Source organism: Leopardus geoffroyi, chromosome C1, assembly GCF_018350155.1.
Source record: "Leopardus geoffroyi isolate Oge1 chromosome C1, O.geoffroyi_Oge1_pat1.0, whole genome shotgun sequence".
NCBI lineage: Eukaryota > Metazoa > Chordata > Mammalia > Carnivora > Felidae > Leopardus > Leopardus geoffroyi.
In genome coordinates, this window is record NC_059328.1 from 205,009,973 (window position 1) to 205,082,061 (window position 72,089).

Consider the following 72,089-nt stretch of genomic DNA (forward strand, 5'->3'; position numbering starts at 1 on the left):
GAAGCCAGTAGCCCACACCCTCTTCTAGCACCTTCACTGTTCTTTGGCTGGCACTTTCCCTGCTTTGACACCCTTGCAAATGCTCCAGTTGGCTGTGTCCAAGAAAAAGCAGTTCCTTCAAAATCCTCACCTTTCATCCCAAAGAAACACCGGCCTCTTTATCAATCCACAACATAATTTTTACCACTTTATGACTTTTAACAAATATTACAATCAAAAGAAAAATGTCTTTAGTTTACCCTGCAAGGTTCATTGTTGGTACTCACTCTCCCAAAATAAACACTTCATGGGAAGTAAGAGAAAGAAGGAGAGGGGGAGGGAGGAGAAAAGGGAAGGAAGAGGCAGTTATCCCTCAGTTTCAGTGACTATAGCTTCAAGGGTTTCAAAATACTGCTATGGTAGAGGGAGACCAATTTATCCTACATAATTCAAAATTTTAAATAAGATTTTCAAACTGGATCCATTAGATAAATGACCCTCCTGATTGCTGGTTCGCCAAACACTGTGAGACACTGGGGTAGGAAATGCCTCCCAAAACATGAGAACACGGGAGCAAAATACTCATAGTTACTTGTGCAAATGTCATGGGAGACATTCTTATGGTCCAGAGAGAGCTGTGAGCCTATCACTACCAGTCACGAGAAAGACCCTGGAGATACCAAATGCTGCAGAAGACAAGGAAGAACAATTTGCTGGACATGTCTGAAAATATAAGCCAGGAAACAGTTCTAGTGTTAAAAAAATCATCATCAAAACCTAACATATTTCTACCACACCTAAGTTTTAAGCCTGGTCCACTTTTTATTTTGTTTCTCTTTAGAACAACACAAAAGCAGGTCTTTATTTTTACAGTGGGAACCAATGGGAAATTCAATTCATTCTACATCTAACAGCTTGACCATACTTACCATAACATGGAGGAGAAAGAGTTGGAAAATGAATATTATTACGAAGGTAGGTTTCCAAAAATAGAACAATCATAGAGGTAAAAATGCATTTAAGCCTGAAAGCTGTAGTTTGAACATAAGGTGAACGTTAACAGTTAGTTAAAACAGTACAAAATTATCGGGAAAGCGTTCGTTTTAGTTTACGTTTAAACTTCCAGAAGAAAAATAATCTTAAAATAGTCCCAAACATTTGGAGTACTTCTGAATTAGTATTCTTTGAAGCATGAAGATAAATTGATTCCAGGATGATTCCACAAAGGCACCAAAAAAAAAGTTATAAAGCTCCTGAGTGCATACAACTGTTGAATGTTTAGTCTAGGAGTTCAACACATTTTCTAGGCTCAGGATGATGGAGATTTTATTGCAAAAGGGCAAGATGGTTTAAGTTAGGGTAAGGTTGTCATTTTGATATACTTGTAAGGCTTAATGTCTCTAATCTTTGAAAAATTGTTAAAATGCAAATGTCAACTGCACCTAATTGGGTCTGAAGTTTTGGTTCATTGACAAGATTTACTAAGAGTAAAACTGTTTCTTACCTAGCATCCTGAACTAACTATGTTAGTCAGTTGTGTACCAACATATGTTAAACTTCCTAGTACAATTTTATTAAACAGCTTGAAAATCTCAGATCCAGAATGTATTATGTAAATATAGCAGCTCCTTAGTGTAAATTTTTAGGCATTGTCTTTTTTTTTTCACTTCAACAATTTGGTTTTGGGGTGCCTGGGTGACTCAGCTGGTTGAGCATCCGACTCTTGATTTCAGCTCGGACCATGATCTCATGGTTTGTGGGTTCAAACCCTGTGTTAGTTTCTGTGCTGACAGCAGTGAGCCTGCTTGGGATCCTCTCTCCCTGTCCCTCCTCTGCTTATGCTCTCTCTCTCTCTCTCAAAATAAATAAATAAACTTAGAAAAAAAAGAATTTGGTTTTGAATGAAGGAAAGAGAACAGTACAGTGAACTATGAATGGCTACCTACAGTCAGTACTTCAAATAGTTTAAGTAAGTCAAAATGCTCATTTGGAGTCTTCTCCTCCCATGATATTGATTAGGTGCTATAATCTGTATCCAGAAATCTAAAATGGACTTGGCACTCTACTATGTAGAATCTCAGTCCATGCATCAGTTCCAAAAGAGCCGTTCATGTTTAATTGCATTCTGGGACCACATGCGTGTTCCTGCTTCTTTACAAGTCTCCTCTCCCCAGCTCCCCTGATGGCTTTGTCAATCTGCCATTTATCCTTCCAGTCTCTCAGGGCTCAGTGCCTTCCTCCCTGCAGAGAGAACAGAACAGCTTGTGTACTTCCCACCATTCTTTACAAGGTCTCATTTCTTGATGGTTGCATGGTGGCCTGTTAAGCTACTCTCATGGAGGGTACAAGATGCTGGAGAGGTGAGGAGATGGCACCAGAAGGGAAAGTCTATATGCACAGGTCCATAGACATTTGCATCTCTGGAGATATACTGGAGCTATACTGGACAAAAAGGGAGAATTCTGCCTTTGAGCAGAATTCTGCCACGTGAGCTCCATCCTCTCCTGTTTGGAAGGACAAGCTTGAAAGGTCAGCTTTGATGGCACAGGACGAGGAATCGGGGCTCAGAGCCAGACTTGAACGATGATTCAAATCTTAGCTTTGCTGCAGTTAGTCACAATGGCACTGGGTGAATTGCTTGAATTCTCTAGGCTACAGTTGCCTTCACTATAAAATGTGGACAAAAATTCCTAGCTTAAAAAGTTACGCTGAATATGAAACAATATAAATATTCTGAATTACAGGTTTCCTAGTTAGAATTCAATAAATGGTAGCGATGACTGTGGTTACTACCCTACTCAGTGGTTCAGAAAACCAGTCCAGCTACCTGTCTGCGTACATACCAATGGCTTATGTAACCCTGAGGCCAAGAACGACCTCAGTTATCTTTCAAGAATGACCCAAGTTCATTGGCTGAAGTCCAGAACACGAGAATCCACCTCCTCAATAGTCTAATTCCAATAACCTGATGCTACTTCTCCTGTAGAAAAGGTTGGTTAACATGGATCAAAATCTGTTTTAAGGGAAATTAAACTCAGAAACCACAATCCAAGGAAAAAGCACCAAACTAAAACTCCCTTAGATTTTTTGGATTTAGGAGTTTGGGTTTCAAAATATCCATATACGCTCAGAGAACCCAACATACGCGTATGGTGCCATATTAGCCCCGTGCTTTCCATTTGTTCTTGATTTTTTTTTTTTCTGCTGCTGCCTCTAAAACATCATCCAGAGTATTTATGCATATACTTAAATATGTACATACATATATGTGGGTGTTCATTTAGGTATAGGCATAAAAATACATAAAACTACCTGAAGGGTTCACAATCTATCATTAACTGGTAACCATGGAGAAATAAGTGGGATGGAGTGCTTGGCGAATGGGGATGTTTAAGATTTATTTTATGTACATCTGTATTTTAATTTTTTCAAAAAGCATATTTCACGTATTATTTTTTATTTTGATTCTGAAAGAGTAGTACTCATTTACCTTTTCCAACTCTTCATCTTCCATTTACTTGATAACTTACTGAAACCCAACTTCTGTTCCACCATTCCAGAGAAACAACACTCATACATCTCGTCAGTGACCTAGTAATTGTTAAATTCAGCAATCCCACTTAAGTTTTGATTGTACTTGACCTCCTGTAGCATTTGACACAGTTAAGCATATGGCCCCTCTTTGAAACTCTTGCCTTTTTTGACATTACGCTTTCTTGCTTCATCTCCTACTTCTCTGATTATGCTTCTTTCTCTTCAATTTTATCCTTTTCCTTTGGTTCTTTAATTAAAAGCATCAAGAGAAATTTTTTTAAGGTATTCTCTCTTCCTAAGCAAGTTCAACAGTACTCAGGGATCTCGCTGTCACCCTTTTTAGCAGAAGAGTCATAAACAGCATCGTAGTCTCTCTCATGATTTTCTGCACTATGTTTCCAATTGTATTCCAGAGACTTCCATATCAATATACAAGGGGTAATTTATATTCTATATATAAAATACTGATCACATAATTTCCCTTCTCACAACGTTGTCCCCATCCTTGGTTTCATATCTTACTTATGTCATCTCCCAGGGGGTGAGCTCACATAATCTTCAGTCAAATGGAGTTGGAAAGCAATTCCTCAAATTTATCAGCTATGTCACCGGGAAGTTGTTAAAACTCTCAGAATCTTAGATTTAACATCCAAAAGGGAAATATTAATAATGATAATTTCCTTCAGTGGTTGATGTGTGATGTTTATATAATATGTATGACATATTACAGAATATGTAAGTTTATATAATATACATTATATATTATATCATATCTATTGTATTTACATATTATATACCTTATCCATATCTTTATATAACTCAGCAGTGTGTGAAAATGTTTTTCTTATAATCTTCCCAGACACTGAGACTGGAAACTTTGTGCAAGAATTTCTTTCTTTCTCTTCTCATGATTACCCTTCCCACAACATGCGATTAAAAGGCCATCAATTATTTTGCTAAGTTGTCTACCTACTTTACCCTCTTCCTACAAGGACCTCATGTTTTCTTTTTTTTTTTTTCTTTCCTTTTCGTTTTTCTTTCTTTTCTTCTTCTTTTTTTTTTTTTTTTTTGAGACACACATGCACACACACACACACACACACACATACACACACACATACACACATGTGAGCAGGTGGGGGAGCAGAGGGAAAGAGAGTGAGAATCTTCACCAGGCTCTATGCCCAGTATGGAACCCAAGGTGGGGCTCAATCCCAGTACCATATCCTGATCTGACCCAAAACCAAGAATCGGATACTTAAGCAACTGAGTCACCCAGGCACCCTGGACCTCATTTTTTTCTGCCTTGGTTTATGACAATGTCCTTCATTAGTTTCCTTGCTCAATGTCTCAATAGCATTTGTTAGCTCCTATTGCCGTCAGAAAAATGTCCACATCCATCAACACTGTACTCGAGGACTTGGACCATCGAGACCCAATTTCTCCTTCCAGCCCGATTCCTCACCACCAACTCTATGCTCTAATCATGTTAAACAACATACTTCTTCTTTTAAATCTTCTACACCTTTACTCATGTATATTCCTTTGTCTAAATACCTCTTTCCTTCTTCCTTTATCTATTGAAACCCTACTTTAAAGTTCATCTCGAAAGCTTTTTCCACCATTAGACATGTTCTGATGAACTCTCATTCCATAAATAATTCACTGTCTGCTCATTTTCACGTCCGTGGCCATTGACTTTTACTTCTCTGCTATTTTTACATTATACCTTCTTTATACATTCATGCATTCATTCATTCAACCAATCCTTTCATAATGGGTTCACTCTGTTGGGCACTGTGAATTACTCTGGTGACACAAAGGGGAGCAACCTGTGTTCTTACACTGTTTAAATTCCTGGAAGACACTTCTGAGTTTTTTTTAACCTGTCTTTCTTCTTACACTCTGGCTCATTCTTTGCCTTCCATAGATGGCTATCAAATGTTCATTGATCAAACCAGGCCAGTAGATACGACTCTTTCTGCAGTGTCTACCTCTAGAAACAAAGCATAGAGGCAAAGATACTTTCTTCAGAAAACTAGTTTCACCTATTTGCAATCCAATTCTCTCTGAACTTCAAAGAAAGAACTGGGCTTCCTTTTCTCAGGGAGCCCTAACCCTGCCTCTTTGAAGTCCACTTGTGCCACACCTATGAGAGCATATTGACTGAAGGTATGCCTAAGGTCAGGTGTCTCCATGGAAATATCTCTTCTCAGACCTGGAAGTTCCGAGGTACTCCAACAAACATTCCCTTGGGTATATGCTCATTAAGCCTCTGTGGAAATATGTAAACCACCTAGAGCTCTCCAGGAAAGGTGACACCACCATATCCCCAGTCCTAGATGATGTTATCCCTGACTTTTGAAACCTGGATGGCTATGGTCTTGCCTTAAACTTTAAATCTTTTTAAGGAGGGTGAGAAAAGGAAATGAGGGTGTAGGAGGGAGTGATGTTAGGAAAGTTAGAGAGTGAGGGGCTAGCGGGGGCAGGGGCCAAGCAGAGAGCTTAGAATCCTTGTTCGAACTCAGCAGAGCCTGAAGAGGAAGGAGGGTTAGTAGCAAGTTGTGTTTCGCAGACTGTAAATCATGTCTGCACTCCATCGGGTCAAGATGTTGTTCCAGATTTCCCTTAGTATTCGTTGCACGTTACACTCACCTTTTCCATGCAAAACGTTAGAAGTATGTTATTTTTTTCTGTATGTGCACATTTACATATGTAAAATGTCTCTAAAAATTAATTTCATTTAAAAAAAAAGTCTTGCACAGGGATTTAAAAATTGCTGTATATTCAAATCCTTATTCTGCTTCTGAACCTTTCAAATATGTAATTCTATATTCAATAATAATTCATAACCTTGTAACTTTATAAGAGGAAAAGGAACAAATGTTTTGAGAAATAATGATAGCCTTTCTTTTTCAAAGTCAAGTGCTTATTTTTTTAAAGGAGCAGATAAAATTATTAAAATCTGGACTTTTTTGATCTATGTGATTGTACTAATTGGCTCTGTGAATTTTTTATAGTTACTATTCTTACATATATAATATAAATGAAAGGGCTTACTTTTAATTAAAAACAGAGAAATAACTATGAATCTATAATCTCCAGAGAAAGGGAACAATTATATCACTGCAATAATGAACACATATGCGTAAAGTATTTCTGGGGTAAAGAGTTTTAACTTTGGAACAAGATCATCAAAGTTCTCAAATCTGACGGAGTGGATGTTGCTTTCTTACTTGTTTAGCAAACAATCTTGAAAATAAGATTTGAGAAAGGAAAATCAGGATAACTTGGCAATTGTATGTAGTCATTCTAACATTTACCATTTCGTTAAATTACGTCAAGGGTATCAAAATTAACAGATCAGAATTATCTTGAAACAAACTTGAGGGTTTTGTAGCAAATGTCTGGATAACCAAAAACAAAAGGATCAGCTTAAAAAGGAGGGAAGGGAAGATAGATAGGAAGGAGTAGGAGGGGAAGGGTTGGGAGGAAAGGAGGAAAGGAGAAGAGAGAGAAAGGAAGGGAGGGAAAGGGGAGTGAGAAAAAGAAAGAAAAGAAGAAATGACATTAAGAAATTCAGGAGTGGTGACAGGACTTTTGTAAACACTTCGTTTCTTGGAGCAAAATATTTTACTGAATATCGTTCTATGGTTTGATCCATACATTACAGAGTATTTGGACTAAGTAACATCAGATCTGGTGAATGGTACTTGATTTCCAAATGTCTAGGTGTCTGATGTTGAAACCACTTTCTTAAAACATTTGCCTAAAGTAACAGTAGCTAACATTTATTAAGCACGTGTGATATGCCAAGCATGGTTTTAAGTTCTTCATGTTCTTCCTTCAAATGAATCACTTAAGGACCCTATGAGGTGGTTATTATCATCATTTCCATTTTATGGATGCTTTAAGCGCTGTCTTTGTGCATATGAAAGAACACCTTCCATTCAGAAGCAGTCATCACTAAGTTTCTTTTAGTTTTGGGAGACCGAAGTTGTATTTCTGTCCTGCAGAGGCGATTCAAGGGAGGCCGGAAGCAAGAAATAAATGCGATCTTTTTTTCCCAATCACTTCTAAAATCTTTTCGAGCACTCTCATGATAAACTCCGTATCAGTGTATTACCTACAAATAGTTGCTACGGTCTAATGTTGGACAAAAGCTTGGAGCTTGAGAAGATAGATTATTCCTTCTGTTACTTGTCCCCTCTCCCGCCCTGACCAGCTCCATTCAGGAAGTTTGGGTGCACCCCTACCAACGTACGCATTTAAGTTTCGAACATTTAAGCATTTACTCCAGGAAAGTAAAATACTGGTTATCCTGAAAAGCTGCCTTGGCGTTTGGTCCCTTATGGTCTCAGTGAAGTGACCTTGGCCTCCCAAAGTAACTGAGCTCCATGTAAAGTGGCACACGGGTCCAGTGGCTCTTTTCATACTCTTGCTGTGAAAGGAAGCCTCTTAGCAATGCTTCCTTTATGCTCCCTCTTAATGCAGGAAACGTTTTGCAGATTTTATGGTATTCCCCACTGAGAAAAATGAAATGCTGCCTTTAGACAGCCCACATTTTAAATGATTGAATAGGTACTCAGCACATTGTAGTTGCTCAATAAAGCCTTGTTGAAAGGAGTTAAGTTTTATTGATGGCTCGATTCCAAGAAAAACATCTGTTAGGATGATGCAAGTCCAAATCTCGGTGCTCCCTGTGTGGCATATTTAGGCCAGGTGTTGAGTAAAGGGACTTTAACGTGAAACACGAAAAAGAAGAAGGGGGGGGGGGACGCGTTTTAGAAGCAACCTCGATTATGGCGACGCCTTACCTTCTTACCACAGCTGTCCGTGTTCTATTTTCCTGAAAATACTAACTCCCTTCTACGGGTGACACATTTGAGACTTGGAACAGTACAAGTGCCATCTGCGAGATTAGCCAGTTCTTGCACGGGGCAACCTTAGGCTCCAGGTGACCGCACCACACTGCCCCTCAGAAGAAAACTAGGCCACCCCTGAGTGCGGTCTCTGTGCCAGATCTGTTTGCCTCCATCTGAGTTGTCTCCCTCCCACAAGTCTTAACCACGCATTGCGAGCACCGTGGACAGTGGAGAGTCATGTGTGTGGTGTTCATTAAAAGAGAATGAAACCTAAAATAGCTCAGAGATGTATCTGCTTCCCCCAGGAAGGGTGAAATGACTCCCACAGACAGCAGAGCCTTAGGGTGCAGATGATGGAAACGGGTGGGAAGGGAGGAGGCGGCGGGAGACAGGGGTCTCGGTGGGTGGGGTGGCTGTTTACTGAAGCTCCTGCCTCACTCCATCAGCTTGGTGACTCACCCGTGCGAGAAACGATTACGCCTCCTTCCCTGAGAGTTCCCTTGGATGCATTGGCTCATTGTGCTGCTCACATTCGTAAGCTTTTGGCGGGGCGGGGGATGAGTACCCTTGAAGGTCAGATAAATTTTGGTTAACAAGGGATTCGTCTTGCACAATTCTTACAATGCAAATGAAGCTTGACTTTCAGGCCCTATGTGGGCCAGACTGGCTGGGTTTAGCATGGAACTCAGCCATGCAAGAGCTTTATAGTGTGTGCATTAATACCCAGATTGTTTGCGGTTCAGCAAAGGAATAATCCCAGACTCTGCCTCCAAATATACATACACCTGATTTCTTTCTTTTCCAGATTATGTTGGGCCTCCATTTAGGAGATGAGGTAGGAACCCTAAAATCTAGGGACTCAGCCGTGTCTGCAAATAAGAAACATTGAAAATGAGGTCCAGTGTTTTTTGAAAACATATCAAATCTGTTTTGGATATCCAAATCAATGCAGCAGAAGTCACTGATTGATTTACGCAACTCTGGAAACTTGCAGAGTGAAGAACGCATACGTTAATTATTACATTTCCTCATGGCAAACCTCCGCTGGGAACAGGAATTTAAAATCTCACTGCCACAGGAATACAGACCCAAATTCCAAGAACTGGGACCCATATTCCAGGACCCCAAGAAATGACATCAGCCTGAAGAGCCGAGGTGAGTCTAGAGACACTTTAGCCATTGGCTCTCCTTTGGCTTCCCTTTGATGTTATAGCAACAAAACTCTTTCAAGGGCAAACACTTCTGTAGGTGAAATAACTCCGCCATGAAAACACTACAATCACAAGCCTCACATATCTGGGCTCTGAGTAAGCGAGTGGAGCACCACAGAATACTCATAGTTAGTTAGTCCATGACTGGGACTTAAACTGAAGCCCTATATCAGGACAGCTTTGAATCTTTTTTCAAAGAATAGATGTTAGGGGTGTCATTTATCTGCCAATCGTACCAGCCTGCGTCACTCTGGCCACTGGTAGCCAAGAAGGAAGTCGCAGTGGAAGCTCCAGGGCGAAGGGTGCTGGGGAAAAATGATCTGATTAATCTGGGTAAAATAATGCTCATTCATTTTTCTTCAGCAGAATATACATACGGAGCACCCACTAATACAAGGTGTAAGTCCAGTCACTTCAGCACGTCGACTTGGACACATATTTTACTCTCACTGGATATAATATATACCCATAAATACTCCTAATGAATGGCAGAAAGTAATACATTTCATAAAAGTGTAATAACAAATGTGCTACGTCAGCTCAAAGGAGGCTAGAATCACTCCCAATATGGGCAGCCTGGTAAAGCTTTTAAGCCAGAATTAAAGAAATGTAGGACATGTCGAGGCCCAGGGCATTCCAGACAAAGGGGATATTATATGAACAAATTTATTATATTATAAAACGAAATTAACAAGTGTGTAAAACTGCGAAAGTATAAAACGGGCATATGAAGCTATCTGCTTGGCTAAAGAGATACAGAGAGGAATCAAGATAAAATTTATGTCAGGAAAATTGTTTAGAATTCCTTCTTCAGGTAGTTATTAGCGAAGGTTTTATATATCTACTTACCAAACAAGGAAGTTACACAGGGACTGTGTTTAGGATTAATACGGCAGATGAGTATATGTCCCGTTGGTGAGGAGACCGTTGCTATAGTTTAAGTTAGAGGTGCTAGGGTCATAACAGGCTTCATGGTCGTAGGCAAAAGGAAGAGACAAGGACACCAAGCATTTGGGGCGACTTCCCAGAGAAACTGGTGGCACCATTAACAGAATTGAGAAATCAGAAGGGGAAGCTTTGCAGGGACAATGAATGAGCTCAGCCTCAGATAATGCCTTAGAGATCACAATTCGGATAATCTAGCTCCAACGGGAGTTCGAAATCCAATCTCGAAACCCAGGAGAGAGACCAAGATGGTAAATATAGATTCGAGAGTCATCCGCTGCCTAGATGCAATCGCTGAAACTGACAGATTAGATGAGAGTTTACAGGAGTGATTGCTCAGGGAAAAAGGCAAGTCAAGGACAAAGACCCTAATGTCTTTCTTTTCGGAGTGAAGATGCTGGCTTTCTAAACAGTCGCTGCTTCACCAACTGCAGTTTTTTGTCTTTTTGTTTTTGTTTTTCCCCAAAGATATTAGGGTTTGTAGCATCCTAAGGGCAGGAGTTCTCAGTAGTTGCTTAGCAGTAGTTAGCATTTTATTCTAGAGACTGGAGCTTCTAGTGTCGCCCCAGTGTGGTTGTGTATGGCAGTGGTGATGGGGCTGATGGTGGTGCATGCATGTATTTCGGGGCGTGGGATGTAATAGCCAGATTTATTTATCAGAAAACCACTAAACGTGTATAGAAATGTATACCATGTTCGCCGCAATCGTCACAGTATTACTGAAAGCATTAACAACTAAGTACAGTGCCTTAGCATTTACCCTCACAACAACTTTTTGAGGTGGGAATTATTGCCGCCTACGTTTGATAGATGAGGATGTGACTCTCGGCGTAGTTTAGCATCTCTCCCCACATCACAGAATTATTAAGTAGCGGGGAAAAATTCTAATGACTGACTCTAAAACTCAGATCTTAATCATTATGTTTTTCCTGCCTTAGGGTTATTTCTGAAATCAGTGGTAAATCATGGTCTACTAATTTATCTTAATATCATTATTTATTCATTTATACCTTGCTTGATTCAATTTCATTTTTAAATAAGTATGCAGTAAAATCGACTCTGTTAGTGTACAGATCTGTGAATTTTAACACACGTGTAAGCTTGTGTAACACTCACCACGATCAAGATACGTACCAGTCTGATCACCCCAAAATCTCCATGGCGCTCTCTCTTTGTAGGTCAACACTCTAACCCCTGGCAACCACTGATCTGGTCTCCATAATTGTGGCTTTCTTTTTTTTTTTTTTTTTTTTTTTTTGAGAGTGTCTAATCGAAATGGAATCGTAAGGTATGTAATCTTTTGAGACTGGCTTCTTTCACTCAACATAACATCTTTGAGATTCAGCCAGTGTGTTACATATGTCACTAGTTTGTCGAGTGGTTTTCCGTTATGTGGAATCCAGTTAGTTGATCCACTTACCAGTGGGTGGACATTTGGATGTTTTCTCAGGTTTTCACGATTGGGACTAGAACTGCTATAAATGTTCTCGAACATGTTATTATGGGAACTTAAGTTTTCATTTCTCTAGGGTAAACACCCAGGAGTGGAATTACTGGGTCACGGTGTAAATTTCCTTATATTATTATTTTTTTTAAAAAAGTGTCTGATTGGGGCGCCTGGGTGGCTCGGTCGGTTAAGCGTCCGACTTCAGCCAGGTCACGATCTCGCGGTCCGTGAGTTCGAGCCCCGCGTCGGGCTCTGTGCTGACGGCTCCAAGCCTGGAGCCTGTTTCCGATTCTGTGTCTCCCTCTCTCTCTGCCCCTCCCCTGTTCACGCTCTGTCTCTCTCTGTCTCAAAAATAAATAAACGTTAAAAAAAAATTTTAAAAAAAGCGTCTTATTTAAGAGAAACCTGTTGTAACAGCTACAGCAAGCCATCTTAGTTTTCTGTGAAGGAATTCTTTGAAATACACTGCAAGACGAGAGAAGAGTGTCACATTACTATAATTGCTGGGGCAGATAAAGTCCAGCAAAGAGTCGCCTGAATCTCCAGAAGTTTGTGGAAACCTTCTGGCACATCTTCCACAACCTAGTAAGAAAGGCAACTGAGGCCCCCAAGGCACCGTGACTTGTCTAGAGTGAGTTTTGGCATGACTGAGGCCAAAACTAGTTTCCTTACCTCCCAGGTCATAGGAAAGAGGCATTCTGGAAAAGAAAACGAAACTCTTAGGGAAAGCCACAGCCCTGACGAGAGTACAGCTAACAACAGGCCTTGGCATGTTTTAAAGATGAAGATATATATGCTCTGTTTGGGACTTCAAGGATTTTTCCAACGGCATACATGAGTATGTTTATTGAAAATTGCTCTATTCCAATGGTCTGAAGTTATAAACACTAATTTAAAGTCTTCTATAAATATTTAAATATGAATGATATCCTTCTGTAAATATAACATCATATAAAGAAGCTGTGAAGAGTTGGTTCCATTCGAGGTATTTTGAGGTCATTATATGTAAAACAAATGTTTAATGCTAACAAAATACCCCACTATGTTAATAACTTGCCTCAAGTTACACTAAACAACCTGAAGTATAATAGCTTATGATGTCTATATGTTTAAGAGCAATGTTCATCTGTTATACATAGAGGAATTATTATAACATATTTGCCCATTAGTAGAATTCTTCATGAAATGCTTTAAGGTCTGCTGACTTTGGCAGTTAAAAAATACTAAAAATTCTAGTATTTTCCCACAAAAAAAAAAAAAAAAAAGAGAAACATAAAGGAATGCAGTGCTTGATAAAGGCATATTACAAGTTCAGGTATACCTCAAATATAATTTCAGTGAAAAGAAATGCTGGTCCCGGAAGTGCAAATTTAGTGGGAGAAGAGATGGCAGAAAAGGGTAAAAATGATGAGACCGTCACCCACTTTACCTGAAAGATTGTTGATCTCATTACACAGAAAGTCACCGTGCACTTCTGGTTTCCAGTTGTGCATGTAAAGAGCTTAGACATCACCGCTCCGTCCTAACAATAAATAAAGAGAGGAACAGACACAAAATCAACAATTGTTCTTGGATCCATAAGAGAAGGGAGGACACAGTCTGAACCGCTGTCTTCAAGATTTAGAAAGCCAGAGGAGGAATACAGGAGACACAGCTTCCTGGAGGCAAGACCCAGGAGGAGCGGAATCAGCCTCGGGAACCAACCAGCTCCGGGATGGAAAACCCGAGCTATAAATGATAAATTGATGGAAGTTCAGTGGGGAAAACTCTGAGAGTTAGAAGCTCCAGGGAGACCCAGTCACAGCCCCACCCCCACTCCCATTTTATGAGACTTAATTCCAGAAAACAACTGTGGCTAAGAGACTACCACATATGTGGGACCTCTGAGAATCTCCTATGCTTTTATGGTGTGGGCCAGTATCCTACTTGCTGCCTAGCTCTTGATTGTAAAGACGACAGTTTAATTCTGGGGCAAAGACAGAGAATGTGCCACGTGGATGATTTCTTTTATAATAAATACAAATAACTAATTGCTTTAAAAAAAAATAGGAGGAGAATAATGAAAGTGTCCCTTGGAGAAAAGGGTAGACAAGATTCTGGGTGACAAGTAGAGAACCTGATGAGGAGGAGAGGAAAGGTGGTACCCAGAGCACAAAATGGTTCCCGGGAGAAAATTCAGGTCCCTAGGATCTCTCGGATGACAACGGGCAATCTCAGTGTTTCTTGAGAAACCAGTTCCTTGCAGATTTTTAAATATTCATGGGCAATCTATTGACTGAATGCTTCATGTTGTTTTATTGCAAATGAAATACATGTTTTTAACGGCTTGAAGGGCCCCTCTCTAAATTCCAGTATCTTATTCAGGTCTTGGGAAACTAGTCCACTGGGGACAAGGGTCTGCTCAGGCTGGTCACCTGTGACCTATCCTTCTGGTGACCTCTGTCTGCAGCTTACTTTGGCAGGCAGAGTGTGGAAATATTTGAGGGCAGGGAAGTGGAGAGGAAGTGAAGCCAAGAGGAAGATGGGACTCCATGAACTGGAGTGGTTTCGTCTCCGTTCATAAACTAGCTGCTTTCCCAGTATCATCCCCATGGTGGTCCTGCTGTTGAAGGACCCCATTTCTGGATAGAGATCAGGTCATCATCATGTGGCTGAAGTCTAGAGTGAAGAAGGCTTACTCGAGGAGAGAAAGTACGAAGACCAATTGAGTCAGCCGAGAATGGAGGTATGAAAGAGCATTGAACGCCAGAAGAACTCGAAGTTCACTAGTCTGAAGGGGTCAGAGGAAAAGGTTGGGATTCCAGAGCAAATAGACGCATTCGCTGAGAGCTAATTGCAGATGCTAGTGTTAATATCATTTTGAATAAAACTAGGCTGGTTGACTACCTGTGATTTTTTTTTTCTCCCAGCTTGCCTCAGTTATAACATTCTTTTTAAGCCAGATGTTGCATGGATGGATCCCTGGTTTTAATTCACTGATTAACCGAGGGTTAACTCTTGTTAATACCATTGGGCAAATTTCTATCTATGGGCTCAGAGAGCTAGAAATGGCAAATTGTGGAACAAATCGTTCTCGCTACCCTCTGGAAACACTGCCCTAGAGATCTAAGCAGTCAGTGTGAAAGCGTAGGTTCTTTCTGATTACTGTGCATTCAGACCAGACGTCCTGACTGGAGAAGTATCTGCCATGTGACTCTCACTCTTCTCAAGGGCCTTATTTCTCACCGCTGGAGGGAGTTTACTGGCCTTAAGAGATACACTGCCTCACTCACAGTGGAACACACATGAAAACAGCCGAACATACACATTACTGTCCATTTATCCTACACACATATACCAGTGTGAGAAAGGTAAGTACAGTTGTACTTAGAACCAGATGTAACCTTTACGAATGCTGTTTCACAATAGACGATTACACTGTTCATCCTTGGAACTGAGCTGAATACGGAAAGAGTATTTTACAATCTATTATCCCTGTCAGTTTTTCCAGATCCTCTCTAAACGAGGGCGTGAAACTCAAACTCCCACATTTCTAGACGCCACCTTTTAATTTTTCTCAAAGAAATCATGACATGCCCAATCATATGAAAGAAAGTTCTGGCATAAGAATCCCAGCCTCAACCCTCGAATACCAAGTATTTCTTTTTTTCAAGATAGTCCTTCATCATTTTCCAAATAAATACACATTTTCGTCGTAACAGCCATCAGATAGTCTGCTTCTTCCCCACATTACCTCCTAATCTTCTCTGTTTTCACTTAGTTTTCAGACTGATGATTTTAACAACTACTAATTAATAGTTTAAAACTGACAATATCTGCCTACCTGATTTAAGACAAAGACTATATGGTGTTTATTTACAGAGAGAGAATAAATACAACTGTAATCTATGGACGTATGTAATCTATGTAAGCTATGGACGTCCATTGCTAAGAGCACATTGAAACAACAGATTTGGGGCTGTATCACTTTAAAGAAGGCTACATTCTTGATTTGACAGCCCAAGCAGTTTGATTTTCTTTTTTAATGTTTATTTATTTTTGAGAGAGAGAGAGACCCAAAGTGTGAGCAGGGAAGGGTCAGAGAGAGAGAGAGAGAGAGAGAGAGAGAGAGGATCTGAAGCAGGCTCCAGGCTCTGAGCTGTCAGCACAGAGCCCGATGCAGGGCTCGAACTCACAGACTGTGAGATCATGACCTGAGCCGAAGTTGGACACCCAACTGACTGAGCCACCCAGGCGTCCCCACAGCCCAGGTAGTTTAAAATTGGTTTTGTTTTTTGCCATGCTCGATCTGAAATTTAGGGATACCTTTCTGGCAGATAGCAAGAATGTGAGATAGGTCTAAATGGATGGGAAAATCCACCATACATGATCATTCATATTGTTACATGTAAGAAGGAAAACGTACCTAAATATGTTTGTGGTTCACCCATCACTAATCTCCTTAACACTGAGTGGCGAGACTCTCAGGAGTGCCCCGAGGAATGTTTTGAGAATCAGTAGGCCTTTGTATTTGATTCTTCAGCTAACTCTTTGGGTCGATGACAGCTGCTCTTGCAATTAGCCCTTCCCTTGACCTCATGGTCAACCACAATAGCCTTGGAGATTTCAGGAAGGGAAACTATTACTTTTAAGGTATCTGGACAAGACCTGCATGTGTGCAAATTAATAGGGGAACTGTTTTCTGTGCTTTATTCTCCTTCTTCTCTCTTGGTTACAAATTGTCCCCATCCATATGTGACAGGCACATCTGGTTACCTACTCTAATGGGTGAAGAAATGGATCTAACAGGAAGGGGAAGCCATATAATACTCCCCAGGAATGTGTAAAAGAGGATTCCTCAGCCTTTTTCTGAAAACAGGAGTCTTAAGGGGACATCCTGGGCTGAACGATAAGTTATTTGCTCAACTTACCCCTCTTAGTTCAGAGGTAGAAATATGTAAAATATGATGATACTTAGTAGGCTGAGTACCAACAGTATAACAATACAAGAAACACAGTTTTAACAGATTGCAATGATAGGTTTGTTATGAGCTAAACTTCCTTCCCTCTCCTTATCATCCTTGAATCTCCCCATCTCTGGATGGGGCCTGGGGGGGGGGGGGGAGGTGGTGAAGTGTCACCGGCCATAAGCATCCACTCTCTTCAAATCTCTGTCGGCTGAGCCCTGAAGCTAGACTGTGATTCAAAATCTAGTTAGGAGTCATTTTGTGGGTAGTAAACAAAGCCAGCTCTTTCTATGCTTCACGCTGCCCTTTGATTGCGGTCAGGTAGAGTTGTCTACAAGCCGAGAGGAACAGAGTTGAATTGGAGAAAGTCAGTCGTTCAACAACCCATGTCCGCAGAAGCCTGCTATATGAGAAACCTAAGCGTGAGGAACAGAGTCAGGACAATAAGAAAAGAATGGCTGGGGAGAGAGGTACTTGGAGTGGTGGTGCTGGGGGCTGCGGGAGACAGAGGATGATGGACAGATTGATAGCGGAACTGCAGCGCACGTGAGCGGTGAGCTCTCTCAGCAGAGCTGACACAGAAAGCAATGATGGCGGAAGCTGAGGACTAGATCAGAATACCATACCACAGCAAGGCGTGTTTTGAAGCCCTTTCAATTGGTGACATGCACCAACTTGCCTAAACAGGGCCAGGAGAACAGGAGTGACCGAACCGAACAATAGTCTCAAAGAAAGCGGAAGAATGAATTCTCATTATGTTTTTACAGGTCTACGGAAACGACATTCCTGAAATGCTGCTCACTCTATTCCTTAGTCACACCCCCAGAATCTTTCATAATGAAGAGAGATACACTACTACCTTTGCCAAGTATATATTGTGTATTATGACAACTCTGCCTAAATTACTTTTCAGAAAAAGATGGAAATATAAATTGATAAACACCGGGAAAGGCGATTTGATAGAATACGGGTATTTTTATGTAGTAGTAGCCAAATAGCCCCAAAACATGTTATAATCAAATGATCATGACAAAAATCATCTTTTGAATTATAGTTTTTTTAGTGTTTTTTTAATTTATTTTTGAGAGAGAGAGAGAGAGAGAGAGGCAGAGTGGGAGTTGGGGAGGGGCAGAGAGAGAGGGAGATGCAGAATCCGAGCTGAGCTTGAACTCATGAACCTTGAGATCATGCCCTGAGCTGAAAGGTCAGACAGACGCTTAACCGACTGAGCCACCAAGGCGTCCCTGGAATTATAGCTTCAATCGACTTTTGCCTGGTAGAGTTGCCACACTGTGTGTAACAATTCTTTCAAATGTAGAAAATGCTTTTCAAACTTACCCTCTAAGCTTCCTTAGTGCCAAAGACACACATAGAAACCAACGCCATAAAGAATATCAACTAAGTACTTATATGACAATGTAAGGTGACAGTGGGAGCTACGCTATTACACGGGAAGCATTCCATAAATATTTGTCAAGTTAAATAAAAAATAAACTGGGTTGCAACAAGTCTTTAAATAGCACAAACTGCTGTCACATAAATGAAATACTTCAAGGTAGCTCTAAAGGGGGAAGTGCCCTCCTACCAGGGATATGACAAGGAGACCCAGGTACAGACAAGGAGTAAGTCATTAAGGACAGTGGTCATTCCAGGAATTCTTGATGAAATTAGCATTTTAAAATATTTCCAGTAGAATTAAAATCTAAATCCTCCTGTGAAACATCACTTGGCAATAGGGTCTTCACCCGTGGAGGTCAGAGAGCGGTTCTCCAGAAGACAGGAAGAATAGATCACTCTTTTATCTCAAGTCTCTTATGCACACTGCCAAGCCTTTGGTGTCTGTTTTTACTTAAGCTGCATCAGAGCGGTGCCTGAGAGATTTTGGATTAGCCTAACATTGCTGCTTTGACTGTATTAATCATATTAAACCAATAAGTACATGGATTATTCAAATCAGTGTCCTTGAATGAGCTAAAGATCTTTTAACAGGTAACTTCTAAGTGCCAAGAAATTTGACTTTATTAATGCTAATGGCATTGATCTTTAATGAGAACTTTCCTGTAAGAAAGTTAATTGTTATTATGTTTTTTAAAGGTAGAGCTATAATATGTACTCCAAGCGGTTCTTGCCCGGGGTCAATTTTGCCCCCTGACCCCAGGGATCACCTAACAACGTCTAGAGACATTTGAGGTTGTCACAACGGAAGGGAAGGGTGCTTCTGGCATCGGACGGGTAGAGGCTAGAGATGCTATCAGACATAGTACACATAACAGTTCAATCTCACACCACAAGGTATGTCCAAAGTATGTTAGTGCCACTGTTGGGAAACCCTGGGGTACAAGTACAAAGATAAATTATCATGCAATTTGAGAGAGAGCACACAAACAGCTAAAGACACTTTGAAATTTTGATTCATGGTCATGAAAAATTCTGAAATAATGCATTTCTTCTGTGCCTAAACTACTTCCTAATAATAAATTAGACTTCTTCTGACGCTGCATTAACTGTTTAAAGCCACTAGGGAGCTATTCAGTATGTTAGTACTTTGGTGTATTAAATACAGCCCTGGGGTATTTAAAACGTTAATGGAACTTTCAAAAGTACCTAATTTACAACTGAGCATTAAGAGAACCAACACATGTGAAAAAGACATAAATGTGCTCAAAAAGAAACACATAAACAAGCTTAAAAGTTCAGAGGACACAAAGTGATCTGAGTTAGGGGTGTGTGTATGTGTGTTGAAGGGAGGGGGTTCATTAGTTAGGAATGGCCAGACATGAGTTTTGACCTGGGTTTAAAGAAAAAGAAAACTGTGGGTTAGTTGAGAGAATATTCTAACAATTCAGTAGCCCTTGTTAATGTGAAACAGAAAGTGGTTAATTGCTAATTCAATTTCCGGAGGGTTTTCAACAAACAGGAGTTGAAGAAAGTGATTAGTATCTACTGAGTGAAAACTATTTAAAATTAATTCATCTTTTGATGAATTTTAAGTGAGTTTTTATGATAATGCTCATAATGTTCTGGGTACCTAGAATATGGTTGATTACTTTATTGAGGTAAATCTGCTAATTAAAAAAAAAAAAACTTGTCATATGTCACAAATTGAACACACTCGTCACGAGGGGGAAAAAACTGATTCAGATCTATGTTGGTATTCTTCACTGAAAATAATTGACAAGTTTTATAGGTGGTCCCTATAACCATGGGGTTTTAAATACAACGAGGATAGGCACCATCTTTGCTTTCCACAAAGATTTCTGGATAAGAGAAGAAACAGCTCTGATAGATCCTTTCTCTTCCTTGAATATCCAGCAGAGCACTTTCTGCACAAGCAAAGAGACATAGGAAACGGTATCAGAGAAGTTTGTGAAAACTAGGAGATGCGCCATTGATAAAATAATATAGTTAAGAGCAGATATTTTTTTTTTCTTCTCTAAATATGCTTTACACATTAACTTTGGGAGACATGATATTTCAACTTTTGGGAGACCTTGAGGAACGAAAATAATTTCATAACTGAATGATTATTAGGGTAAGTTAAGAATTATGGAATATTATGTCCTCCTCTGTCAAGGCCCTGCTAATGTTTGGCCTCGTTGGTGACTAGCAACCTAAAGAGAACATAATTAATATTATAGCTATCAATAGACTTATGATTGTTAATCTTATGTGTCAACTTAGTTGGTTATGGCACCTGGGTAGCCTGTTAAACATTAGTCTAGATGCTTCTGTGTATTTTTAAGTTGAGATTAAAATTGGAATCAGTATACTTTGAGTAAAAAAGATTATTTGCTATAATGTGGATGGGCCTCACCTAATCAGTTGAAGGCCTCAATAGAAAAAGACCTTCCCAACAAAAAGAGGAAATTCTAGCAGCAGACTGTTCCAGACTCACTCAAAGTGCAACTCTTCCCTGGCCTGTTCTACCCGGCAGATTTGGACTTGCCCCCATCTCCACAACCATGGGAGTCAATTTTTAAAAACAGATCTTTCTCTCTTGATAGAGAGGGAGATCATATATATCATATCTGTATCTACCCATCTATTTATCTATAAATATACAGGAGATAGTATTCTCTATTCACATATGTGATAGTAATTGTATACATATGAAAGAGTAATTATATACATGTGTGGTGGTAATTATGTATCATGCGTATATCCTATTTGTTTTGTATTTCTGGAGAACCCTCACTAATACAAGATCGCAGATCTAGAATGCAGGGCATGCATATTCTCCATTCTTTCACACACTCCTCCCTTCCACAAATATTTGGTAAATCTTTCCCTGAACCAGATACTGCGGTAGTGTCTGGGGATATGACACTGAGCAAAATCAGACGTCCCTGCTCTTATAGGGCTAAAGTGCATATACGAATCTATCTAAAAGTAGACTGTGAGGCAAGAAGAAATACTGGAAATAAGAAGGGATATTTCATAATTGCTAGAGGTAAACTGGGACGTTTGGAATATATTACAGGCCTAATGTGAATATACCAGATGCCAGGGCTTCTAAATACGTAAATGGAACTGATAGAACGAAAAAGGTAAGTAGAGGAATATACAAAAATGGTGAAAATCTTCAACACACCATAACTGGGAGATATAAAATGAGTAAGGGTATCGAAGATCTGAGTAATTAACAAGGATCAGAAAATTATCAAAGTTGACCTAATTCTTATATATGTGATTAAAGTTTTCTTTTCATCAGTGCATGGGGTGTTTATAAAAATTAACCATAGTGTTGATCATAAATAAAGCCTCAAATTTTTTTTTCAAAACTTGAACTAATTTAGGGTATGTTTTCCCAGAAGTTTGAAAGTAAGCTAGAACCAAGTAATTAGAAATTCCATCAACAGCCTGAGCATTAAACAGAACATTAAACAATAAATTTCACATTAATACATAAGTTAAAGGAGAAAAGAAAATGACAATAAGAAAATATTGTTAAATGAGTGGTACAGAATATCTAGAATATAGCTAACTAAAGCAATTCTTGGGGCGCCTGGGTGGCGCAGTCGGTTAAGTGTCCGACTTCAGCCAGGTCACGATCTCGCAGTCCGTGAGTTCGAGCCCCGCGTCGGGCTCTGGGCTGATGGCTCAGAGCCTGGAGCCTGTTTCCGATTCTGTGTCTCCCTCTCTCTCTGCCCCTCCCCCGTTCATGCTCTGTCTCTCTCTGTCCCAAAAATGAATAAACGTTGAAAAAAAAAATTAAAAAAAAAAAAAAAAGCAATTCTTAGGGGGAAAATGTATACTTGAAGTACATATTAGATAAGAAAACTAAAATAAATGATTAAGTTTCCATTTCAAGATGTTACCACAAAAATTAAAGTAAGCAAATTAAGTAGCAAATTAAAGTAAGTGGAAGAAAATAAATTACAAATAATAGACCTAGAAATAAAAACTTTTTGAATGTACCATAGAAAATTCAAACAAAGAAAAAGCTTGCTAGATCTAAATATAGCATCTTTCCCATTAATCCTCAAATCTATCTCCTGGTCAATCTCAGTTTCCAGAGGAACTAACTTGACCATAAAGCCTTTCCTCTCTTTTTGAACTGATGTCATCAGCCAGATGTCAGCTCAGCATAACATCTGTGTGGCATCTCGAATCACCTGCAAATCGGATAGTAGAGAGAGGCAAGACATACGATGAACATCACAAGTGTCCTAAAAAAATGTTATAACTTACTTTGTTTCCGGCTTTCTTACTGGCCTAGGCCTAACCAACAAAATGTTCTCAAGGATCAGTATGACCGACCTTAGATAGCTAGGTGATGTATTATCTTAATTGATTAATTGTTTGTTTTACTTTTCCTGACTGTCTTCTCCAAGATAAAACCAGATATTTTAGTAATTGTATAGACTCTACCTTTGATGGCCAGTAAATGGTTGAAGACGAATTTATTGCCTAAACTATTTTAATGGGTTAATGTATACTGCCATTCGCCCTCTCACACTTGTGCTGGTTTATTTACTATCTGGGCCGTAGTCAGGGATAAATTGCAGAATACATAGCTCATTTTGGGAACTCCTAGCCAAGGGAGAAGTTTGTACAAACCAGTGAAACCCAGAGTCTCAGAACCCTTCTAAGAAATGGGCATAGTTTTATCTTGATAAAATGCAAGCAGCTTGGAAGTTTGCATTGCAAATGAGCCAGATGGCCAGATGCAAGGCACAAGTCTGATTTCGACGTGATGAACACAAGAGGGCATCTGATTTCATAAGAATAGTCCCATGGGTACAAAATGAGGGGATACAAACACTTTGCTTCTGGTAACTGGTTGCTGCAAATCATTGTCTGGACTTAACTGGTCTTATCACAGAGGAACCAATCTTTTGGGTAAAGCTAACTCATGTGATCATTTCTATTAAACATACTTATATAAAAAATAAATGTAACTATAAGTCCAGTTAAGACATGTAGTTCTGCTGGAATTAAAGATATTTATTCTGCTACTAAATACAACAGGAGATGTGATTATTAGTGCAGGGCTACATTGGAGCTTCTATGTCTGGCTATGAAACTCTTATTAGAGGGTCCTGGTACCAGATGACAAATCTCACAGCTGGAAAGATTGGAAATTGCTGTGAATGTTCGAGAAAGAAAAATTGGGGGCTCAAGGTTCAGAAGAAGTAAGATAATTGAGAAAAGGGCAAAAAGACTACATGGTCATTTTAACTGTTTAATTTATTGAACCAACCCAGGGAAAGAGTACATTAAGCAATCAAAGAAATGACATATGAGAAAGAAAATAAGAAAATATAAGACGGTTGTCTTCATCAAAGGTTTGAATTTGAAGGTCTTAGAAGGAAGTTATCGACACCTGGTAACATACTCTTGATCTGGGATATTTGGTACAACTCTCAACTTTTAGACTGAAACTATTTCGAGGAATGTGAACACATTTAACACAGATCTAGCCTCAGAGCTAGATTTCCAGTGAGAATGGATATCCGCGTTGTAAGATCTGTGGCACATTTATTCTGGGAAGTATGGGTTCGTGGAAAGCATGCTCTGGAGTCGGAGAAATTGCTAAAGTAACAAAAATGGCCCTTTGCAATGACTTCAATCTGTGGTCTTTTCTGTATATCTAATTTCCTGGTTGCATATCATGAAGGAGTATGTCCAGTTGTGTCACTTAAGAGTAGCGGTTTATACTTGTTAGGCATAAGGCTGTGTATGTGATAATCATTATTTATAATACCTCACAGAATCAGAATAAAACAAGGTTGACTTTGATAAGAAGTCCTTAGATCGTCACTGCTATTAGAAACAAATGCCGATTTACTATACACAGCCCTTAAATTCTTTTCTTCTCATTTTCCTTTTAAAATTTTTAAAAATGTTTCTTTATTTTTGAGCGAGAGAGAGGGAAAGTGAAAGAGAGCATGAGCAGAGGAGGGGCAGAGAGAGAGGGAGACACAGAATCCGAAGCAGGCTCCGGGCTCTGAGCCGTCAGCTGCAGAGCCCGACGTGGGGCTCGAACACACGAACCGCAAGATCGTGACCTGAGCTCAAGTCGGACGCTCAACCGACTGAGCCACCAGTTGCCCCTTTCCTTCCCGGTTTTGCGTGGAAACCGGAACTCATCTTTCTGGAAGTTTGCCTTTGGTATGAATTTCATTCCAAATGATCTAGGCAATAACTTACATGGTTGTTTCACTGTCACATGCCATGTCCATCCCAACCCTCGAATCAGTGGGCGATCAGTGCCTTCACCTCCCACCAGATCGGAGAACCAGTCTTCCATCTCCTTGACTTTTATTTTGTCACCTACCATCCATTCCCGTTTCCAATCTCTCTAACAATTAGCGACTGTGACTGGAAACATCTGACTCTGACTAACTTAATCCAGGGAAGAATATATTGGCTAGTCATAGCATCAGCAGGTATCAGGACAACACAGTTCTAAAAACTGGTGGAAACAAAAGGTCACCAGAAACGCTGCAGAGACCATTAAAGAGGGTTAAACGGGTTAAAGAGGCCCTGGCCATTGCTCCAGAATAATGCTCACACACACCGACTAATATCGTCACAGCCACCGCCACGACCTGATGCTGGCCACCACTGCTAATGCCACTGCCACGGCCACAAAACCGCTGGGTATAGAACAAGGGGTTTTCTGACCCTGCATCTCTGTATCACAACATCTAAACTCAGAGTTTAGGATGGGAGCACTGGGGTGGTCAAGCATAGACTTTTCATTTGTGTTCTAGATGCCAGGGATCTGGGACAGTTGGAGACACAATAGAATATCTCACAAATGCCAGGCAAGTTTTAGATCCTGGCAGAAAAAAAAAAAAAAGATGACAAATTTCTACTATGGAAACTATAACACGATTTCCTGCTAGATTAGATGGTAGGAATTCAATTGGTATATAGATATATACATACATACACGTATACATACATACATAATACATACACACATACATACATACAAAGAACAAAGATCTCTCAGGCTTTGAGAGAGGAGCCCTTCCTTTATCTGGCTTAAATCTTTCATGCTTCTTGTCTCTTTTATATGTTTACTATGACATCTAGTCCTAACCGTAGTGTAAAGTCCATAGGAAAGAGAAAATATCTTCTAAATCTAGCATCCTCTACAACTTTAAACAGAAGATGTTGTACAGAATATGTCCCTGATAAGTAACTATTGATTTATTGATCCTTTCTGTCAATATCTCCTTGAGCACTAATTGATTCAAGAGCAAGAAGAAAGGCTGGGATGTCAGAAGTAACCCACAGGCGGGGAGGAAATTATGGCTCTCAAGCCATGGGCAAGTTCAAAGAGTGTGGCAGTGAATCCAGTAGGTATTAAAAAAGACTCATGGATTTCTTTCTTTGAAATCCAAGGAAAACATCAGTAGAAATCATAACCACTTAAGATTAAGAATTGAATCGACATGTTTCATTTCTTTAAAAGCATACTCAACGGAGTTATGATATCTACTAATTATAATACTATATTTAACTATCTTAATAACATGCAGTTTTTTTTTTCCTCTTTCCAAAAGCACAAGTAAAGGAAAAATATGCTATTTTATCCCAGGCTAGAACCAGAGTCACCTGCTTTTAGATATGTACAAATTTAACTTGTAAATCTAGACTAAAATAATCTTGTAGAATATCTCGTACTGGCTTATTTCATGGCTTCCATTTGTATTCTTGCCATTTTGTACTACTAAGTATCGGCCAACAAAATTGTACTGACGCCAAATGATAAGTTTTACCCACACAACGAGGGTAAAACAATGGCAAAGTTATTTCCATGGCGAGCCCAATTGTACTTTTCAGGCAAATTCTGAGGAGGCAAATTCTTACAGAGAAATACATTGAACTCTTAAAAGCCCAAGAACATTTCTTAATTAAAATGTCATTGCTGAAAAATTCAATTATGCTTTAATGTTTACTCAGCTGGCTATATTGACATACAGAGATGTATTTCAACATGATGGCAATGTTGAATGGTCTACAATTTTTAATATGCAGGAGTTAATAGTGATTATGGAAAATAACCATGAGGCAGATCAGCAAAGGTCTAAGTAACCTAGGTCATGGGTAAAAACTATAAGTGAGAAAATGCAAAGACAAAGAACAAAACAACACAAAACCAACAAAGCAGAAAGGAAACCTGGGGTCTTTAAATCACTTATCAAAAAGAAAACAAAATAGCTGATAGGAAGGCATATAAAGAAGAATGATAATCTTTGTACCTGTGAAAATAAATCTGTCCGGGCGTACCAAGATGCTTGTAAGGCGAACCTGGGGGGGCGACGGTGAGGTGTGCATGAGGAGGGAAGTGCAAAGCTGAAAACGACTGCTAAAACCACAGCAACCTTGTGTCTTCAGGGAGAACGTGGGTGGGTTGCTCACAGGGGAAGCGTGCCATGGACAGTGGACTTGGGGACGGTCTCATGGTCAGTTGTGGTAGAGATGATCTGGACCAGATATTCACGTGCTACTCCTGATCCCTGTGCTAGATCCCTGGAGGATCAGTGCACAGAAGAGTCTCTAAGGGACAAGGACATACATTAGTTGTCACCAGATAGCATTTTGTTCTCAAATCCCAGAAGGGCCTCCTACCCCTGAGAAGCTGAAATGAGCCTACTTAGCCACAAGGCTCTCCTGGCCTCTTTACTGCAAATCGTGGTCCACAGGCAGATTTCAGTGGTCTTTGTCATTGTTCCTTTTACCCAGGCCAACACCTGGACACTGTCCCTTTGGGTCCCTATAAACTCTGAGGCGACGGGCAGATGGCTGCGGGGAGCCCTTTAACTCAGACTCAAAGCAGATGTGGCCCTCTCCACTGATCTTTTCCCATAGACCTTGCCATGCTTCCCAGGTGACCTTTCTAGGCTTGGAGAGGCCAAATGATCTAGGCCACTGATTCTCCTGTTCGGCTTGCATTGAAATCACCTGGGCAGATTTAAAAACTACAGCTGCCTGGACCCAACCTCCAGAGATTCTGATTTAATTGGCCTGGGTTTATGGCTTGAGTGTTAGTTAAAAGCTCCCCAGGTGATCCTAGTAGATAGCCAAGGGCGAGAACAACTGATTTAGGCCAGGGGTAATCCAAAAGCTGCAAACAATGAGTGCCCCGTAAGAGCGCATGCTACCCTGAAAGGTAGGAGACAGGCAAGAAAAAATGATGTAGTAAATGGCAGAAAGGCATGCGAAAGAGCCTTTTTTGATTTCTTTCATTTTTTTTTTTATTTTTTTTTTATTTTTAAAAAAAAATTTTTTTTTTCAACGTTTATTTATTTTTGGGACAGAGAGAGACAGAGCATGAACGGGGGAGGGGCAGAGAGAGAGGGAGACACAGAATCGGAAACAGGCTCCAGGTTCTGAGCCATCAGCCCAGAGCCCGACGCGGGGCTCGAACTCACGGACCGCGAGATCGTGACCTGGCTGAAGTCGGACGCTTAGCCGACTGCGCCACCCAGGCGCCCCGATTTCTTTCATTTTTACCACAGAAGTCCACTCCCTACCAATTCCAATTGCCTAATCTATTTTATTTTTTCTTTTACTCTGCTTTGAATTGGGGAATCGATGATCGCGCCACAAAGAGATTTCTCTAGATGTAGGAGCCTTTGCTTATTGGCCTTTTTGTTTTCACCCAAAGACACAAACCCAAATTAATTTCCTATCATCATTTTCTTCAACAAAGTTGAGTCTCGGTTAACATAAATGGAAAAGAGGGAAAAACAAAAACAAAAACAAAAACCTATCCCTTGAAAGAGTATCTTAATCACTGTAGGCGGCCAGGATTCCTCCGAAAGAAAATTTTTAACTTTTTGCTAGCATATCCAATAGCAGCTGGCCTTCATGATCAAGCAATAGCTTTGCACTAAGGAAGCATGATGACAGGAAGGAACTCTGCACATGTTAATATGCTTGGATGCCTGGAAACAAAATTCAACTCAAACAGGCTAAATAGTATAAAGATATATAAGCTTAGATAAAATGGAAAAAATCTAGAATCAGGGAGATGTTAGCTGCCCTTTGGGCACCGGATCCCACCTCAATTTCCCTGTAGTCCTCTAAGTTCTGGCTTCTTTTCTGTTCTGGCCTTGTCCCCAGCCTAGCTTCCCTTAGGGTGCCCAAGGGCAACAGCAGGTACAGGGTCCCCTCTGATGGTCCTTTTCATCTGCGGCAAGAAGACGTCTTCCCTTCTGGCTGCGCTCTTACAAGAGTCGGGAGAGTCTCTTTTACACTTTCACCCCCTCCCCCAGCACCCAGACCCTAGAATTTTATTGTCCTCCATTCAACCAATTTGTTGATCCCTGAATCCATCGCCGTGGCTGGTAAGAATGGCTTGAGCAAGTCAGGGCTCATTCATGAGTCTGGTAGTAGGGTAGACTTTCTGGAATCATAGGAGTCCCCAGAAGTGGGGAACAAAAATGGAAGAAACAAGAGAGAAAGAGAGAGAGGGAGGAATGAGGCAGGAAAATCACAGACACGTACAACGTGAGCTTCTAACAGAGGGCCCGTGGAGAAAGCAGTGCAGCTGGGTTCCGACTTAAATTCTGCCAACTACTGGGGCGCCTGGGTGGCGCAGTCGGTTAAGCGTCCGACTTCAGCCAGGTCACGATCTCGCGGTCCGTCAGTTCGAGCCCCGTGTCAGGCTCTGGGCTGATGGCTCAGAGCCTGGAGCCCGTTTCTGATTCTGTGTCTCCCTCTCTCTCTGCCCCTCCCCCGTTCACGCTCTGTCTCTCTGTGTCCCAAAAATAAATAAACGTTGAAAAAAAAAAAAAAATTCTGCCAACTACTTTGGTGCCCTTGGCTGCACAAGTCACTTCCATTGTTCAAATGAAGTGTTGGACAAGGTAAGCAGGTAATCTTATCGCTAAGATCCCGTTCCAACCTAGAATCCCTTACATTTATATCTCCCAAATAACTTGCATCTTAGCTGCCGTTTTCAGTCCTATTTTTTGAGAGGCATTTAGAGAAATCGATCTGATTTATGGTCTTGGGCAAAATTATCAAAAGGAATTAAAGAATGTTTCCACTTTTCTTTGGTGACATGGGTACGTCTGGTCCTTCTAGCATCTGCTGATGTTTCTCTTCTACTGACTGCCTCCCTGGGCAACTGATACATTAGAGCAATTGCTCTGACTTGTGTAAGAATGGATTTTCCTATATTTGTCTTAAGACTTCCTAGAATGATTCACTTTGCTACCACAATTCTGTTGCACTCGCAAAATGGTATGTGACACTGCTAAGGTAAATTTATTGAGGCTTTCCATTTTAATTAGTTTTTTTCCTCATATTTTCCCTGAAAAGTTAATCCCCTTTTAATGAAATTGTAAAATATAAGCAAATCTTACATGACACTTTTATCACCTGCTCGTTTGAGATCAAAAGTCTCACTGTACTGCCTTCTCAAATTATACCAAATTTTAAGTGCATATTAAAATGGTAATTTTTGGGGCGCCTGGGTGGCGCAGTCGGTTGAGCGTCCGACTTCAGCCAGGTCACGATCTCGCGGTCCGGGAGTTCAAGCCCCGCGTCGGGCTCTGGGCTGATGGCTCGGAGCCTGGAGCCTGTTTCCGATTCTGTGTCTCCCTCTCTCTCTGCCCCTCCCCCGTTCATGCTCTGTCTCTCTCTGTCCCAAAAATAAATAAACGTTGAAAAAAAAATTTTTTTAAATGGTAATTTTTATCTCAAATCAATGGTTGGACTTTAATTTATTTGAGCAAAATAAAACAATGCAGATAATGGGTTAGTGCTGCATTTCAACATGTCTTAGAGTACTAGGATATCATTTTGGTGATTTTATCAGTATTTGAAGTTTGGTAGGAAGCAGATTCTAAACTTGAAAACTTAATAGGTTTAAACTTTCCATCAGAAAGGAATCTGCCAAATAGCTTCCCCATAATGAAAAAGGGAGACAGTCTCATATCTCTTCCAAGTTTTATGATGTAAAATAGTACCTGCTGTTACATTTTGATGATTGTAAAAATCCAGTGCATGTGTGAGATTGCCAGGTTAATAGGGTTATTACTTCAGCTCAGTGATAAAGAAAATATTTGTACTCTAATCTCTGTTCCAATTTTCCAACCCTATCTCTTACCTCTAAGACCTGAATGGCATTTTTGGATCCATGAATGGGTCTAATCATATCCTCTATTTAGTTGGGGTGCCCCAGTGCATATTGTTTCAGCTTTTGTCTTTGTTTATGATCAAAGTATAGTCTCACTTTGTAGCGTTAGGCTGACAATTTACAACCAGCTCATAAATGCCTCTTGTCTTGTGATTTATGGTGAACGCCCTGCTTGCTGTCCCTGACCTCTTTCTCCCAGGTCCCCATTCATTGCTCATCTCAGGCAACCAGTCGAAATTAATTAGCTCAGGTACCTGTTGATAAAGGAAAACCAGCATTTAAGCAATGTCTACCTCACCTCCAGGCTCTTGAGGCCAGAGCGTCAGAGTGGAATATCACTCCTTGTAATAGTTTGACCTGAGAACTGCTTAGAATATAACTGAACTCTGTTGACAATTCTAGGTAACACTCACCAGAGGAAAAATAAAAGGCAAAACAAGTTTTGGTAATGAAATTAATTGAGAAAAAGCCAGTCTCACTGTCAAAAGAGAGGAACCTTGAGAAGAAAGGCAGCTTCTAAAGGTCAATACTCAGCGTGTGTAATCTTTACCATCTGTGTGCAGGCTGGTAAGATTCGGAGACTGTCATACGCAGTCTTTTTTTCTGAAAATAACAGACAAGGAAAAACGGGGTTGCCCAACAGGGAGCCTGGATGTACTTAGCTGGATAGAAAATGAAAACACTATATGGTATAAACTTAGGATGACCTTTAATTTTCCTTCCCCTTGACCTACATGGGTCCTCGGATAGTTTCAGAAAAATAGTGCCATGGCGAATTGAAATAATTCCATCACCAATGAAACGTAATGTTATATTTACAAGGTGTAACATTAGGCAGTTCGATTCAGTGTAAGCACTCACCATCGTCTGGCTGTATTCTGAAGGCCAACAAGACCTTCTCCATTTTTTTCTAATAGGAAATTTAAAAAAAAAAAAAAAAGGAGAAAATGGACTTGATATCACTTTGCCTAAATGTTTGACAATTGTATTGAAAATCTAGAATGTCGTGATTGTACATCTAGCAATACAAATTTCTCCTGTTAGAACACATTTAGAGGTTTGATGTTCTATAGATTTTTGAGATTTGTACTAAATATATGAATGTCTTTCTTACTAAAACTGATGATATCATAAACTCTAATCTCTATGACTCTGTAGTGTTTTTACACAAATTAGGAACTTACTAAAAAGAAAAAAAAACATATTTACCTAGATGTATGTATAGTATTTATATATGTTTACATATATATTTATATATGTGGATGTAAATATTACATAAGAATTACATATATATTTGTTAGATTATCATACATAAACTTTATGCAATTTTATTGAAATTTTGTGTATTTTGATTAATTAAGGCATAAAATGATTTCCCACCATTATAAATAAAGTCAAATGTTTTTAATATTGTTCTTAGAATATCAATTTCCATCTTTTTCTAAAAAGCCAATCCTTTAGAGATTTTGAGCTTTCATTCTAACTTCTGTAATTCCACATCCATCTATATATCACCCCATTCGAAGGGTTCATTTTTTATGCATATTACTCCATTTGTCCTCACAACATTCAGGAAGCTCGTGAATGCCATATGATTTTAAAGATCCATGATGCCCACGTGCTGTCATTTAATAGAACACAGTTCTTGTATCCTTAGTGCTATTTTCACGATGCGGGGGGCAGATTTTACAAAGTATGCTGATATCTAAACTTCATAGACAAGGTCACAGGTTAACTGATTTGTTTTGCTCTTCTGTGGATTCCTTGCTTTGTTCTAGAAACACGAAATAGGAGGCTAGCCTCTGCAACATTTGTCACTGCTCCCACAGCCTCCCAGGAAAGTAGGATCTATAAAATCTTAGGTGTAACAAACAATAGCACTCTCCAAATGCCAGTTAATAAGACGTCCACCTCTTTAGAGGAAAGAGATATTTTATTTGTATTCATTAGGGTGACCTAACCATTCACTGGTATGCTTGATGATACCTCTCCTGTGTGATGTCATAGCCTGAACACGTGAAAATAAGGTATGCAGATTGTATTGTCTCCTCTCTCCACATATTTAAAACACAGCACCCTTTATTTTTCCCTTTCTCCAGCCTCCCTTTTGGTTTCCTCCTCTTCCCTTTCCTCTCCTTTCTCCTTCTCTACCTCTTCCTTGCTGTCTCCACCAATGACTCCCCTAGTGAGCCATTCACTTTTACATTCTGGAGGCAATTTTGTTGGTTAAAGCCCCCGGGAGATTACACAAGTGGGTTAGGTTTATTTTCTTGCTGTTGCTTCCATGTCGTGAGTTACGTATTGTTCTCCTCAACTGGTTATGTTGATCTAAAGACCTTTTCTTTTGGAAGAATGTATTGTTTTATAACTAATCATTATGAGTAAATAATCTCAATTCATGAAACTATAAGCACAGAATGAAAATCTGGTTCTAGGAAAAAAGAAACAGAGAAAAAAGCTGTTTACACATAGGCTGCTAAATAAATGTCTCTTTCTCTTAGTTTTAGGGAAAGGGATCTCACCATTAACAAATGATACCGCTCTGAGCCCATTATGTTGAATATTATATGTCACTGTCAATCACTTTGCAATCCACAGGGCAATAATTCTCCATAATAACTGCCAACTCTAGTCAATATATTTGCATCATTTTACTTTAGAGGCTTATGAAATGCAAATGAAAATTCTAATAATAATGCTTCTTATTTAATTAGTTCTGCCTGATGGATATTCTCTTTCTTTAGCAAAGCTTTAAAAATAAGAATTCCAATTCCAAGCCTGATATGGCCACTTGCCCATTCTTTGTTTGTGCTGCTGGCCCATTCATTGCTTTGAAGTTGCTGACCAAGGAGACAGGAGTCGTGACATAAGAAATGAGACCCTTTTTTGAAAAAGGGGTCAAAACATGGTCCGCCGTATTATTTTAAACCCAGAGAAAATACCATACCCACATCCTGTTTTTAATTAATTAAGGGAAAAAAAATCTTTGAGAAATGGATATTGTGCATCCTTCAGAAGTCACTGTGAATGTCCTGCCCTGTTACTGTACTTGATGTGTGTGCATGTCTATCCAGCATCCTTCATTTTGGGAAAATACTGCTCTTCCTCACTCCATAGTAATTCTGCTTACACACGTGATGGTTATGTGACACAGGTCTGGCCAATCAAAATACTCCATTACCCTGAGCACAGTTAGGGAGAGAGGCTGTACAGCTCCTTGCTTATGGAGTCTAGAATCTGCCCTGCCCTGCCCTACCCTTACTCACCGGATGTCTACACTCTTTCAAAAAGCTTTGGCCCCGTGGAGCATGACCTCTGGTCAAGATTACCAAGGAGGCATGGAAGTTGGAGCATGCTACAGAAACATAGGTGGTTTTGGTCCCAAATGTTTATTTATTTATTTATTTATTTTGAGAGACAGAGAGAGGGCATGAGTGGGAGAGGGGCAGAGGAAGAAGGCGAGAGAGAATTGTAAGCAGGTTGCACATTCACGGTGTGGGGCTTGATCCCAAGAACCGTGAAATCATGACCTGAGCTGAAATCGAGAGTTATACAATGAAACGACTGGGTCACCCAGATGCCCCAGGTTTAAACCATGAGGATGATGTGCTTACCAACAGTTGGGAATGATATGTCACATACATATGGTATGAAAAACCTTTTATAAGACATTCCAACCTATCGCTGTCACTGACGCAGCATCGTCCTAAACGGATTTCTTTCTTTTTTCTGTTTCTTTTATAACCCCTTTATAGTGACCAATTTCACATGAATCCAAAAATACATTTTGTAAAGAAGTGACGTTGCTCTGTTGGAGCAACCTAGAAGCCTCCTCTCCCCTCGTTCTCTCTCTGTCTTTTCCGCTAGATCTCCTCATTTTCCAGTCTCTTCTGCTCTCAAGATCATTCTATGAAAACATAAGCCTCAAGATCATTCTATGAAAACATAAGCCTCAAGATCATTCTATGAAAACATAAGTCTCAAGATCATTCTATGAAAACATAAGCCTCTTCAGAATAAAGGCTTAAATTTCCAAGATGAAGACATTGAATTATTGAATCTCTTCAGGCTGAACCATTCCACGTAATGTATACCTATAGTGACGATTTGTTTCATTAATAAAAATATATAGAAATGGGTGGGTGGGTGGTAGAAAGGATGGATTGCTGAAGGCAGTTAAGTAGTGATGAAGAAAAGAATGGGGATAGATCATTCTGGAGTTCTGAGTAGAGTTGATGGTAACGCTAAACTTCAGGGGAGCACTGAAATGCCAACGGCGTTATAACAGATCCCGAAAGAGAAGAAGTTAGTTTAAGAAAATTGTAAAAGTAACAGACATAGAATCAGGAATACATCTCATCTACTTACCAACTTTGCTGGGGGAGGGATGGGTCTGGCACAACCCATTTCTTCCTTGACTCAGTGTTATATAGATACAGTCATTTCTGAAAATAAGGGTGGACCCATTTGGGGCCTTAAGAAACTGCCACCCACACCCATATGTGCTAATTTGTTTCCTGCCAAAACATGTCTTTTAAATCGTGTAGGCTGTGCTAGGGGAGAAATCAGGCAGCATGTTCGATGGGATGCAGAGGAATATTCATGAACTCATGGGTCTGTGACTTCCCACAGGAAGTTTTGGTTTCTGCTTTCAAATTAACCTGTCCAGGCGCTGCTCAGAGGTTTACAGATTATGGAGATCAATCCAAAATACCTGCAGTAACTGCCTTTGTAATTAAGATCCTGAATGCCTATTAGAAAATTCCTAAATTGGTAGCAGAACAATAGGCAGAAAATACATATCACAGTGCTTGAAACATTTATTGGGCACAAGGGTCTACGTGGGTTGGTTGTTCCAGTGTCAAAGAGCGACAAACAAAACAAAAACAAAACTTGTAGATCACACTTAAACCCTCAGGGTAAATATGAACAAAGAATAGACTCTATTTTTCTAAGCCATCTGGGTGTAAACCTTCCCCCCCCCCCCCGCCATTTGCCAGAAACCATAGTGTTTATAGGCATGTTTTACTGGAAATCTGCTGCTTCTCACAATGTTTCCTGCACAACTGTCTTAGTAAAACTACATCTGGAAATGACAAGCACACAGTTGTAAATCTGGAAGTCAGGGTGTTGTTGTAATAGCTTGCAGCTACAATATGGCCGTCTCGCTGAATGCCAAAGAGAGTTACAAAGACAGAGGCCAGCTGTAGCTACTGAAATGGATGCTATTTTTCTGAGGGCATAAAATGGATTTTAAGAGGGTTGTAATGTCGCTTGCCGAGCTATCAAATGAACCAGGGTAGCGTTGAACTTATTGTCTCTTGGACGCATCAATTATTTCAGAGACCTGGACAACCAGATTGGATTGAGCAAGCATGATTTGTTGGATGATAACAAAACAGGTAGAGAGCCATTGAACTGTAGCGTTCTAGAGTTCGACTGGGTCTGAGAGCCCATCTAAGTCAGATGCCTCCCTTCTGAAGAGGTACAAGATGTCATCCTGAAGTATAAGCTTGAACAGCTCAGCAGTTCTTGGTCCTGGATGACTGGTGTAATCCATAGAGGTTCCTAACAAAGCATCCTCTGAGGTAAGCCTGAAGCTTACTGCAAGAGTGTTTCTTTCAGTTTATATTAACCTGGGGAATCAAAGATTTGTCACTCTGGGAGGTTCCTCAAATCCCATCCTGACATAAAAGCCACCAGAAAGAATGGCAGTAATTAGTTAAGTACACCTATTTAGTAACCAACAATAATTTAAAAATTCAGGCAAATCCTTACCTGTTTCTTATTCATGTAATAATCGCGTATTGGTTAAGTGAGACAATGGGCTTTCATTGTTACATTGATGTATCTGAGTTTTATCTTTTGAAATGGTTTACACTTTCAGTAGTATCTCTAAGCTTGTTTTTTAAGAAGTATAGACTTGATATCCACAATGGAATATTACTCAGCCATCAAAAAGAATGAAATCTTGCCATTTGCAATGATGTGGCTGGAGCTACAGTGTATTATGCTAAGCAAAACAAGTCAGTCAGAGAAAGACAAACACCAGATGATTTTACTCAGGTGGAATTTAAAAGATGAAACAGATGAACATAGGGAGGGGGGATAAAAAGAGAGGGAGACAAACCATAAGAGACTCTTACTGATAATGAACAAACTGAGGGTTGATGCAGGGAGGTGGGTGAGTGGAGGGCAGGCTAGATAGGTGATGGGATTAAGGAGGGCACTTGTGGTGGGCACTGGGTGTTATATATAAGTGATGAATCATTAAACTCTACTCCTGAAGCCAATGCCGAACTGTACGTTAACTAGCTAAAATTTAAATAATGAAAATATATAGCGGCACTTTGTTGTCTCAGTTGGTTAAGCATGTGACTCTTGATATTGGCTCAGGTTCTGATCTCACGGGTCCTGAGATGGAGCCCCGAATATGGGCTCTGCACTGCCAATGTGGAGCATGCTTAGGATTCTCTCTCTCTATCTCTGTCTCTGCCCCTCCCCCACTTGCTTGCTCTCTCTCTCTCTCTCTCTCTTTCAAAAATGAAACATAAACTTTGAAAAGATATATATATATATATATATATCTTAATATATATATATCTTAAATATATAAATATATATATAATAAAAACTAAATAAATAAATAAGAACTGTATATTTGAGATAACTACAGTGTCTGCCTTTTATTTACCTCTACTCTGTTTCTAACATGTTTCTTATTTCCTTCCTTTCTGCCCAGAGGAAGAGAAGAACCATCTCTCCTTGGAAGGCTAAACTCCCTTCCCCTAGTTCCTTCATTCTACTTCCTCCGTTCTACCTCATTCTACTTCCAAAGGGACTTCTGTCTTCCATGACTGTGTTGTGTTTTTTTTTTTTTTTCTTTTTCTTTTTTAATGTTTAGGTTTTATTTCTAAGCCTTTTCTCCTTGCGTTTTATCATGCCCAAATCTCTCCCATGTGAAGGGGAAGGTGGTCAAAGGCACAAAGTTCCAGTTATAAGAAATGTAAGTTCTGGGGATGTAATATACGGCATGATGATTGCAGTTAATAATACTGTGCTGTATATATGAAAGTTGCTAAGAGAGTCCATAAGAAAACTTCTCATCACACACACAAAAAACCAAATTTGTAGCTAGATGAGGTGATTAAAGTTCACCAAACTTGTAATTGTTATGCATATGTATGTATCAAACCCTTCATTATATACCCCAAAGTTACACAATTTTATATGTCAATTATACCGCCAAAAAAACTTGGGGGAAAAATGAATTTTAAAATGAACTATACCTCCTAGTAAATCTGCCAGAATCAGAATAAAACATTTTTTTTTTTTCAAATAAGTGCTCTTATAAGATCCATGAGGGTGGGAACAGTGTCCGTGGTTCATTAGTATTTCCTGTATCTAAAACAATGCCCAGACACAGGACATGCTCACTAAATATTTGTCCAACAAATAAATGAAAACATTAAGTGAATAAATAGATAATAAATGAATGTAGATGAGCTGCCTCAACTCCCTCACAATTTATTGGCTATTTTTATTTTCCCCATGCCAGATTTCTCAAAAATCACCCTCAACTTCTAGATGACAAGTCATGATTCCTATGGCTTTTTTTTTTCCTATCCCAACAGAGAGAAGAATGGAAAGGTTTCAGTAGAAGTTTGTAGTTGGAGAATACTTTTCTAAGTGACCCCAATAGTTGCCCCTCTCCTCCTGTCATTCTCTGTTTGCCAGATTGTGGCCCCTGCACAACCCATGTCCGAATTCTATAATTATATTGATTTTCAGCCTCAACTTTGGTCCCTTGGTTCTACTGAAGCATAATTACAATGCTGGGCCCTCCAGAATATCTATTAAAATACAAAAAGTCCTCAGACGATTTTGATTTACATCTGGGTTTGGGGACCACTGAACTGCCTAATACGACAGACATGTGGAGGTGGATACATTTAAGGACAAAAAAATGAGGGAGGAAAACTTATCCATTCAATGGCTGCAGCGCCTGAGTCATTCATCGCGACCCACAAAATGATCTCAGCCCTCTCCCTTCCAGTGTAACAACAGTCCTGCGTGAGTTCACCTACCTTCAGAAGATTATTATCGACCCACGTCTTACCTTCACCATACGCTGATGCCTCATTCTGTAGGAGACGGCTCTAGCAGGTAGTGCCTTCTGAGTATGGATTTCCAGAAGAGTTTCCTCAAGGTAAGTGCAACGCGGTCCAGACCCAAGTTGCACGATTAACCAAGATTTCAGTACTTTGATTTCATTCAAACTTCTACACAATTTTGCTTTTCTTTCATCTTGATCTTTACTCTGTATCTTTACGACTACATTTTTCCATTTCAGACCCAAATCAGTATCATAAAAGTCATCTGATTTTTCAAATGGAAATATTTTGGTGAGGATATTACACGTGTCAGCCCCAAGCCTACAGTTGCTCCTAAAAATTTAGGGTGAAGGGATCGCTCCAAATAGTGGATACAGGACATGGTTTATTTGCAAAGCACAAGCATATAATTGGGACTCGTTTGTTGCTATCCCCCAATTTAATGACATTTCTACATAGTTACACATGTGGAGTAAGAAGAAAGAGAAAAAGAAAGAAAAACCGATTAGCAACCAATGATGCTCTCATTAATATCTGTTTTGTTGATGTACCTGCAACTTTACTCTGTGAGACTCTCGAGAAACAAAAGGTCTGCACATTCACAGGTTCTAGTCCTGCCCCGCCGCCCAGTCACATTCCTCTGGGGCATTCGGTACTGACAGTTCTCCTGAGTGGTTTTGCTATGGCATATCTCCTCTGTATGAGGAGAGGAAATACCGCTCTCAAAAATGGGTAAAGCTAATGCCTTCAGAAGGACACCTTGGTCAAGACCCCACAGCTTTCTTATCTGGCCCTTAAGTTAGAAAAAGGAACACCCAAGGTTTTTAATAGTAATGATACTCACCGGGTCTTATTTGGGACTCTTTATTCTTTAATTTGCTCTGTTTTGTTTTGTTTTGTTTTGTTTTGTTTTGTTTTGTTTCTTTCCAAGCCAGTATTCTTTGAGAGCCTCCTCGTTGCTATCTGGCATGAGATATCAGAAAATAGGATTACAGAGTCACAGACGTATTAGACAGCTGGCTATGCTATAACCTTGACATTTCTAGTATGCGATTCAGTCTGAAATACATATGAGTTGTTTGCACTCTAGTGATCCCCGAAATTTGGGTGTCGTTACCTATCTTGACCTCCCTCTTACACTTGGGAAAAGCTGTATCCTCATTACCATCTTTACCTCTCCTTCCCTGTATTCTTTTGCTAGTTTGTTAATGTTGCACTTCCTAAATATATTTGGAAAAATATGGAAAATTCTAATGAAAATAATAACTCATAATATCACACTACTCATAATAGCATTGCCCAGAGGCTGTTGACATTTTAATACCTCTTGCCAGTCCTTTGCCTTCTCTGCCTTTTGAGAATTGAAATTATAATGTATATTTTTTCTATGGTGCTTTCTTTTCCTCAGCATTTTATTATAGGTATTTTGCATTTAATTAAAAACTCTTGATAAATATCACTTTAATGGCTGCTACTCTACTAAATGACAATAACATAATTTATTCAAACATTTTCCTAATTGGGAGACATTTATACTATTTTCAAGGATGCGAATTGCATATATTTGAAAGATGAACATAGAAAAATACGTGTGTATATGTTTTTTAACTAATTCATTTTTGTAGAATGGAATCACTAATGTATTATCAGTAGATCGGAGAGTAAAAGCATTTTTTATGACTCCGGATACCTAAGACTCTCACCCATTTTCAAAACGGATTTTTTTATTCTACCTAGCTCCGGATTATTGTGACTATGTGTAATCAATATTTATTTATGAGAATTGTTAACTAAAGGTAATGCAATGTAATTGAATAGGAATTTAAAAGGAGGGAAGTAATTTTCTAGAAGTGACTACTTTGAGGAGTGACTTTTATCCTTGATTAAATCATACATGAGTTTTAATTCGACTTTTCTGACCATAGGGAACAGGCCAGCCTTTTTAGTTTTGCTACAAAAACAATCTTCAGCATCCTGCTTGCCTACTTTCTCTTTCCCTTTGTAAATGAGTTTAGAGGGGGCTCTTCCCTTGTTCTGATGCAAACATCTATGTGGTCTGAACAAAGAGAAACATTCTTCTTTCTTCCTTCCCTCCACTTTGGTTCACTTTGATCTGTAACACAAGACAAGTTGTCCCTCTGATTTCTAAATATTCTTGTGCCTTCACTCCTACCCTGTCCTTCAGATTCCATTTTTGGCTGCCTTTATCAATTCTCCCAGCTGATTCACACAGACATTTCAGGCTGATACTTGTTGGTTCAGGTTAATAGCCTTATCCAAACTGCGGCTTGAGGATTATATGCTCAGAAGGTCGTCCAATGTCATCCTTCCACAATCTTACAGTAAAATTCCTTTAGACTGTGTTAACGTGTTGTTCCCAGTCTGACATAGTTTCCCATCTTTTCTCTTCTCAGCAAGCAGAACTTAGTTCTCTAGCTGACACCCTAGCCTGGTGATCCTTCCTGGAGGCACAGCCGCCGAAACTCAAGAACAACACTAACCTTCCGTAGGGGGACTTCCGTTAAGAACAGCCTGTCGAACAGCCAACAGGAAGATGGGTAACCGTGGCTGCTCTTTAATTTTTGAGTTTTGTGCATCTCTGTGTGAGTGGCGGATGGCAATAAGACGGGTGGCGCCTAAGAAACTATGCCTTTTATCTTCAAGTTGAGGAAATTATCACTTTACTGACGTCATTCTGCATCTAGCAACCTTTCTTAAGTGAGTTAGGACTTTAATTGCAAGGGTCACCGGTGTTCTGCAGGAGGACTTCACCAGTCTTGCCCGTAAATGACAGAGCACTGGTATGTAAAGCATTTGGTTTTTCACAAATGCTTTTACTTGGGTTGGAAGCCGTGATCTATGTTTCAGGTCACAGGCAAGAACACGCTTTCCCCTATCTGTTTCCAAGCGATCAATCATTTATTTCCCAGGGGAATTGTAGTTCTTGGGCATGTGGCCTGTTTTCCATTGGCTTCTATTATCATTTGCTAATTAGATTACAACCTAGTATTTACCTTACTCTGTGGTTTCGAGACCTTTCCCTGCAGTGTTTTTCTGTTAGCTTTACAAATGCTGCAAATCATGCTTTCTCTCGGCTTATTGTGTGAAACCAAGAAGAGTGGGGAACTTTACAGTCGCATCTTTTTTTTTTTTTTTTTTTTTTCAGTTGGGGAGAGAGGTAAAAATGTTAAAATTAATCTCACTTTATGTTTAGACATGACTCAACTTTAAAGATATGCAGTGAGGGCATTCCAGAGATTTTGTCATCCAGGGAATACTTTAGGTTTAAAACATAACTGTTAGCTTAAATTGACAGCCTGCTTAAGCTTAATAAAAACTTCTCCTTTAACATGGAATAGTATCATGTCTCACAGTGATGATTAATTTTATTTATTAATTTGCCAGAGTGTGGTGTCCTGTTCCCTGTGAAGGTATTTTTTAGATGTGATTAATATTTATTTTTTTAATGCTTACTTATTTTGGGGGGGGGGGAAGGTGAAAGGGCAGAAAGAGAGAGAGGGAGAGAGAGTCGGGGAGAGAGAATCCCAAGCAGGCTCCATGCTGAGCACAGAGCCCAACATGGGGATTGATCTCACAACCATGAAATCATGACCTGAACTGACATCAAGATTCAAAAACTGAAATGACTGAGCCAAGCAGGTGCCCCAGTGTAATTAATATTTAAAGCAGTAGGTTTTGAGTAAAGCAGATTACTCACCATAAGGTGGGTGGGCTTTGTCTAATCAGCTGAAGGCCTCAGAAGACTGGGTCTCTTACAAAAATCCTGCCTCCAGATTTCAACATAGAAACTTCACCTGAGTTTCCAGCCTTTGTACTCAAGAACACAAGAACACGACTTCAACTCTTCCTGAATTTCCAGACTGCCCTGCAGATTTTAGACTTGTAAGTCCCCCACCCCTGGTCACATAAGCCAATTTCTCAAAATGAATCTCTGTCTCTATATATGTATACGTGCTATCAGTTCTGCCCCTTTTCTCTCTTTTTTCTAATTTTCCCCCTAAGATCCTATTTCTCAAGGAACTTTCTTCTAAAATACTTTATGAATCCAAAGCCAATATACTTTAGTTTTTATTCTGACCCCCGAGGGATAGCTAACTTTATTTTTTGTACATTACAAGTTCTTGGTACATTTCAGGACAGTAGGCATCGCAGAAAAGAAAAGACAGCCCGGATGCTAAATGCGAGAAGCAATTTCGCTATGGCTCAGGGGAGACATTTATTATAATGGGATCATTGGCTGTAAACTGTCTCAGACATTCTTACAAAGTGGATAGAACCTTGTTTACCCCAAAGCTTGCATATTAGATAGCATTTTTAAGTTGGCTACAGAGGCTTCTGTGGGATTGGGGGAACAGCATGGGGCATACAAGAGGACCTCCTGTGAGCTTTCCTCTCACTTCTGAGAAAACACCTCGCTGGGCGCATCTCTTTCTGTACTTGTCCCCATGCTGTCTTCTACCACCATTTAACTACCACTCGTAGGAGGAATAAAACAGGCAGAAAAGAGAGGGCTTTCTGGTGCAGAGAAGGCAGAGAACATTTCCACCTGAAGGGGCGATCCAAGTTTATTTTAAACCTTCCAAAATACTCTGGACTCTCCCAACTGGGACTGGTTTCTGCAGATCAGTTGCACATTTCTTTTTAGGAGTCCTGACAGGGTTGGCCATTTCTGTTTTACTCTCTAACCCCCAAAACTCTACCACAGTCTAAAATATGGGGTGGAAGTCTTTAGGAATAGCCAAGTGTAATGAATGCTCATTAGAGAGTTCACTAATGGCTTGGCTCCCACGGAGTATTTCTTCATAAGTGACGTATCAGGTGAATGCGTGTAAGGTAAATGTGAGACTAAGATGATGTCCTCAACGTACAGACTAGCCAGACAGTAAGACATTTCACATGGATGAGTACTTAGGCAACACTAGAAAACAAGAATCTGGTGCATTTCCTACTGTTACCAAGACTCCAATTTAGTTGAGAACCCCCAAAACATAATGATAGTACCCTGGAATTGAAGGATTTCTCAGTATGAGGGTCCTTTAGTGCTAAAACCCGAGGAACCCCAGGCAAACAAGGCTGAATATAAACCTCAGGCAGGAATTAATACCAAAAATACTGGAGAATAAAGAGGAAACATCCAGATCAGAAAAGACCTCCTGGAGAATGGAGAACTCCAGGAATTTAAGAATGGGAAGCCTAAGTAGAAAGAAGGAGATGTTTCAAGCAGAAAGCTCAGCAAGGACCAAGAAACAGGCAAGATTAAACCTAACTGTCCAGAGGACAGTAGGCAGTACTGGCTGATGGCCAGGGGCAAGGGTGGGGGATGGGGGGTAAGGAAGGCAACTGAGTGGGGAGGGGGTAGTAAGAGATAAAACTGGAAAGGCTGGTTGTGGTCATGTCCAGGAGTCTAGATTTTATTCAGTTAACAGTAAGAACCAATGAATTTTGAGCAAGGCTCTGCCATGACCTAAAGAATGTTTTGGTTTTAGGGTATAAAAAAAAAAAAAAAAAATGGAGAGGGAATAGGAGATAGGACAGACCAGAGTCTGGGAGATCAGGTATTTTCCTAATTAAAGTTTGAGGAAATGGTAAGATAAATTGGTTTGATTGCAGTAGAAATACATAAGTAAGAACAAGTATGAGAAACATGTCAAAGAAAAAGTTGGCAGAATCCTGTAACTGATTAAGAATAGGAGTAGATAAAGAAATCAGAATCAGTGATATCATCAGACCTTCTGGAATCTGAATCACTATGAAAATACTGGCAACCTGAGAGCTCACTGCCTTCTGGGGAAAGCTAATGCCCTTGGCACTTAGGATGATATCTTCCCTTGAGACAAATAAAGGAATTTAGCCTCCAGATTATTAATACGTTAGATCATCGGGCGGCTGGTTTTGAGTACATGTTTGTTTTGGGTATGTATTACTCGTTGGCAAACTAAGAAATATATAACTCTATTCCAACCTAATTTTTATCTTTAGCTTGTTTAAGTCAGGGTAGCAAAGTATTAAACTCAGGGTTTGAGCCACAATTCTTTCCCTAGGACTATACCTAAATTCAGAGTCTGAGGATTGAAAGAATGACCAAAAAAAAAAAAAAAAAAAAAAAGCTTGAGGGAAGGGCAGCCATAACCTGGTTTTATGTGTTCTTTCCAGGGAGTCTCTGAGATATCAGTCATATTCTGGGGTTCCATAAAGATGGCTGCTAAAATGACCCTCGGTTTTTCCCAACCAACCTTTTTGCAGCCAATGTCTCGTTCGACTATGGCCGCACCTCTTCTTGGGGACTTACATTCTGTGCCTTCCATGACTTGTTGGCGCATAGAAATCTGTGCCAGTTGATCTAGGATTCCAACCACCTCAATTTACTGTGCGGCCACCAGTTTCCTGGGGTTTGTTTGGCCCCATGATGTCTGTCGCAAAAAAGGACACAGAGCCCAGTAGCTGGGTCTGACTAAATATGCATGCTTTCTTTTCATGCCTACTATCTATTTAGTCCAGAGCCTCTCAACTAACTGTGTTGAAGCATCAGTTTCCCCATCGCCCCACTTCATCACGGATCTATACTTTTATAAACAAAAATGAAATAAAGTGAAATCTAAAAAAGACAAGCCTATTTACTTTATTGTATGAAAGTCAGCAGACAAAAAGTTACTATCAAATTGTTATAAATATTTCCAAATGCGTCCTCTTAATATCTCAATACACATGAAGACTGTTCATATGCATGGGCGCTAATCCATAGTCTATACCCCAACTGGCACAAATCTAGCCCTCCGTTTTCTGCCTGGAAGTGTCTTTTCTGGTTGGGGATAGAGCGGAAAAGAAACGATGTAAACTCTGAAAAAGAAGATAATAGGCTAATTTGCCACATAATCGGTGTCCAAGTCATGATTCTCTGAGAATTTCACACATCCCTCTACCCTCCTCCATACACATGAAATCATTTTGAAATTATAATCGGGGAAGATTACTGAAAATCTGAGTTCCTCCCTCACCTCAGCTATAAAATGTAATCAAACAGTTGTACCTAAGGGGGTTAATTAGGTATATGAAGAATCCGTAAGGCCACGTCCACAGAACATCTGGCATGCCATAGGTGATTGGGAATGGTAACCATTACTGTTACCATGAAGACATAAGCTCAGGGAAACATGAAGTCAAGGGCAAAGGGATCCTGCATTTCATTTCAGGAGGTAGACTTACAAAAACAAGAAGGATCAGACCTACTTGGTATGTCTTCAAGGTCTTGATCATGGAGCTTTAAGTTCTTGCTAAGTGTGATCTAATTCATCTTCCCCATACTTATAGAGGTGACATGTACTAAAGTATAGTGTAAACTGTTGGCTTATTAACTACTGGGAGCGTCACCACTTCTGTGACTCAGACACCTATCTCCCAGACTGTTTTACCACTTGAAAGTTAAAGGAGTCCCTTATATTTATGGTTTTTAAAGCACTTTTGGATGTGGGAGGATTAAATGCACTCTAAGAATGTCTAGATTGCAATAATAATATCATAGCTTATTCTTGCAATGTTAAATACCCTAACGTACAGGATATTCAATATACTCTAATGCAAACAAATCTTTAGGCCATCTTTCTTTTTAACTAAAAATGACACAAATTTAAATTAATAACTGATACAGTAATAAAGCTGCTAGAAGATAGGATTCATTGTGCATTAAGCTCTAGATTCTTTATTTAGGCTGGAAGTGATTATGTGATAATAGAATAAATGCTTTGCTAAGTGTATAAAAACTAAAATACTCTGTATATCACAGAGGCACATTACATTTGCAGGGCATTAATATACCTCATTATGCAATAAAACTTTTCTTTTTAAGTGAAATATCAAGGAGAAATCACTTTGCTGAATGGATCTCAAGATACGTTAACCTTGGATAAGAATCTGCTTTTGGTATAAGTTCCATGTCATCCAAATGGTGTTCTCTTGACCCTTAAAAAGATGAAAAGATTTTAGAGAAATCCAAACACATCTTGGCAAAAAGTCAAGTATTCTATCCTACTCACCCAAGAATTTTTCCTTGGAAGAATCATGCCTAATCCCTAACACCTACAGGCAATGAATAAATCATCATTTTGAACATAGACACAGCTACAACTCAAAATAGGTCATCACTATATTGGGAAAATACTTTAGAGTAAATAGTTACAATTTAGTACTAACTACAAAGTTGGTGATTCAACAAATAACCAATCAACCTGTGGAACAATTTGGGTCAAAATATTCCACTTCATATCATTCAACTATTTAAAAAGATACATCTGGTTCCATTTTGATAGTCTTTGTTTAGGGAGCCATGGAAGTAAACAGAAGCATAATCCACTAGGTTGTTCAAATCAAAAGCCAAGAGTTAGCTCCTTCCTCTTTTTCTTTCCTTGACTCTCCTTAATCCAAACCATGACCCCGTTCTGCCAGTTCAATTACCAAACTCTATCTCAAATTCATCCACTTCTCCCTATCTTTACCAGAATCTCAGTCCAAATCATCATCTTCTCTTACTTGAAGTCTGCAGTTGCTTCCGAACTGGGTTCTCATCTATGTGTGTTGCCCCATTAAAGTCTATTCTCCACATAGCAGCCAGAAGTATATTTTATTTTATTTAAACATTTTTTAAGTTTATTTATTTATTTTGAGAGAGGGAGAGCAGAGGAGGTGCAGAGAGACAGGGAGAGAGAATCCCAAGCAGGCTCCACGCTGTAAGTACAGAGCCCAGTGTGGGGCTCCATTTCATGAACCATAAGATCATAACCTGAACCAAAACCAAGAGTCGGGTGCTTAGCTGACTGAGCCACCCAGGTGCCCCTAGAAGGATATTTTAAAAATGCAAACCACGCTCTACCAGTCCACTGGTCAGGCTTCCGGTGACATTCGTATACACTGGAATAAAACCCATGCCACTACCTGGGTCCACTTCTCTGCTCTGGTCTCATACCACTCTCCTCCCTTTTCACTCTGATGTGTCCTTCTTGACCTGCTTCCTTTTCTTCAGATACTCCAAAGTTGTTTTTATTTTAGGGCCATTATACATGCTATTCACTCTGCCAGAATGTTTCTCCAAAATTCTTCCAAGGCTGGCTCCCCTTCATAAATCAGGTCCTACCTTCTCAGAAATGTCTTCCCCAACTGCTTTATATGATATGACCATTCCTAGTTACTTTCTTTCCTATTCTCTTTTCTGTAGTACTCGTCACTCTCTGTGGTTTGTGATCTGCTTCCTTGGACATGACGCTCCATGAGAGTAGTGATTAGGTCTTTCTTGCCACTGTTGTAATCCTAGAGCCAGCACTGTGCCTGGAACTCAGTAAGCCCTCAATAAATCTTTATTGGGTATATTCATGGACAAATGCGTGTAGATTCAATAGGCACAGTGATAGCCGGCGAAAGACTTTCTGGCCTGTCCAAAATAAAAATGTGAAAGGAAAAGTGTCTAACCTATTTGCATCATTTTATCAAACCTTCATCAAAGACCATTTTCAAACAAGCTAACTCATCGAGAAATGATTGGGTTATTAAGCCCTTTGAACCGTCTCTAGAGGCTTATGATTGACTGATGGCATTTCCTGCACCTTTCGAGAGGAGTTCTTAGTGTTATACATTCTCTCGTGGACTATTTCAGAATATGTGTTTCTTTTTGCCATTTTTATTTTTACCCCATAAAGTACATAAATCAAAAAGGATGTTGCTATCACGGATGATAGACATTTTATCAATTCTTGCTGCCAGCATTAAAAATAATGTTTGGACTGTTCCCCCAGGAGTATCTTTAATTCTCTTGATAAATTAATGACTAGCCTTGGCCTCTGACAGAAAAGAAGTGAAACTCTTCTTAATCTCTGCAATTAATGAAATGAGCTCCTCTGTAAGCTTGCGTCAGGAGGCTAACTACACGGGCAGTACAATCACCAGAAACAGAGACACCAATAGGGGAAGCCACTCGGATTATTTACAGCCAGATTTACTCAATTTGCATCAAAGTGTTTAAATAAAGCCAGGGTGGAATTGAGAGTCACATTGGGAAGGGGGTGGACGAAAGTATTGCTGGGAAGGAAAGATGACATGGAGAAAATAAAAAAAGCAAAACACAAAAACGAACACATTGGTTTAAAGTCTTCAGTAGTATTAAGTAGAAGAGAACATATTTTGGAGTCAATATACATATTTCAGTGTTTCCTAATTGGGGATCCCCTCGAGATACTGTTTAATCTAGGTTTCATTTAGCATTTTCTTCTGTCCCTTTCTTTATTTTTCAATTACTTCATCTGGGACATACCTGTAAAGGTCAGCCTTCTCACCAGAATGATCCACACACTTTTTAAATGTCAGGGATCAATGGCTGAGGTGGGGGGGGGGGGTACAGGGAGTATATAGGCACACGTGGGACTTGTCAGCTCTGCAGGAGTGTGGAGGATCAGAGAGACAAGCTCAAGGAGGTGGAGTGAAGTAAAAAGTGCAGAATCTTGGCATAGGGACTTCAGGAGCCAGAGGGAGCCACAGGGTGGCCTAGATCCAGGTGGGGGTACGTCCTTCACGTGAAGCAGTAACCCAAACAGCACAGAGGAATGGGACAGGATAGGAGACTTTATACCAAAGTACATTCAGAGTGTACTTACTTCTAAGGTCCACTGAATGTCTTCCTGAAACCAGGGTGGTCAAAAGAAAATTAGGAAGCAACCTCACAGAAATATTGTATATGTGTCACTTCTCCTCTCTTGAGTTTGGTTGTTTTCCAGAATCTCTCTTCTCTCTCTCTCTCTCTCTCTCTCTCTCTCTAAACTTAAATTCAAGTTAGTTAACATACAGTGTGGTCTTGGTTTCAGGAGTAGAACTCAGTGATTCGTCTCTTACATATGACACCCAGTGCTCATCCCTGAAAGTGCTCTCCTTAATGTTCATCACTCATTTAACCCATCCCTCCACTCACCTCCCCTCCCCTCCAGCAACCCTCAGTTTTTTCTTTGTGTTGAAGAGTCTCTTATGGTTTGCTTCCCTCTCTGTTTTTAATACTATTTTTCCTTTCCTTCCCTGTGTTCATCTGTTGTGTTTCTTAAATTTCACATGAGTGAAATTGTTATTTCTGATTGATTTATTTCACTTAGCATAATGTACTCTACTTACATCCATGTTGTTGCAAATGGCAAGATTTCATTCTTTCTCATCACCAAGTAGTATCCCATGGTGTGTGTGTATATATCTATATCTATATCATCTATATCCATATCATCTATATCTATATCTATATCATCTATCTATATCTATATCTATATCTATATCTATATCTATATCTGTATCTGTATCTATCTATATCTTCTTTATCCATTCATCAGTCAATGGACATTGAGAGTCTCTCTAAGGAACCCTGTAAGTGTCTTTATGCTATTAACATGTATCTGGTATATCCATTTTCATGCTCCATTTCCTGCTGTCCTGTTAGGTTCTTCCCCAAATTTTTCTCCTTCCATATTGTTGGATGAATGATGAATACCTTGGTATTGTCTCTAGGCAATAGGTTGCCTAGGTTTCTGTGTATTATCATCAGACCCTCAAGTTAGAGATGAGGGAAAGTGAAATCTAATGGAAGATAGTAACACAATTTACTTCGTTTCATTTGCAAATACAGCAGTTATTTTAGAAACATCTACATTTAGCCAGTGTGAATCTCAAGTTCATTTTAAAAAGACAGGCAACAACTCTCCATTTCTCTTCTTTAAATCAAGTGAAAAAATTATAAGTATCCATCCTTGTAGGGAGGTGGGGTAGTCAATCTTAGATATCAGTACTCCTGTGCCCATTCCCTTGACCTGGTCTCCTAGCCAGTTCAGACAAGAAAATGAAAGATGTCTGTGATGCTCAGAAGACAGGGCATGGATGCTGGCCTCCAGCGATCACAGTGTCTGCTGACACCCCCTTCATCCAGAGGAAAAAGGGAAAGACACACTCTAGATCTCTCTGGGAAAAATCTCTCTGTCTGCTCTCTTTTCTCTTCAGAAGTATTCCCAGTTGACCTCTCATTGTTCTTAAAAGCCCTCAAGAAATCACCAATAAATAGCTTTTCTCTTCTTTTGTAAAAACCAAAGACATGACACAACACCAAATCATAGATGTTTATAGGAATAGAGAACTGGCTGTTGAAGAGGTCTTCCCGCTCGGTCCTTAAGATCTTGTTGCCAGTGCAAGCTCGTCTGCCTTGCTCTGGAGGATGATGGCTTCACCCGATCTTCTGCTGGGACCCAGCTGGCTCACCAGACCTACAGGAGCTACTTGGGAGAGGAGCTAGGATGCCCTCAGCTGAAGCCCAGCCAGGAGACCGGTTGCCATGTACCACAGCAGAGGACCCAAGAAATCCTGGTGTTTTAGACTGTTGGATAATCGAATTTTAGCTAGTGTGCCGGTAACCATATCTGTTCTACTCCGATTTCTCTGACAACCAGCAGAGCAATCCACTTTAGTCTTCTTTTAATCTAGCAGCCCCTCTCCCAAGAATGCACATGCACACAGCTGTAGTTTCTTGTCTACCCAAAGCTGTAAAATATGGAAATGTTCCCCTGATATATGTATATGTATATGTGTATGTATATGTATGTATATTTTTATAGAATATATAATAGATTATTATAAATATAATAATCATTAGATTGTTATATAATATATAGTAATAGATTATTATGTATTATGTAGTACATACATTATATATGTACATATAATATTTTTATAATAGATTTATATAACTTGTATAGTACAGTATTTATGTAACAGTTATATAATATATTAATATGAGCTGCATGAGACCCCCTCTTCTACAACTTCTGTAAATACAACATAGGTCACTACTCCACAGGGTAGACCATGATTCTTGCTATATAGTGGACTAAATTATTTTTTTCCCTGTAATTTTGGAATATGTGACATTCACTTGATTTGTACTACATATAAAGCAAATTCTTTTTCAGCCCATTCTCAATGGAGAGTAAGATTATTTCCTGAACAATCCCATTCACTTTAACGCTCACCCACATATTCCATGACAAATGAACATAAAAGGAGGAATACCTCACAGTTCTTCCATCTACACTGGAGAACCCCAGCACAACACCCCTGTCTTGAAAGAAAGGGCATGGTTCAATCCATTCTGAAAATGACCTTGCTAGGGATTGAGAAGCACATATCAGTCTGCAAAAACCTATACATAGTCTTTCATTTTGGGTTCCATTTGGATAATCAAGTCCTCTACAGAATTTGTGAGGGTGGTTGGAGGTGTGGGAGAAGCTTCTCTGTGCATTTCATGGCTTCTCCTCCTCCAGCTTCTATCACTAGAGAAGGAACTTGTGTCCCCACCCTCTTCCACCCTGCTCTCTGCCTGCACAGTAGCAGTGTGCACACTAGCCCTCTAGCTCTGCCTTTGCCACAGTCAATGGGAAGCCCAAGCAGGAGATGGAGGGCAGGAAGATAATGAGCCTAGAATATTTATCCTGGCAGCTCCCTCCTTAAAGAGGGAGTTGGTTTGTCCTCAACTAAAGTTCAAGGCTTTCTCACACCAGCCTTCTCTGTAGGAGTCTCACCTTCGTAGTCCCGGCAACCACACCCTGCCCTGCCCGGCAACAATCCCTTTACGCAACTATCCTTGTATCCTTTTCCTCCAGTTGGGCCAGTGTTGCCCCCATTGCCAGCCATTCATTCTCATCCTGATGCCCTATTGGCTGAGACCCCTGGGTGAAGCAGAGGAAAAGGGAAGGAAGGTTTTCACGGTCGTCTGCCGTAGGGTGTGGACTTGTTCAGGGTGATGGACGTGTGGCAGTGCACAGAATGAAGAGCCTATGGGATATTCGGGAATAGTGTTACGTCGCCTTCTGTTATCTTGGTCTGATTTAGGCCGAAATTCAAAAGGTGCAAGAACAATTCATCCTGCTCCGTTTAGCTTTTTAGATTTGACGAATATTAATTAAGCACCTATTATGGTGGGTGGGAAATGGGGTCAAAATAAACAAGCAAAAATTACATACCAGATGGTCATAAGGGCTGTGGGGAAAAATAAAGGTGGAGTGAAGGGGAAGCAGACAGAGAGAGGTGGGGAGGAGACCCCATGGCGAGCACACTGCCCCCAGTGACTTCCTAGGGAGGGCGTCATTGAACAAAGGCCTGGAGGAGGTGAGGCGGCTGATGTAGAAAGCTGGACTGTGAGCACCAAAGGACACAGGGTTCTCCACCTGGGACGGCACTCCTGCACGCGGGGGGCCATTTGCAATCGCAGGGGGTGTGTTTAATGATCACAGTGACCAGGTGGGGAGCAACTAGAGGAGGAGACACTGCTGCTGGTAATTAGGTGACAGAGCCAAGAAGCCCAATGTCCCATAATGCATAGGCCAGCCAGGGACAATGAAGACAGGTCCAGTCCCCCCCCCCCCCCCCCCCCCCCCCCCCCCCCCCGGCATCCTTGTTGAGAAGCATGGAGCAGAAACAGCAAGTGCAAAAGACTTGAGATTAAGGACCACTCCCCACTGAACACACGCGCGCGCGCGCACACACACACTTTTTAACCTAAAACAGGACTCCTGTGAGCCTCACAATTTTCCCAGCTGCTCTGAAGCACAGCAGCTCCAGTGCAGCTTATGCCGTGTGCCTTCCCCTCGGGGATGCATGCATTTTATTCCAGTGCTTGGAGAACGGTAACACCCAGGAACTTGCAGCGAGAGTCTCGGGGTTGTCCGTCAGACTGGAAGGTGAATTTGCTGGTGGTGACTGATTCAGTTGGAAAATACCAGTGGGAGACCAAAAGGTCTTGCCCATGCTGTGCGCATGCAGAAATGGCTCTTTGCCCTCTGAGTTCTTTTAGAAATAACGGATGAAGTGGGGCACGTGGAAGGCTCCGTCGGTTGAGGGTCCCACTTCGGCTCAGGTCACGATCTCGTGGTTCACAAGTTCGAGCCCCCGCCCGGAGCCTGCTTCGGATTCTGTGTCTCCCTCTCTCTCTGCCCCTCCCCTGCTCAGACTCTGTCTCTCTCTTTCTCAAAAATAAATAAAACATATTTTTTTAAGAAGAGAAAAGAAATAACGGGTGACGTTCTCCAGCACAAAATATTCCCAAGGATGTTACTCACTTTGTTGGAAACACCAGCAGAATGTAGCAAACACTGGTCCATTGGTAATTTAGACATAAATTCGTCAATTTATGGTCTGTGTTTATGGAGAAACAATGCATTTTGCATTTTCCCTCCACATATATATGGTCAGGATTTCTTTGGTAATGAATGCATCTGACATAGTCGCTACATACCTCAGATATGAGCTATAACTTTGTTCTTTCTCCTTTTAGTATAAACTACAAAAGATAGTAGGATAAAAGGAGTAGGCTATATTTTGATAAATTTGGCTTTAAAATCCATTGAATATAAACCTTCTGTAAGTTTGAGTACTCTGCTACCTCCAACAGAAATCTTACATACGTATTAATAATTCTTACATGCTTGTTAATAATTCTGTTATTTTACCACTTATGAAGATACACAGTATAGCCAGATAAGCATCACATTTAAAAAAAAATTACATTTATTTATTTTTGAGAGACAGAGAGAAACAGAGCGTGAGCAGGGGAGGGGCAGAGAGAGAGGGAGACACAGAATCCCAAGCAGGCTCCAGGCTCCGAGCTGTCAGCACAGAGCCCCACGCGGGTCTCGAACCCACGAACCGTGAGATCATGACCTGAGCCGAAGTCAGACGCTCAAGCCGCTGAGCCACCCAGGCGCCCCGACCATCACATTTTTTTAAATGTTTATTTATTTTGAGATATGGGGGGAGGGAGGGCAGAAAGAGAACGAGGGAGAAGAAATCCCAAGCAGGCTCCGCATTGTCAGCACAGAGCCCTACATGGGGCTTGAATTCACAAACCATGAGATTATGACCTGAACTGAGATCAAGAGTTGGATGCTCAACTCACTGAGCCACTCAGGCGCCCCTCACATGTTTATCCCACACTTTATTTTATTGAAAGGACCCTAGAAGAGACATTAAAAAAACTTGCCCTCCAACCAAGGTTCAGAGCTCACTGCCTCATAAGGACCTCTAGCTAGCAAGCCATGCGATGAATTAACTCTAGCAAGCGGTTGGTTCTAGTAAATAGAGCTACCCTGGCTGACTGGACTCATGCTCCTTGACCAAGATGGGGTAGTTTATTGTAAGTCATCGAGCGAGGCCAGAGTAAAGGCATGAATTGAAGTAGGCCCCTGATACCTTATTTGTGATCATTTCCCGACTTCGTCAAAGTCAAAGACATTTCCTGTCCTCTGGTAATTCTTCAATAAATGCCCTTCTGAGACCTCTTACAGAACTGGTTTATCAGAGCTCTCCTCCACCTAATTCCTTCTCCCACTCCAGAAGGACATAGCAATGCATCTTCTGTAGCACTGAAGAAGGAACAGTCTCACATTTGCTCTTTACATATACCCCCTGAGCTTCTGATCAGCTTCTGGGAGGGACACTGAACACTCCCCGATCGCTTAGGCACCAGCTGTTCTACAAGCTTTTCATCAGACTGAAAGGAGATACCTGTAAATACGCCAATAAATTAACTGAGGTACTTTGGATCTAGAGATCTAAACTACAGCCTGACTTTTTCTTCTTGTATTGACCGTAACCCCATGGACATGCTCATAAAGGCAAAAATCCGTTCAAGAACCTGAACTTTCCTATGAGCGAGACAGAAGAAAAATGAATGTCTTTTTCGGTGAAGAACCAGATTCTTTTACTTGTGGACCCCCCACACATCCCTGGGCTAAAATCCTGAAAGCTTTGTTCTAGAAGCAGATGCGTAGCATAGAGTAGCTTTTTCCACGATGGCTCTTCACCATCCAGTGTAGGGCATGTTTTGAGATTCTAGGAAATGTCCAAGATTTCCAAAGGGAAATTGCTAAGACCTGAGACGGCCGTTGCCCTGATCATTGAGTGAAAGCAGTTTGCAGTGATGCCAGAAGTTCTTCAACGATACCCCATAATTATCTCTGCTTTTGAAATCTCACTGTAATTAACTCATACTTACTATTAACTCTTAACTTATTATGATACTCATGTCATTTTTTTCTTATACTAACGTTATGTGGATGCCTCATCTTCCCAATTGGATTATAAATTTCTTGATGATTTTACATGTCTGTTTTTCCATGACATCTGTCATAGGGGAAAACGAGTATCGATGCCCATGTGGGTTAAATAAATGAATTGAAATTTGTCTGTGGACCTGCCCGGCATTGTTTCTATTTCAAGAGTCTTGAAGGGTGATCATTGTTAATAACTTCAGGTAGCAGAGTTACAGGTAGAATAGCCTGCTTTCGTAAATATGAACTTTGTTGAGTCAATCAGCTTTTAAATGAAATGCAATACACTGTATTTTCATAAACAAGGAAACTTTTTTGTTCTAGATGTTCACAACAATCCATAAATATTGTCAAAATAAATGTCTGTGACCCCCCCCCCCAGCTAGAATATGAATCTCACTAGGGCAGATATGGTATCTTCTCTCAATAGAAATGAAATGCATGGGGTGCCTCGGTGGCTCAGTGGGTTGAACGTCTGACTTGGGCTCAGGTCATGATCCCGCGGTCCATGGGGTTGAGCCCCGCGTCGGGCTCTACGCTGACAGCTCAGAACTTGGACCCTGCTTCAGATTCTGTGTCTTCCTCTCTCTCTCTGCCCCTCCCCCACTCACACGCTGTCTCTCCCCCCTCTCAAAAAATAAACATCAAAAAAACTTGTTTTTAAATTAAATGCATGTACAGTATTTATACGTCAGTGTTTTCCATGTGGTAGGGATTCAATATATGTTAAATTTATTTTTAGGACTTTTTCGTATTTTGGCAGTAAAGTGTTTGCAAACCTTTAATTTTCTTCTCGTCTGACCAGAAAAAATTCAGACTTCGGGGCTCAGTGCATGACCTTTAAAGGGGTAAATGCAACTGGATTGATCAGGTGTGGCATGGCAGCATTGTGGAAACAAAACAACCAATGACTCACAACCTTGATGAAATCCTGCCTCTTCCCCTGCCCTAGGGTCTGAATGTTATGGTTCATAAAAGCTCCAGCCATGAGAACAGCTCCAGCATGGTGGCAAACTGGCACGGAGCAGGTAAATACGGCAGGGCCAGGGCCAAGAGAACTAGCCATATAGTAGAAATTGCCCCTGAGGAGAAGAAACAACGATCTCAATCACTGTGTCCAAAATCTGAGGCTTTACCCAACCCAGTCTGACCAGACAGGCTTGATCTGACCACATGGGCAGGAACCCAGCAGCAGGAATCTTTGGGCACCAAAGAGTCCTTTTGTCATTACAAAGAGGTCCATTTGGGCTGAAATAGGGCCCTGATAGGGGGTCTGCAATCCATCATACCAGACGCAGATCCTAGGAGGGGGATTACTGGTAACGGCTAACAACAATCAAAGGTTATTTGGCATTCAGAACAGTGCAAAAGCACAACTGAAGCTGACAGAAATCATGCCCAAAGACAAAGTGTTCACAGGAGAAGCTGCAGGTCAATGGCGTAAGGTTATAGGAAACTGCTTCTTAATACATCTCAAGTTAGCCGCCGATTGGCTCAAGGACTAAGCTACGCTGAGAATGTTGGTCTCTGTGTTTAAGTATAGGTAGCCTAGGACCATGGCAAGAAAATCTTACCAACTCAGCCCTGGGTCTCTAAACTGCAGCCCTATTTCAATTCCATGTCAGCATTGCTCTTTGCATCTTTTTTTTTTTTTTTTTAATTTGTTTTTAATATTTATTTTTGAGAGGGAGAGACAGAGTGTGAGCACGGGAGGGGCAGAGAGAGAGAGAGAGACACAGAATCTAAAGCAGGCTCCAGGCTCTGAGCTGTCAGCACAGAGCCTGACGTGGGGCTTGGACTCACAAAGTGTGAGATCGTGACTTGAGCCGAAGTCGGAAGTTTAACCGAATGAACCACCCAGGCATCTCGTTTTGCTCTTGACTCCTGAAACCAATTCCTAATCAGCCATCAGTATGCTGCTTCTAAATCAACATGCCTACCTAGAATAATTTCTCTTGGCAGTAGCTTCTCAGTTGACTGGTCTCCTGTAGTCTCCTAAGGGGTCTTGCCCGCCGAATGCTGATAGGTCAACCTTGTCATAGATACAGTCGTTTTCATGACATATGAAAGAAATTGACACACAGAAATGATATGTGATTTGTCACAGAGAAATTAACCCCAGGGCTGGGAATACCCTAGGGCTTCTAATACTCTCTATCATGCAAACCTATTTTCTTTTCCATTTCCAAAATGATCTTTTGCTCCGCCGTGTTTGAAAAACTAACACTCATTCTATAAACTAGTTCCCCCATTTCTTTATTTGCCGACTCTAAACAAACTGCTGTAGCCAGCTTCAGGTTCGGTTTCCTGTAAAAGAGTACAAAGAAGTAATCACAATATTGGGATTTTTAATGAAAGAATCACCAAGCCAACCTAATTAAAGAAGGTCAATTAAACATAGCACTAAACCATCCGAAGCACAAAGAACAATTTTCCATTTAGAAACTCAGGATACAGCAATTACCTGGTTAATTTGGCATGTAGCCAGGATACAGATTCCCAAAGCACAATCCTGTTTCTTGCACTTTTGAGTCTTTATTTTACATTGGTTTCCACATTCATTTATAGGGTAAAATTTCTTTGGAAGACTGCTTTGGAAACCACATAGTTGATTGAGTCAGATTTTAAAAATCTGTTTAATGTATTCTGCCTCCATCCTGTTGTCATCCTAACCAAGCCCATCCTTTTGGTCCATTCTTGATTTAGTATTCAACTGGGAAGACGTCTAACTAATGTCCTTCTGAAGAAAGCAGTCAAGTATCATCATTCTACGTGAATCTAGAAAATTTTCATTCCCTAATGAAGCGGTTCTCAAAATTTAGGGTTGAAAAAGTTGGCTGGAGATATGATAAAAGTTTTAATTCCAGCCTTTCTGGAAATTCACTTGGTCAAAGATAAGGCCCCCAAATCTCCATTTTAATAAATACACACCAGAATTTTTTTTTGCATGGGTTTCCAGACAATATTTGAAATATCTATCACTTTAGAAAACTAATGACATATTAAACAGCCTCCAAACTATCTCTATGCCCCGGACCTGTCTCAATTTATGATATTAACCTAGGTTCGATGGTCTCATGTAATAGAGATTCCAAGGACCAGAAGCATTTTCGGTTCTACCTACTGCTTTGTGATTTATCTTACGGAGTTAAATAAAAACCACAACATCTTGAAAATACATCACCTGAAGTTTATTTCTCCCTCCTCAGACAAAAGTTCCAGAAACTGTATGTTTGAAACCTAATCTCCTTAATCATGTGCTTCTCTTGAGGTAAGGTTTTTATTTACTACTTTTCTATGTCCCTACAGAATTGATTACTGGGTGAACCATTTCTGGCTGTCTCCAAAAGCTGATTTCTGTGTGCTTTATAGAGTCGGACAGTCCCATCAGGAGTTCCTAAGATATTATACAGGGGGCTGCATAACACGTAGAGTTAACGCGAATTTGAGATAAAGTCCCAAAAGGGCACACAGGCTTTCTTTTTTTTTTTTCAAAAATGAGTATCAATGTAAATAGAACATTAGCAAAGCTTCTATTCATCAAGATCTCATTTCCTAAAAAAGAATAGAGAGCAGACTTTTAGGTTGAGGCTTTCTGCCTCTTAAACATGCAACAGAGACATATGGGACAATTAATTCATTTTTAGGGCCCATCAATAGTCAATGTGATGAATTGATAGGTCTCTTATTCTGGTGAAATTGCCTGCCCTCAATTAAAGCAGGGTTCTGGGTCAGTCTTCATACACTGGCATGAATTCCAGACCCATGTTTTAGACAGAGGCTGGGTATGGCTCTGTGTGTCTGAAATTCAGGCCCATTTGGGTATCCAGATACCCCCCACAACAGGGCCCATGGTAAATCTGCTTTATTTATTTTTTTTTATTTTTAAAAATGTTTTATTTATTTTTTGAGAGAGACAGAGACAGAGACAGAGACAGAGTGTGAGCAGGGGAGGGGCAGAGGAGAGGGGGAGACACAGAATCCAAAGCAGGCTCCAGGCTCTGAGCTGTCAGCACAGAGCCTGATGCGGGGCTCAAATCCACAGACCGTGAGATCATGACCTGAGCCAAAGTCGGATGCGTAATCGACTGAGCCACCCCGGTGCCCTGATAAATTTGCTTCAGACCCAAGTAGCGCTCAGTTCTGGAGTGGCTCCACACTTACTGTAGGTACAAGGTGGTGTGGGGTTCCCTAGGGCAGGATGTCATGGCACCAAGGGAATCGCTTTGCTGTAGAATCTGTGCATTTCCAAAATAAGCCACAAATCCAAATGTACTATGGATTCACCCTTTGTCCAGGCTCTTCAGATTCTAGGGCCCTCTGAGTAGCCACAACAGAGTCTTCTTGAACTCAGAGTGGAGCCTTGGGATGGCCAAGACCTCAGGATCTCCAGCTGCATAGTAATCTGCCCCCTCCCCAAATTAGGCCAATTGTGTCTGCAAACTGTTCATGTGCTATTTTAACTACCCATCACTGATAACCGCAGCCCTGTGAGACTTCCGAGAACACTAAATCCAAGAACAACCCATCACTTCTCAAACTGGATCATATCTCCAAGACTAACTGGTGGTGCGCCATGGGGGTCTGTAAGTACAAAGGATTTAAGTACGGTGTGACCTTAGGCATCACCAGATTTGCCTGAAAATTGATGAAGGAATATACATTTTTATGTTAACCCCAAACATTAAGGAGTAGGGATATGGTATTTGACCGGATTCTGTAATAAAAATAAGATTCTAAAGAAAAAAATCTTGTTTGCATTGGGGTCTTAGAGCTCTGCCTCCTCAACGCCTTAGACAATACGTTCATTCTCTTCTGTCTTCCACGGTATATGTTTAGAAAAAATGGCAAGCCCTATGTCAATTTCCTCACATGACGAGAGAGTAAATCGTTTGTTCAAAGTCAACAATTAACCAGTGTCCAAGCTAGCTATGATTCCTATGTAAGGCCCTCACTTCTGCTATCATTTATTCTTTCTTCCTTATTATAACATAAACCACATGAAGTTCAATCCTTCATATTCTTTTAAGGCTTACAATACAAATAATCTCAGTAAGGATATAAGACATTGATATCTTGGGTAGAGATGACTGATATGTCTTATCCTTCTCTTCAATATTTTTACAGCAAAAGGAAGAGGCAGAATAAAATGGTGCTTTAGAAATGAACATGATTGCTTTCTTGTGTGTGTGCGTGTGTGTGTGTGTGTGTGTGTAGACTTCTACATATATGTTTGTGGGTCCAGGTTTATGAGTTTGTCAGTAGACATGCAGCTGAGTGGGAGAAATACAGCACAAAATAGGCAGAGAACCAAAGCACGTTTCCTTAGTTTGCAATTTTGCACAAGATAATAGTAGTTGTTATAACCCCAATACTGCCTACCTAACCTTGGCCTTTTCCTTGGAAAAATCATGCCTTCTTGAACACTTCCTTCACTCATGTAAAAAATATAGCTAAACATCTTTCCACTTGCAGCTGCTTGAGGTAATGGATTATGCCTTTGAACTTGCCAGTAAACTTCACGGTTCTGGTATAAATATCAAACTTGTCAAACTTGCTTTCCAAGGAAGCCCTATAATGAAAAGCTTATCTGTTTGGGGGGTAAGTTAATGCCTCAACTTTGCCTCACAGCCAGATCCTGAGAAAATTTTGGTTGCAGAGAACTTCCTGCCAGCTATCAGGGTGATCTCTGGCCAGGCCCGGAGGCTGGTTTCACTGAAGTTTGGTCTCAGCCATTCTCTTGACTTCCACAAAGAAGGCACTTTCCCCATGAGCTCTGTGCCTTCCTCTGCTTTTCCTTTCCCTTTGAAAAGACACATCAGATTATCAAAGGCGTCTGTGTGCCCAAACTACCACCGAAGGAGAAAGAAGTCAGTGACAGTGTGATGGGTTTCTGCCAGGGACTTTGGGGGTGCCTGGTGTTACAAGGTGAACAGCCAAGCAAATAATTCTCAGCCTGCTCATTCCGGACCTCAGGTGACAATCTGTGGAGCCATGGACATTTCTCAGAATCAAGGTTGCAATGGGGCAGCTAGCAGTTTCCTCCTTTCTGGGAAATATAGCTAGATAGACCGATATCCCTTAAAAAAGTCTCTGCATTCCAACAACAAAACCACTGTCAAATTTCAGAGATCAAAGAGTATTTTTTTAAGTTCTTCTTCTTCTTCTTCTTCTTCTTCTTCTTCTTTATTTTTTTTTAGAGAGAGAGAGAGAGAGAGTGCGCGCAAACAGGAGAGAAGGGCAGAGGGAGACAGAGAGAGAGAGAGAGAGAGGACAGAGAGAGCGAGAATCTCAAGCAGGCTTCACGCTCAGTGCAGAGCCTGATGCAAGGCTCAATCCCACGATGATGAGATCATGACCTGAGCTAAAACCAGGAGTTAGACACTCACATGACTGAGCCACCAAGGCCCCCCTCAAAGAGTATTTTTTAAAAGAGGAGTGAGAGGGGCGCTTGGGTAGTTCAGTTGGTTAAATGTCCAACTCTTGATTTCAACTCAGCTTATGATGGCACCGTTCTTGGCCTCCAGCCCATTGTGGGCCTCCATGCTGACAGTGTGGGGCCTGCTTGGGATTCTTTCTCTCCCTTTCCCTCTCCGCCCCTACCCTGCTTGCTCTCTCTAAAAAATAAACAAACAAATAAAATAAACTTAAAAATAGAGTTAGAAGAGAAATATTATTAATACTAAGAAGAATGGCTTTAGAGCACTCCCCTACAGATCTATTCCTTGCAAATGCATGTGTCTCAACTGCCTTTTCATAAGGAAATGCTGGCTTCCTGCCCCCCTGGGCTATAGAATTCTTAGTAACGCCCATTAGGTGCTGACCATTTGGGCCACATCCAGGGTCCTCCCTGGGAAAGGCAGGGTTTTTTTTTTTTGTTTGCTTTCTCCTTAGGTAGTTGAAGGATGATTGCTAATAAGAACCTTCTGGCCTTCTTTAGACACAAAATGTGTTTCCACAGGATGCCCAAGAGAAAAGCTGTGGATTTTAATGTGTTCTGTGATACTAGACAAAAGGAGAGACTCAGCAAACAACTGATGATAATCAGGCCAGCCCCTCTGAACAGATGTTTCTACCTGGCCCCACTAATAAAGATCCCAGACCTATTGTTCCTTTTTCTTTTCTTTTCTTTCTTTCTGTCTTCCTTTTTTTTTTCCACTTCTAGATCTGTGGCCAGCTGTATTGTAGTTAAATTTCAAAATACTCATTTGGCAGCTTTGTACAGTGGTGCTATAATGTTTATAAAGCCCACGGTGCTAGTTTGAAAGTGACACGCACAGATATGCATTTAAAGGGGGCATAAAATGAACAAAATGCATTACCGAATGCAATACTCAGTATTAACCACATTCATATGAGTTTTGCATTGGATTCAATAAACCCGTGGTGCCAGATGTAAAATTAGCCTGTCAGCCTTTCTCTGCATTTCAACCATCCATGATTCCTGGTCTCAAATACCAATGTATGAAGGTGACATCTTTCTTTTAAAAAAAAAAAAGTTAAAAAAAAGTATATAATACATGGCACGTGCAGCACACATATATTCATTATCTACCATGTATGTTAACAGATATCGTATATACAGTATATTTCACTATACATGTTGTGTGTTTATGTATATGAAATAATTACAATTAGTCCAATTATTGACAAATCGAATGAGATTCTCTCATTTCTGATTTGACTTACTTCATGTCAGATATTCAAGGGATTGTAAAAGCCCCACGTCCTTAGAAGTTATTTTGGTAGTTTGTCCCAATATGCTCCTCTTGGAAGGAAACAGATTTTGTAGAGGCATCCATGGTGTTTGCCCAATCAGTACACGTTACCCATTCTTCGGAAAAAAAATCACCTGTGGCTCAATTCAGTTGACCTCATGTCCTCTGCTGCGAGCCCAGGCTAGGATGTGAACAGAAGCCAGACCTGGTTAAGCAGGTCATTTGGTCTCCACTGTCTGAAGTTATTTGGTCAGGGACGGACATGTGGACTAAACCAGGGCCACGAGATGTAGTCCAAGCTCTTTTTCGAATCTTTGGGAAGAGAAGAAACCTGCCCCCATTAATCTTGAATTTGTGACGATACATGCCTGTTGCTGATGAGGGACATCTTCAGAGGAGAGGTCACCCAAGAATGAAGCTAACTTAGAAGAAAGCAGAGTTTAAAAGCAGGGAAAATCTAATCGCAGAAAACATTATTTGAGAAGCCAGTTCTTTCTTGGATTTTCCAGCAAAGTCTGTTGATAGATCCCTTTCTTTGCCTGAGCCAGTTGGAGTTCAATTTTGTCTCTTGCAACTGAAAGTGTACTGACGAATACATCTCTATTTAGAAGTTTCCTGTTGATCTTGTCAGAGGCAAATATGATCTTCATTTAACAGATTAAAAATCTAAGCTTCAGATAAAAACTAAGTGACATAACTCACCCGAGACCACACAATTAGTACATCTTAGGAGCGAAATCTGTCTAAGTCCAAAATGTAGGTTTTTAACATAAACTCAAGGTCTTTAATGTAAGTTTATTTAAATGTGAATATCTTTGGAAAGGGAAATAATTTAAGCAAGTTGTAAATCATTTAAATCTTAATAAATGAAAGATCTAAATATGCTTTTAGTGAGAAAACCAAAATGAACTTCAAAGGAGTGGAATCTAATAGGAGACTGGATGTATATCTGAATTGACTAGAAACACTTGGAGAAGACACTTGGAGAACGAGCTGACTTTCGTTGAGGACATACGTACAAAAGGGCGTAATCTTCTCTCAAACCCCATAAAATGGACGCTATTGTTATCCCCATTGTACAGATGAGAACATTCAATCATACAGACAGGCAGTACCACATCCAAAGTGCTACAGTTGCCAGAGGTAGGAAGTCTCCAGATCCCAGTCTCACCTTAATGTGTAAGGAAAATACAGGAGATGAGCTCCTAAGTAAAATGTAATACCTGGACTGGCAAGTATTTACTAATAGCTTTGGTATACATATTTTTCTAGAATCCTACGGTCTCTAGAATGTGGTTTGCTAACATATAAGGTTAAACATGATTTCATCTATGAGACCTGACTTTAAGAAAAACTTGCTACCGTACAGAAATGTGTTATAAACAGTTATTTTCCACGGATATTCAGATGGGTAGAAATTATGATTATAATAGCTCTAGTTGTTAAGAAGCTGATTTAGCAGGGTCTGAAGTCCTAAGATCTTTATAATTTAGGAATGGAGGGGGAAAATTATCAGCCCTTTTTGCAACCTAACTGCCAGAGATGTTACAGGAAGCTGTTTGATCATTACACAGTGTCACAGAATCCGAGGTATTCAACAGAATTTTCAATAATGATTTCACGTGACTTGAAAATTTAGGTAAGTCCAGAAAATACAAGAGGCAAAGACGGAACCTGGAAAGGCATATTCATAGTTGACATGTCTGCACTAATACTCTCCAAACCTTCAGAGGGTTCATTGATAAGGCAAAGGGCAAAGGGCATCTCAAATACTTCCCTTCAAGCAATACGGATTTGCGTGGTCCTGTGCTCGGTCCGTTTCCAATGGGCTCTGGCTTATAGGCAGCTATGAAAAGGGCTTTGTCTAAGAAAGGCTTTAGAGTGTCCTTTATGACCTTACCCTAATTTTCCAGAGACACTGGGTTGACTTTTCCTTTGTGGGGAAGGTCAGGCAGAGAACATCTTAAGGGACGATGAAAGAGGTGCTAAAGAAATGAAGGGAATGTAATTCTTTCAAAACCATAAAGTCACTTCCATGTGCTAAGAATAATATAACATTACAGATGCCTGCCACTTTCATGTCTTTTATGTAAAAATAGTAACTTTAGAGGAGCTTATATAATGGTCATTTTAACTTGCCTTAGCGGGGTCCTTCATATCGGGCCCCAGCTCCGACCATGGCTCCCTTGGATACGACCAGAAACACAGACAGGCTTGTGAAGATGCTCATAATGACATTTTTAATAGACATTTCTTACGTATGGGGGAAGTGTAGACATGAGGACACGTTAAGGCTTTTTTTAAATGCTACCTTTAATTGTTCTGTGACAGGGCAGAGAGGTCTTAAAAGAAGAATCATTACTTTGGAAATGGAAATAGGCTGTTTTGGAAAAATTTTTAAATTTGGAATAGCAACCTAGAGTCCCACACTACGTATTGTTTATGGACTGAAAGAGTTTTCAAATATGAAGAAACACTCCAACGTTCATAGTTTATTTCCCCGTTTTATTAAGAACGGCCAAAATTTTAAACATGAGCAAACCTGAACTGAATCTAAATAAGAGTATTGTTTGACAAAACAGTTCACACACATGGGACTTCAGACGTCTAAAATAAGATTTTAGGGGTGCCTGGGTGGCTCAGTTGGTTAAGCATCCAACTCTTGATTTCAGCTCAGGTCATGATCTCGCAGTTCATGAGGTTGAGCCCCCCGTTGGGCTCTGTGCTGATAGTTCAGAACCTGTTTGGGATTCTCTCTCTCTCTGTCCCTCCCCTGCCTGCAATCTCTCTCCCTCTCCCAAAATAAATAAATAAAATTAAAAAAAAAATCAAATAAGATTTTATTCTTAGAAATACAACTCTCACATCGCTTGTTAGAAAAATACCTTACTATGCAAAGTGGATTTCAAATGTTACTTGGTAAGTCAAATTTTATAATCATTTTGTCTTATTTTTGTTTCTGTGTTCCCTCTAAATGGAAGAACCTCCTGCTTGTGTGGGAAAAACTAATTTTTCTCGCCATCAAACCTTAGTATTTAGTAGAAACACATCACTGCAAATGCTTCAAGTATAACAGGGGATGAAATTCAGAAAATGAATGAGAAAATGACAATGAGAAAAAAAAATAGCCCTAAGTATCCTATGATATACCTGTGTAAGTTTTTGGGTTATCCAGATTTTGGTTCTTCTTCATTTGTGTGGGTGATGAAGGATAGACTATAATTATATTGAATTCAGTGATGCTGAATTCAATCTTAAGTCCTAAGTCATTAGCTGACTATTAGTGGTTGGCCTTATAAATGCTCTCTACTCTTATAATGGGTTTTCTCAGATTCGCTGGAAGCCAGGATTTTTTTAACTTGGGTTTTAAGGATTTGCCTAATACCCTTAGAAAATAAAGATTAATAAAACTTGTCCCTACATAAGATGAATCAAGAGTACTTAACTATATTCATTTTAATAATTCACCTTTATAATAGTCTTCCATAAAAGAAATCAAAAGTACATAGATTTGATTATTAATATGTACCTCTACCTCATACATTGCAGATACTGAAAGGTAATTCACTTAAAAAAAAAGTATATTCATATGAAACAGTTCTGGAACATCAAAGCAAAACTGTGACAAAACATCAATATCCTTGGAATATTTCTGGCCACCTATATTTGGTCAGAAAATTTTCTGCGCTTTTTAAAAAAAATTTCTTCACTTGTGCTAGATTGCATATTCAAGGATATTTATCTTCAGTTGCAAAATAGATAATTAATTTAATAGCAATGTTTCTGGAAAAATTGTATTACATATTCACTTTTTAATATACGAACCATAAAAGTAAATATTTATTCTTTTTATTAATAGAACACACCCTTTTTAAAAATAGAACATACCCTATTTTCTTCTGTATTAGAAAATTTGAGTCTGAACAGAGCTCATATTCAACATATTAATATTTAGTGAATCATTTTGGTTTTTATCATTATGCATGCTTCAACATAACACTTTCCCCCCTAACCTATGCTCATTATTTTCATGTTTTTAGCATTTTTAAGATTAATAATATAATTTCAAGATAGATGAAAAATAGTGAAGTATATAGTCTGTACTTCTATTTGGTAAATTATATTATAGTCTTAAATATTCTGTTCTCAACCAAAGTACTTGTTTTTAGAAGTCATGCAAGCTCTCTTAAAAGTCAAGCCAGAAGGGGCACCTGGGTGGCTCAGTCTGTTAAGCGTCCAACTTTGGCTCAGGTCCTGATCTTGTAGTTCGTGAGTTCGAACCCCGTGTCAGGCTTTGTGCTGACAGCTTGGAGCCTGGAGCCTGCTTTGGATTCGGTGTCTCCTTCTCTCTCTGCCCCTCGCCCGCTTGTGCTCTCTCTCTATCAAAAATAAATAAATGTAAAAAAAAAATTGTTTTTTAAATCAAGCCAGAAGATACTGACAGATGTTACCTCCTTTAAGCTTTCAATACTCAGGAACAGATGATACTAACTTCTCCTAGCTTTGAACATTCTATGATTTTGTCCAAGAGTTTTGGCAATTCCTACTGTCTTTAACTGCAGACAACCTTCTGTGTGAACAATGCCTTTTCATTTTGATTCTATATCCTATAATGATTTTTAAAAGCGATTTTATTTGAAAAATCAAATTTTAATCTTTAGCGAAAATCCAATTGCATGCGGAGCCAGCCACCATTGCCAAAAATCTCATTAAGGTGGCAAGAGGAGGAAAGTCATCTCTCTACACAGCTGATCTCACATATGTGCAGTCAAAGTTCACTGCTTCATTATTACTCCCTGCTTAGCACTGAGAGTAAGTAACATGTAACCCAATACCATTAATAGTAAAATTCTTTTAAAACATGGTACTTATATCCCCTGGCAGAAGGATCTCTCTCTCCTACAGTCTCCCTAGTGCATTTTATTTTATGGTTATATATGCATCTGTCTTATTTATTCCAGTTGATTGTAGTTGTTGAAGTATGTATGAAGGACTGTGTTTCTCCAGCCACAGTCAGTCTGGCTCTCTGTGCCAATCTATTCCTGCCAAGCTCTGAGAGTTTCATTAAAATTCATTCAGCACAAATGTATAGGTAATACCACAAGCTACTCTATTAAACTAGCCATCATAGAGTTACTAAACAGAGAAATTAGTAAGAGTTCTTATAATTGCTGGTCCCCTCCACTCAAGAGGAAATCTACTTTCTTGCCTTCCAACATAATCCTAGTGAAGATGTTTTTCATGCCAAAAATGTCCATTCTTCGATTTGAGGACAGGTTATGAAAAAGAAAAGAATCTATATTTTTCTTCATAGTAGCTCATAACAATGCTCAATTTAGTATCTGCTGAATGAATGGGTATACAAATTATAATATCTATGTATTAGTTATCTATTGCTGCATAACAAATTATCCCCAAATTTAGCAGCTTAAAACAACAAACATTAACACACAGTATCTGTGGGCCAGGAAACCAAACTGGTGCTTAATTAGGTGCCTCTGGTTTAAGGTCCCTGATGATGTTGCAGTCAAGCTGTCTTTTGAGGCTGTATTCAATCGAAGACTCAAATGAGGCTGAAGAATCTGCTTCCAAGCTCCCTAATGTGGTTCATTGTCAGGCTTCAGATGGACTTGGGGCCTCAATTCTCATCGTGCCTTGTAAGATTCTCACAACATGACAGTTCACTTCCCTCAACATGAATGACCCCGGGAGAGAAAAAGAGAGACAGAGAGGAGGTGAGGGGGCGGGAAACAGGTAGGGATACAGCCTTTCAAGGAGTGGAGAAAATGTCTCTATTTCCATTGAAATGGGTGTGCAGATGGTGATGGGAAGGCTTTTTGGCCATTAGACTATCTACCACACTCTTTTCTCTAGTCACAATATGTCATATGTCTTCCACATACAAAACATATTCACCCTTTCTCAAGACCCCACTCCTCATAATCTCGTATCATTATGGCATCAGGCATGAAGTCCACAATTTTGCTAACTGCCCCAAATCTGGCTTCACATGAAGCTCCTGGGGATAGCTCTTCAGGTTTGGTTGCTCTGAATCCAAAGACTGGTGAACTAAAAAGACAAACTGGTTGCGATTCATGCAGCTCATATACGTAGTGAGACAGTGACAGGTCAATTATAATAAACACTGCTGGCCAGAAGGAGAGGAACAAAAGGCACATGAGCACGGACAGTCCGAGACAGGCTCACTCATGTGCTTGGCAATTGACTCCAGTTCTTGGCCAAGCCAAGAACTCTTTCTTAGGGCAGTTGATTGGGCTCCTTCACCGCATGGTTGCCGGATGCCAAGAAAGCAAGAGAGAAAACCACCAGGTCTGTTGAGGTCTGGGTTCCAAAGTCACATATCATTCTTGCCACGTTCTGCTGGGCAGTGCAAATCACAAGTTAAACCTAAATTTAAGAAAATGGGAAATTTTGGGAAGGAATCACTGGAACCATCTTTGCAAATTTTTGACCAAAGAGGCCACTGGCCATCCCTGCCACAATTGAGTGCTTACAACATGAAATAAAATTTTGATTTTACTTTAGACATTTCTATCAATCAAGTATCTATCTTCATGGAATTTCAACATATATATTAGCCCAATACTTTTCTCCACTGGGGAGTAGGCACAATCCCCTGTGTGAGAGACGGGAAATCTTATGATTTTGAAATCTTATGATTTCAAAACAAGTAGTAGGAAGAGAGATCTGGAAGTGAATATTGACCCTAGCTTACCATTTCATCTGACTGAGACTTTGTCAATGGGTTGTTGACCACCATACCAGAGGATGCTTTAGACTCAGAACGTGGAAGCAGAAGAAATTGGTTTTTGATTGTAATACCCTACCAGAAAGAGCTGACTGCAATCTGGAAGTCAAAAGGAATAAAGGAAATGTGGCTTAGCACCCCAAATATCATGAAAAGTCTGTCATGTAGGCTAACACAGGTTCCTGGGTTTGTTCATAATTATTATTGATTATTGTTGAGGGCAAAAATCCACAGCTAAGACATTTTAACAGTCTCAATGTTAGGCGGTGACTTCTGCTTTTTTTTTCCCCCAAATCTTTCACTTGATGATTTAGTAGAAATCTAAATACTCACTGATAATAAGATGCATAGAAGAAACTCCAGTGTCACAAATATTTTCAGTGATTAATCATGAGAGATCATTTGATGCAGTATCTTAAAAAGTCAAGGAACAAAAGAGAACTATTATCTTCTTTGTATACAACATTTTTTTCTTCAACTTTTAAAAAATTTATTTGAGTACATCTCAATGTGAAACAGAAAAAAAAGAACGCCCTACTTCAACTGTTTGGCGTGTTTTTATTAATTGAAATATCAACACAATAGAAACAACCAGAATATTTTTTACAGTTGCCAATTTTTTGAGATCTTGGAATTATCTACTGTGCATTCAGGCCTGAAAATAGCTTTTAAAGAGAATCCCTAAGAACACAGAATAACGGAGAGTGTGGAAATCGTTCTTCCTAGGAAAGCCTGGAATTCATTGGGGAGGAGCAAATTCCGATAACATGGAAGTCAAACCCTCCCTCCACTCCCCATCCCCACCTGGTAGGCAGTACGGTTTTCTGGAAGAGAATGGGGAAAACATTCAGCAATAGCTCTGAACTATAACCAGCAAAGGGCGAGAAAGGGAAGCACGTAGAAATACAAAGCAGGACATTGCAAGCTCAGAGCATAGAGCCTGGTAAAGACCCAAGCGGTTACTCAAAACATGGCCTCCATTTTAGGTGGGGAAAAAAATGGACACCGAGAAAGTTGCTCAAGGTCACACGCAAGTTAATGTCAAAGCGGCCAGCAAGTAGAAACGCCTTCGCTTTCCAGTATTCTCCACCGTGCGCTGCAGTCAGCAGCTACCCTGAATTCTCCAGCTGACTCTCTATCTGGTTGCTCTTCTAACGGCCCCTCACACTTTCCCAGATTTGAGTCAGAAAATCTCCAGCAGGCAGTCCTCTGGGTCAGTCCCACCCCACTCTGCTTCTGCTTTTATCTATGCCAACCTCTCAAGACCTGAGAATTTATGAACTTGATGACAAAGTAATTCCTTTAAAAAATGCAGAAGTGGAGCATGCATTGATTTATACCCCCACATCTTTCCAGCAAGCAAAAACATGCAGGTGATGTTTGACAGTCCTTCCCTGAGTCTGCAGATTGCCCCAATAGATAGCCACCAGATAGCCACCATATGGCCAGCCTGATGATGGACATTGGGGAAGGGGAAGGGCATGTCCAGTGTCCTTCTCACAGCAGGTTGCTGGCTCTTTGTTTACTTTCTCCTCTTCCTTCTGCCCTCTTTTTCTCAAATTTGCTTTCTTTCTATTCATTCAGTATTGATTGATTGATCACCTCCCATGCTTCTCAGGAAGGAGAAATTCTGGTCCAGTTGGTTTGAAACTCATATTTCATGGAGACCTTACAGCAGTCTATAAGAGCTCTGGATCTAGAGTAGTCAGGTTCAAATCCAGGATCAGCCTCCACTATTAGCTGTGCAAAGAACGGTACTACCTCAGAGGGCTGCTGTGGGGACTAAACAAGTATGTAAAAGCTTTTAACAGGGCCTATGAAGAGTT

General features: G+C 40.2%; 1 long non-coding RNA gene across 1 annotated transcript; it reads left to right on the top strand.

Moving 5' to 3' along the window:
• The first annotated feature begins 9,176 nt into the window (after positions 1–9,176).
• LOC123596944 lies at positions 9,177–42,011 on the top strand. Its single transcript, XR_006711890.1, has 3 exons — positions 9,177–9,533; positions 38,593–38,745; positions 41,065–42,011. It is a non-coding gene; the product is annotated as an uncharacterized LOC123596944 (long non-coding RNA).
• The last annotated feature ends 30,078 nt before the right edge of the window (positions 42,012–72,089 follow it).